Below are 54,431 nucleotides of genomic sequence, written 5' to 3'. Positions count from 1 at the left end.
TATCAAATTGGTTTTGTCAATGTGCCATTAGTCTTGGCCTTGTTATTATGGGAGCTAATTCTATACGTCTGGAAGACATCAGCCTGGAGAAGAAACAAAAGATATTTCTTTAGAAGTTAGCATGTGGTCAAAAACTAAGGCCAGTGAGCCATGATCAGTTTTTCTCTTCCTTTCTTGAAATGCTTGTATCTTTTTTCTCTTTCTCAAACAGAAGGAAATATTTCCTAAATTCTTAAGTACTGGAAATGCACAATTGAGCGCATATGAAGTATCTCGTTTCCAGGTACAAATAATTGCACACCACCACTTCACATCTTATAACTTTTTAAAGGGAGCAAGCCTATCTTGAAAAAAAATAGGTGTCCCACGTTCATGGTGCAGTAACAGTAGCTGACTGTGGTCTTAGCTAGCAGAACCAAAGTCAATATTTTAAAAAGTGGGACATGAACAGGCTTTCTAATGGAGCTAAATGTTCTTCTTGAATTTGAAAGGCAGAGCTTGGCAAAATATCACAAACTATTATAATTATGTTTAAGATATACTTAATTGAATGAGTTGCTGCCCTCATGCTACCAGCATAATACATAAGATAACAAATATATAATGGCATAGATATGTAATACTTCCCAAACACATAAAAATCCAAAACTAAGGTAGGATTTTTACCAACTGCCCTTTAAGTCCTCAGTTTAGTAAGGTATTAGAAGATTATTAGGAACAAGGAAATGAGAGTTTGCTACTTTATAATCTGAACAATACCAGTTTTGGTCATGAGGAATTCTGCTTGGATTGCCCTATGGTATCTTATGAATTCTAGTTTCTAATAACAGAAAACAAGCGAAGCTCCCAGAGAAAGAACAGGGAAATGCAAAATGTGCATCTGGGAAACTACTGAACATGGCCAATAGATTGGAAAAAGTCAATTTGCATTCCAATACCAAAAAAAGAGTGCATACTATTATACAATATTATTAATTTCACATGCTAATAAAATAGTGCTTAGGATCATTCATTGCAGATTTGAACCCTACACTGAAAAAGATGGCCAAGCTAGTTTTAGAAAAGACCAAGGAACATTATTGCCGATTCATGCTGGAGAAGTGAGAAAGCCAAAGAATATCAAAAAGAAGTCACTATGTGTTTCATAGAAAGTCTTTGAGGTGTTGATCACAGCAAGTTGTAATAAGTGCTAAGAAAAATGGGACTCTCAGAACATGTTATTCTCATGCGAAACTTATGTAAAGCTCAGGAAGCCACAGTACAGCCAGAATAGAGTGATATAGATTGGCTCCATGTTGACAACTAAATGCAACAAGGCTGCATATACTTTCCCCTTCTTTATTCAACTTATAAGCTAAATATATATAAAGGGAAGCTAGATAGGAAGAAGATTAATGTTGAAAACTGGAGGAAGAAACATCAATAACCAAACCCAAGCTGATAATATTGCCCTAATAGCCAAAATGCAAAGGATTTGCAAGCCCTAGTAATAAAAAGTCAAGGAGAACAGTGAAAAATGGGACTACGATAAAATACAATCAAATAGATAGACCAGTTAGCCTTACAATTGACTATGAAGATATCAAGGTGGTGGATAGTTTCTGCTTTTTAAGCTCAACCATCAAAGTAACAATCCAGAAATATGCCACGGAGTAGCACTTTGCAGAATATCCATCATAGACTTGAAAAGGTATTCAAATGCTTTGATATGTCTATATCTACAAAGATCAAAATCATGCAAGCCATAGTATTTCCAATGATTCTATATGGAAGTAAAAGTTGGACTTTGAAGAAGCAAGCTAGGAAAATATTGACACTTTTGAACTCTGATGTGAGAGAAGATGCCTGATTATATTGTGGATATCCAAGAAAAGAAATCAATGTATCATTAATCCAGCTCAAACTGTCTTACTTCAGACATATTATGTGAAGACCCAACTGTCTGAAGAAGGCTTTAATGCTGGGAAAGATGGAAGGAAAGAGAAGAAGAAAATGAGCAGAGCAAGATGGAGAGACTCAATTAAAGTAGCGATGAATACACTGTTGGAAAAGCTGAAAGACCAGTTAGGATAAGATCCTTCTGGAGAAAATCGTTGTCGCTAAGAGTTGATAATGGCCAGATGACATGTAATCATCATCATCATCATCATCTGTAGAATGCATGTTTTATGTTAATGTTGGGTAATTTTCTAGTGGCAAGAAGGTGCATAGGGGAAAGAATGACGGTGCAGAAGGATGGGTTCAAATTTCAAACTTCTACTTTTCCTCAATCTTTCTCTGCATAAAATTTTCTGCATATAATATAGAGTTTTATATTTTAAAAATATTTTCTAAGGTTAACCCTTCATTTTCCATTACATTTAAAAATGGTGGGCATCACCACACTGAGCCTTGGTTATTATTAATTATGGGTGTTCAGTCCTTGGAAATGCATTTAGGATCTAATCCTAAATGCAAATGTGGAAAAATTAAGCCTCCAATTCCTTTTCTGCATGTAAGATTTGGTAAGGGAAAAGACAAAGGAAGCTTCTTTGTGCAGTAAAACCTCGATTTAATGGATTTAACAGACTTTAAATCTGCATCTAAACATCTCTCTAAAGCAAGAGATAAAGTCCATTGTATCTGAAATAGTCAGCTAAATTCACTTACATTTATAATTACTGTCAGTTTATGTCATTCTATCAATTTATGCCCATTACTTAATATATAATTATGAAATATTATAAACTGTCATAAATTGATTCAAATAATGTACATTCGGATTTAACAAACATTCATGGACAGCCCTGCCTTGTCAAATGATTTGCTAATCACAGTTTTGCTGTAGCTGGAAAATTTCCATTCAGAAAAAAGTTCAGCAGTCTATTCTGCTGACTTCAGGAAAGTAGGACAGTATTTTAGAAAAGTGTAGCATTAGACTTCCGGTTCCGGATCGCGACGCTCACAGCTGTGCGATGAGACTGCTCTCTTCGCCAGCTGATTCTCCGCTGCCAGTAGACCCTTAATCGGGTCGAAAAGCCACCTTGGAGGGGCAGCTATCACTGAGAAGGCCCTTGTCGTCCGTGGGAAAGCGGCAGCTTCTTCCATGGACCGAGATTTGGGCCGACAGTGGAAAGAATGGCCAGTAAAATGGCCGTTCACCTTGCCGCTGTAACCAGAAGTCAGAAGAACATTTAAGCACAGGAACCACCGTGGCTGAGCCAGGTGAGATTTTTTCTCCCTCTCTTGGCTTTCTTTTTTCTTTTGTGCCTGTAAAGAGCACTTTTGAAATGATTTCCTTACTCTAAGAAAGAGGCATTTGTGAGTGTGGGAAAAAGAAGTTTAAATGGACTGAATTAATTTAAAGTGATTTTTTTTCTATTTGTATTTTTTTTTCCTTCACTTTGGGGTCTTGGAAAATTTTGTGAATATTGAATCTGCTATTGGACTTGAATTCTCCTTTTTTCTGTGTTTCCTGATCTTGTTTATGAGACTCCTGGTCTCTGGGAGAAGATTTTACATTTTACTGAGGACACCTTGTGGAAAAAGTTAAAATTGCAACTTTCTCTTTTTTCTGAGGATTAGACTGACCTTGACTTTCAGATTATCATAAAAGGAAAAATACAAAGAAAATTAACAGCTGTATTGGTGGGAGTGGACGCTGATTAAATGTTTCCTGAATACAGCCTCTACTAAATGATACAGATTGTTTCTAATTATTTTTGAAATGGAGCAACCCTTGGTTCAACTTGACTATAAATTTATACTGGAAAAACTTTATCAAGCTACTGATGAAATACGTTTGCAAATAAAAGAATTTACTATGGAAATAAAAAACAGAAATTCTGCTTTGAATTTACAAATTGACCCCCAGACTTTATCTGAGCACTCTATGGACCAAGAAACAACAGAAGCGGGATTAACTAAAGGTAAAGAAGATTCCATTCTACTTCATACGCATGCTGATGAGATCTCCGAGGAACTAAAATGGACTGCAATTAAACCACTTACAAGCCTAAAACCAACAGAAATGGACAGACAAGCCCAACGAACTGAGAACTATGGTAGCTTGGATAAACAACTATTAGCTACAAAGTTGGACATAATTGAGCCGGCCATTCAACAGTTTCAAACGTGGAGATTTGACTTTTCAAAACAACAAGGGATTACTTACAATGGAGATAGGTCTCTAAAACAGAAAAGAGGATGTCTGTTTGATTCAAAGGATACTACAAGACATAAAAAGTGACTTGTTTATTGATATAGTGGCATTGTTATGGAAACCTGTTTGGCATAAAAGGAAAGTTAGAATAAGATTTAAGAGTGTGACTTAAGGTTTTATGTAATGGGTTTAAGAGGCTTACTAGATATGGATTGATTTGTAGCTTAAGACAATTAAATAAGATGTTAGATTGAATAAAAATTAATTAAAGGTCTGAACTTAATAATAAGGTGTTTGTCTATGTATTAATATGTTTTGGATATAGTAACTTTGGGAGGAGGTTAAAGAAATGTGATACAGATACTGAGGGATTGATTGTTAGATTATAAAGTATAATAGAAATAGAAAGGTATTTTTTCTCTTTTTTTGTTTGTTTTGTCTTTGTTTTTTCTTCTTTGTTCTTTTTCTTTTCTGATTTGAACTAATATTTTGTTTTTATATTAGAATTCATAGTCACTTTGTAATGGAAGAAGAATAAGGAAAAAGAAGAAATGATATTAATAAAATGTTTATTGAATATGTTAAGGAAAAAGGTAATGGGGAGACTCCCGAAGTGTTAACTATGTACTTAGATTAGAAATATGGAATATAGTAATTGAAATAGTTAAGCTTCACACAGGATTTGGATTTGTGGATCTATTTAGATGAAAGGTTATTGAGGATTATTATGATTGATTTAGTTGTATTGAAATATATCAATTTGAATATAATATGTTATTAGAGGGAAAAGAGAGGGGTTTTTAAATGATTTAATCTGAACTTTATGAGTATGACTTTGTTTTGTGGACAATTGATTGCCCTGCCACCACGTTGTTTCTTAAACACTTGTTTGTAAAATGAAAAAAACAATAAAACTTGTTTAAAAGAAAAAAAAAAGAAACGTGTAGCAGTATTTCAAAACTGATATTGGGAGTCCCCTTCCTTGTTATTCAAACCAAAAACAACTAAGCAGATAAATACATTGATAGCAAAATTAAATGTCTGAAAGACAACCTGAAAAATCAATACTGTCACTTGGCAAAATTAAACTCAAGTTAAAATGTTAATTATTGTTATTAACTATCATGTCAACTCAATTTTTTTTTCAGGTTCAAATTGGGTTGATGAATTTTGGATAAATGATACTGTGTGTCTCCTGACAAAGTGGAATAAAAGTTCTGTAGTAACTTTAAAGCTTTCCTTCCTGCCATAAGCCTCCCACTACTGAGGAACCATAAGAAAATGCAAGAATCAATGAACTGTTTTTAAGTTTTGAATGCATAAACAATGTACCTCTTCAAGAAGCACAGATGAACGGTCATAGGAAATGCAAAGTAAAAGCCAAAGTACAAGGCAAATTATTATTACTTTTTGGTTTTACCAGCGAGCCATCAATATCCCACTTTCAGCAAACTAGATTCAACATTGTTTTGTTCATCAAGTGTCTTTGCAGTGTGAGATGTCTGAGTTTCTATTGGCTTGTGTCCTCCAGCCAGATGCCTTGAAAAAAGTTTATTGGAACAATATTGCCCTTCAATAAGTTCCATTTTAACATTAAATACTGGAGTCCTTGGCACAATACTGGCTGCAGTTGGGAATGATACGGAACAATGCTCATCCTTTGAGACACACCTTCTCTTGGAAGATATGCATTTATTCTTGTTTGTATTTTGTTTCTCGTACTTTAAAAAAAAATCAAGTTTTAAGTGTCATTACTTTTGCATGTGGCTTTGTAAGGCAGAAAAATCTACTGAATACAGTAATATGAAAGACACATCCAGTTTCCAGAAATCACCTCTTGTTTTGTCAGTTTTAAAAAAATCTGATTGATCAAAGACTCCTGTCTTGTATGAAATGTTATATATCCTTTAAAAAAAGAAAGAAAAAAGTATATTTTTCTTCTCAAGTCCTTTTCCACTAAGTACTGTCTATAATTATAGTTGTGGTAGAAATTTGTAGTCCAAATGGTGACCTGCGGATTTGCTAAATTATGAAAAATCTTATCTAATAGCTTTCAATTTTAGTAGTTAATATCAGAGCTCTGAGGAGCCAATGAGGGCAAGCATTATTAATGCATGAGTTAGGGCAACCATTGTATGAAGCACTGGGTGATCTGAAGAATTTTCCACCATCATACTTGTACCTGCAAAAAAAAAAAGTAGTTGTGCAGATTTATTTAAAAAACAACAACAACCCCCTTTTCTTACAAACAGGAGATTTAGCAAATGTGTTATCGAATTCATATTTTACATTTTCTGGTAAATGTTTTAAATTCATAAACTAGTACCATAATATTTATCTCAAATTTTAGCTGAAAACTGCAACCCCATAATTCTTCTCCATCTTAAATTTGAATCTAAAGAGATTTAGATTACCATTATTTAGTTCCAAGGAACAAGAAATTCTAAATTCTTGATACATAACCAGATGTTCCTGAGATGGTTTCTCTAATTTCCCTGAATGTATAATAACTTCATCACTTTTTCTACCAACCATGATACTCTTGAGATTCAGTCATGTATAGTAAATTGGATGATGTTCAGAAATGAAAGTGTGGAAATTGTGCTATTATTTATTCTAATATAGAAGGGGAAAAACTGGGATTGGTCACCCCTGAAATATTAATATTACACTAGGAAGAAAATTAAGGAAAATAGAATCAAGAAGAGGAAAATGAATACGCTTTCCCTGGAAGACAACAACTTGACTTTTTAGAAATCTGGTGAAATGCTGATTCTACTGGAAAAACAAAATATAGCAAACAGTTTAAGATTTTTTTCCCTGAAAACAATATGCAAATGTTGTAAATAAATGAATAAAATACAAACTAACAAGGAAAGGGAAGGAAAGGTAGACGCACCACTGTTTCTCAGAATGTGTACATCAGCTGGATCACCATCTCCACCTGGGCCTGTTGTCCTAATTTGCACTAGCGCATGAGTTGAATCTTCTCGGATTGGGATCTCAATCCAGTTATTGTTGGCTATGTATAGAACAGGAGCGGAGTGTGCATCAGCATGATATAGCATCTGTGGAGGAAAGCACTTTGAGTTTACTGTTAGTCTCTTCCATGTTTTAATTTCTTCCTCCTTCTTGTTTAGCAATGTACCTAGAAAATTCTTCAACAACCTGAAATATGTCCATTTTGATTCTATGCATATTTATCAGGACTTACAATATATAAACCTAGGTCTATAGAAAGTAGCCTATAGGTTGAAAACACATTCTAAGAAACTGCAAAGTTGCCAGAAATTCAGAACCAAGAATTGGTTATAGGACCTGATTTTCAGTGATTAATGCAGCAATCCCACAATTCCCTGAACTATTTGTAATGATACCATGCTGCATTGATTTGTTATACTGCTCTTTAAAAATTAAAAATCATTTGCTCATGGGGAAAATGCTACAGATTATAAATACCTTGTAGCCAGTGACAACAGATTCATCTTTGTTGGCAATCACAGGATCCCACTTAATGCTTACACTGGAGCTGGAAAATGTCCATGTAATGTTGCCAGGCAGCATTTTTGGTGCTAGAAAATGTAAAAAGTAGATATTTAAAGAGAGTGAACAGAAGACAAACTGTAGCTTGTGTCCTGCAGCCAACCATTTCATCTCTCTAAAGACTATTAATGTTTTATTTTAGTGACTCACAGATGCACCAAGTTTCTTTTCCTGGATCATTTGGAAAATGGAAGAATTTAAACATCTCCATTGTATTGATCTTTATTCCTAGATACTTTACAAATGATATATTTTTTTAAGAAAAGGTTTTACGTGTGAGTATAAATTGTGATTTTCCAAGACTGAAAACAGCCACTGCCATACCAGATCTCTACCTGTCCTTTTCCTTTGGAAATCAAAAAGGCTAAATCCTAGTTTGTGAACTGCAGAAAGATGGTTGGCAAACTGCAGTGGGCTTGGGCCTGTCATACATTCTGTTTTACCCATCTTTTCTCAGAAGGGAAAGTGTCATAATTCCTATGGAGCTGATAAACAATGGTTAGATAAATGGTGATTTTGATATTTCTGCCTGGCATGGATTACCCTCTTTTTGAGTAGACTCATCTTCTTGCTGATATCCTTGCCATATGTCTCTGGTTCCAAATATTTTCTTGTTTTATATTCAAGGGAAGAATCCTGATATAATTGCCTGATTTAAGAAACACTCAAAAGTAACCCCACCAACATGAAACAGCAGAGAAATAATATATATTAAAAATAGATCTCCACTGCAAAATAATAGGTCTAGAAAATAATACCCATGCATATTACATACAGCTGAAATACGTGAAAAACAGAGGAGTAATTGCTATTTGATCAAATGTTCACTTACGTGGCTTTTTTGTCGAGAAACTGGTGGGGGAGCTTGCTGGCCCAGTCCCTGCCCCATTGTATGCTCTGACTGACACATGGTAATTTGTGTTGGGATGGAGGTCAGTCACATGTGCCAAGTTGACAAGACCTGCTGTTCTTACTCTGTCAGCGGCTTCTTCTTTGTCACCATGTTTCCAGTATCGGATCTGAAGACAATAATATACAGGGTCAGTTGGTCCTAAGTGACAGCCCTGGCTTCTTAGACACTGAATAATTTCTATTGACTTAGCATTACATGAATATAACTGAATAGCCCAAGTTATCATTCGATAAGAAAAGACTGTCATTTTATAAGACAATTCATATTTGTCGATTCAGTGAAGTGGCTTCATCAGGAGTTAAGACTTCAAAGCAACTGATCTGTTTCTTATTCTGCCTTGTTTTGCCTTGTTCCAGTTTCGGTCCTATCTCTTACCTCATAACCCAAGAGGACTCCATTCATATCATGATGTTCCACAGAATTCCAAGAAACGTCCATTTCTGTAGCCATTACTGCCTTGATTGTAACATTAGAGGGAGCCACTCTTGGTTCTGTCAAAGTAAAACAATTTAGTAGGCAAAATTCCTTTACATGTAAAGGCAAATCTTATCCAGTTTTAAAGATCAAGATCAGAAGCCAGACTCTTGATCAAAATGTAAAAGACCAAGCAGCAGACATCTTATCAAATATGCTAGATTAATTTTGTTAAAGTGCTTTGAGGAGAAACCGAAGAAAATTAAACTGATTCTAACCCAGAATGTGTAGAACAAATTATTGCTGGCTATATATTATTACTTAGAATTTTACCTTTATAACTATTAGAGGAAATCTATATACTTTTCCAGACTCTATGGCCATCATTAACTCATGATATGTAGGAAACTGCCAGATAACAGTATATCTGGAAATCAAGAACTTCTGCTACAGAACTTTTAAAATCTTTTTAATCCCAGCCTACCTTCTTCTGCAGAATGCACAATAGTTACTAGGCTCTCTGGCCCTTCTCCCTTCCTGTTGAAGGCCTTGATCTTCACTTCAAATGGTGTATAAGGAGAAATGCTTTCATTGCGATAAACATAATGTAGTGACTCTGCATGGGGCACATTTGCAATCTTCCAGGACTGGGTACCTTCTTTCCGGAAATAGAGCCTATATCCAAAGTCATCTCCATTTTGGTACTCTCGTTGCATCGGCTGAGATGAAGGTTGTGATATAGGGTGGGCAGCAAACAACCAGTGAATAAAACAGAAATACTGAACAACACTTACAATATATAGTTTAAGATTTTATGATGCTAATATATTACAGGTTAATATATGCAACAATAACATGAAACATCCAAATGAGTAAAAAAAAAAAAAAAACCCTCAAAAACCCCCATAGCAGGTAAAAATCTGAAACCAGTAACAGTATATATGCTTCACACATATATAGCATATACAGTACATATTATTCCCCTGATCACTATATTAATCCACTACTACAATATTCTCAACAGATAGTTCCCAATCCAGATAAATGTCACTGTGCTATTTTCTGAGATACTCTGTTCCACTGTTGAATTGCTCTCTATACTGGGAATTGTTGTTGGGTGGAGGTTTTTTTTTTGTTTCTTGTTTTTATATCCAACCGTTCTACTTTCTTGTAATTTAAATCCATTTTTTTCTTGTCCAATCTTCTGGGACAGCTCTGAAAACTTTTGCTCTGACCTTTTATGACACTTTTCAGATTGTTGAAGACTGCTATCATGTGTCCCTACAGTCTTCCCTTTTCCTGATTAAGTATATGATGTTCAAAATTGGCCCCATATTTTTAGCATGATCCCACCAATGCCAATCAGGGAGAAATTATTTTATTTATTTATATTTCATGTTTCTAGATCTCCCACTTCCCATAGGAATTATTCTCTAGATATAGTCCTGACACTGACACTATACTGTAGCTCCTTCACATTGTTGGCTCACATTCAATTTGAAATCCACCAATCCACCAGCATATTCTCCTATTCAGTATGATCTGCTACATCCTACATTTTAACCCAATTTAATGCACCCATGTATTTTAATCCAATTCCTATAAAATTTTACAGGTGGGTGAAAGCCTATTCTGCACAGTAGCTTTAATATAATATTCAATATCCATTAAACAATATATGTTTGCATTTTTATAAAGTTATTCATGCAAAATTTATAGAGAAAAACTTGGTACACAAAAATAATTTCTCCATGATTTCACAAGGAAATACAGGAATTGTAATACCGGGTAACATTTTTACTGCTTGGCTATTTTAATAAAACATAGGAGTCAAATCTATTTAAAGCAGTACCAACATTCATGTATTTTGAATAGCTGCTTTACTTCTATATTCCTAAAAATTCCTGTTAAATAGAAACTATATTACATTAATTATGGAAATGTATGCTTCTGTGGCCAACTTACTGTCCAATTGATAATGAGTTCCCCTGGTGCTCCTCCTCCTCCACTGAGTCCTGATGGTGCAACTGTAGGGGCTGTTGTGTTTCCAGTAAGGAAGAGAGTGTGCAAGTCGAATTAGGGGAAAAAAGCCAAATAATAGTGAAAAACCATCATAATTTAATAAAGATATAGACAGCTGCTCTGCACTGAATCAGATCACTTGTTCAAGTAGCTCAATACTGTAAATACCGATTGGTAATTGAGAGAGCATTTGAATTGTTCAGCTCTGTAGTTGAAATTTTCTATATTCAAAATATCTGCTCTATCACTGAACCTTGCCCCCCTCCTTTCACTCTACCAAGAGAAAGATAAAATGACATAAATTGACATTAGATTGACTGGTCTTTTGCTTTATGACTTATTTGACATGATTATTATTTTTGAATACTTAAAAAAGGAATTCTCAAACTATAGATTGGGAATTTCTGGGGCTCACGAGCCCCCCCCCCTTTAATGACGCCTAAGGCATGGGATTTGAGCTTGGACTTCTGAATGTTGCTAAGCCTAATGCATTAATTAGTTACGGAGTAGGGTTATATAAAGTAATGTATAATTTTAAGCTGTTGTGGAATCACAATTTGTGAACCACTGTTTTAAAGGATAACACAGTTATATCTAGATAAGGAAGCCAAAATACCATGCAATAAAAAGATTTTAACTAACATGCATTTTTCCAAAAGAGAATTTTAGTCCCCATAAAGTATGAAAACCATACAAATTATGATTAAAAAATTTTCAACACCAGCTGGCTGCTGAATCCAATGGAAGAGGAGGATAATGCATATGGGCCACTACCTTACTATGAGAATGCTATTAACATTATGCAGCTGATTCCACATTTTATTATTTCATGTTTTACATATACTCACCGGCTTCTTTGGTTCGAATTTTCATAGATGGCACACTGGGCTCTCCACTACCAAGGATGTTGCTAGCCTGGATACGGAATTCATAATCCATCCATGGTATGAGGTTGATAACTTGGGCTATTTCTGCATTGCCTTCGATATTTGTGGGATCTATAACCCAAAAGCACAAAAACAGAATAAATAGAGCCATCAGCGCTAAAGAGAGAAAAGGTTAACTCTATATTGAAACCTACTTAGTGCAGGCCACTGCCCTTAAGGCACTTACTGGTACGCATTTGCTTCCATTGTGGAAAAAGTGGAGTACGGGCCTGGATGACATACTTAGCTATGGGGCTATGGTTAGCAGAACCTTGACTCCAACTTAGCTGTATCGTGGTGTCCTTTATATCCCTCACCACCAATCCCCCAGGAGGGCCTGGAGGACCTACAAAAAAGAAACAGAAATTGCATTTAAAAGTCTGGCTCAAGAGATCCATAAGTTTGCTGGAGGAAGATCACTATCCCATCGCCTTTCCCTGCCATAATGGCAGTCCATTAAGTATTACTCTGAATTCAAATGATAATGCTCAAATTGTCCTTTAACATATAATTTTCAAAGCTGCAACAACAACAAAAAAGAGAATAGAACATGTCACTGTGTAAGAAATTTTATGAACTGGAATAGCCATAGCAACAAACCAGCAAATGAGAACTGTTTTTGATTAAGACACAATATTGGCTGTGTGAGGCATGTGATCCAGCCTAGGTCTGGGCGTGTCTTACTCTTCTCTATGTTTTTTCTGATCTCCAAGTTAAGAGTTGTTGATGCTCCCCAGAGCTGAATGAAACTGTATGTATCATGTTTATATATATTTTATAGATAAAGCTTTTCTAAACTATGCCTCCTGCTCATTTTGAATGTGTGCTTATTTTTTGGGCTTATTTTTGCGTTGGATGAACTGTAAACTAGCAGAACACAATATATGTTATACTTTGTCCAGAGTGAATAGGTGCAGATTTCATAGAGAAATGGCAAATAGCACCTATGGCTGAGGAATATGATGGATTATAGTTAGTGCATGCCTCACACTGCACAAATACAAACCAACCATCAACCATACCCGCCAAAAATTGGAATAAATCTTAAAACTAGAGCATGTAACAATGAAAACTGCAGCCATCGAAAACAAGCTAAAACAAGCTAAAAAAACCCCAAACAAACTAAAAATATGGAAATTGATAGCAACAAAGAAGCATGAAACTAAACTGGAATGGGCAATATTCTAGTCACCACTTATTTGTATCACAGTGTAATGCCTTCCAAAAAGGTCTAAACTATAATACAGAAAAAATGAATATACTGCAATTCTCTGCATACTTAGAAACAGCATTAAAATGTATGAAATAAATAAAAAAACAGGAAGATATATCATAGACGTATAAGCTATAAGCACAGAAAATATGATTTTAACATGAAAAAGCAAAGGACATAAGTTGTCACAATGCATCAATATCCTCTCAACTGAGAAAGGACATAGCACAGTCATCACAAACACAGCAATGAGTATCCAAAAAGCAAAATAAATAATTGGTAACAGGAAAAACACTCCAAAAAAGCAGCAGTCTTGTAAACTTAAACTCTATCAAATGCCCAACATTAGTACATCAGTTCCACATACATTTCATTTATCAGTTCTTCACAAATCTGAAGTAGAGCAAACTATTTCAAAACGTATGATTGTAGGTAATATTCATAGGATTTCTTTTTTAAAAAAACCTGTTCACATTGTAAGAAAGAATCTCCACATGCCTCTTATTTTATTTTTGAATGCAATGTACATTTAAATGAATATATTTACTTAAAGTGCTGTGCTTGTGTGCTCATAAGACTGAAGCCTTTACAGGGGTGTCAAACTGCTGGTCTGCAGGCCAGATGCGTCACATGGAAGCCGCGCCCACCCCACTGCCGGCAATGGCAAAACCGGCCCGATAAGTTGTGCGACGTGACATGCCTGCTTTAATACTACAGCATAATAATTTATATTAGGTTGTGTGAGTTTGCATACATGTAACAAAATATACTTCTATATCTTATAGAAATACTATAAGAGGCACTTTAAAATCACAGAAGTCATCTATCTATCAGACAAAGCAGAAGCAATTAAAAATGGAAATTGTTATTTCAAGAAAAAGGAATCAAGAAAAAAATACCTCTTACAACTAGTACAGCTGATTCAGAGGCGCTGTCCACCACTGTCTGGGCTGTGCAAGTATATCGGCCAGCATGTTTCAGTTGAGCATTCAAGACTACAAGATCTCCAATATTCTCTTTCTGTCCATGGGAGAAACAAACCATCAAGCAACAGTGTCAGAATCAAAAAGGAGTTTTGCAATGCATACTGTACATTTAAAAAGATGTTTTAAAAACAATGCATTATCTTGGAAGTAGACATAGCTCTGACAGTAAGACTTAAAACCATCATACCTTATAATCTATTTGCTAGGGGGAGGGAAATAGCATTAGGTACTCACTGTACTAGCTCGTTTATAATGGCCTTCAGACTTGCTAAAATCAATTAAAATGTCATCCAGGCACCAAGTAAAAGTGAGGTCCATTGTTGGGTCATGGGAGGCATGGCATTGGAGGGCAATATCTTCACCTAAGTTGATGTCAGCACTGGATGGTGCAAGAGTGATTTTAGTCGCATCTGCAAAAGATAAGCAAAACAATAATTCTTAATGGAAAGCCATTTGTATGCATATGAAAATAAAACACACCTTGGGAACTTGCATGGGGGCTTTCTGATATCATATTCCGCTCTTAGAGGCGAAAAGAGTTTAAAAATCCCATGGTTCCTGGTAGGTTCCATAAGACTATGGAGAGAGTAAATTAATGATGTATTCTTCTCTTCCAGAGAAGAGTTTCTATAGACAAAATGTACTACTACCCTGTCCATTATTATTGCATTTGTCCTCATAGAAATAAAGCATTTATCCTTACCACGGACTGACAGAATTCCTGTGCTGTTTGCTTTGCCCATGAAATTCTCAGCAAAGCAAGTGTATTTCCCTTCATCGGGCTTGCTAATATTTCGAATGATCAAGGTGCCCTCTGGAGTGATAATTATGCTGCAATAAAAGCAGAGACCAACAGTAAACACATGGATGTACAGTCACAAAAACCTGGGTTAAAGAACTGGAAACAAAGCATCAAGACACGGATGAGTTTTACCCTATAGAACAAGGAAGGTGTCAACAATAACATTCCATATAAAATAGAACTTCATTGAAATGAGTGGGGTCACTGACGGCTTACATCTTCTCATCAGTAAGACGCAATACTATTGTGGTTAGGATGTCATTTTTAAGAGATAAAAAGAAAGAAAAGAGGATAATTAGATGACGGCAGGGCATTCAAACGAAATCCTGTAAAATACTCTCTGCTCACTGGCTTACTTTAAAGTGATCTGGAAGAGTAAAGCCAGTATACATTTCAGTTACAGTGCTATATTAAGACTCAGGGGACTCAAGACCACCCAACCCCAACCATGAAGCTGACTTTGCACATTCTCTCTCTCTCTCTCTGTTACAAAAAGTTGTGCACACAGTTCACAATAGTTTGGAACAGCCAACCAAAAACAAACCTTCAATATTCTATTCTATTCTATTCTATTCTATTCTATTCTATTCTATTCTATTCTATTCTATTCTATTCTATTCTATTCTATTCTAATACAACATGCTGCCATCTGGATATCACTGCACATTTAAATCAATTAATGGGCTTCAAGCAAAGCCACAACAGATTATATGTCTTTGAATAATTATCCTTAACTGGAAGTAAGGTCAACAGAAGACAATTTTAAGGAAGCATGAATGGGATCAGAACTTGCATTAAAATCAGTCCCACATTTGGACTAATTAGAGCTTGCATTAACTAGAATATTTGTAAAGTTATTGACCCTAAGCTAGAAATAGAAATGGATTTCTCCTACCTGGAACTGTTTCTCAGAAGCTCAGTGCCTTTTGTCCAAAGAATTATAGCCTTTGGGGCAGCTCTGGGCTGACAATGAATAATAATTTCTCCACCTCGAGCTGCTGGTATCAATTGCCTGACAGGGTTTAGTCGAAAATCTGGAGCAAAGGCTAAAGAGAAAAAGCAATTAATGAGTTTCTACCAAAAAAAAAAAGTCACAAAAGCAATTATTTCTTGGTCATTAAAAATAATTTGTAATAAGATGGTCTAATGTACCATGCAAGAACAACCACTTTAAATTCATTGCCCCTGGTTAATTGAATAATTATAAATATTATAATAGTGTAAAAGCCAATGTGGTTAGCATGAAGATCCTGAAAAGTTGCCCAATTCTTCTCAAACTTTCACCAACACTTTTCTGCCTTTTGCAAGTATTTTCTAAACATTCTTTTCTATATAAAAATCTACAGCATCTATTAAACAATTTGATTAAATGCCTACTCTATCCAGCTTTTTAAGCAGAATGACCTGCAGTTTTCAAAACCACACCATCACAAACAAACAATAGTATATTCAATTCAGGACAACCGATTAAACATACTTAGTACTGAGGACTCTGAAAATTAACTTCCCTATCTTATTAATAGGGCAACTCTCATTTAATTCTTGGAAAGTCAGAAATTACCTTGGACATACAATTCCGCACTTGCATAGATTTTGCCATGTTTGTTCTCTCCTATACACTGGTACATCCCTGAATCTTCCACTGTTAACTTTAATATCTTTAAATTCCCACCATTCACTTCAATGCGATTCTGTTTAAACAAGGGAATGTCAAAGATAACATTATTATGAAAAATAATGTTATTAAACTAGAAGAAAAAATAGAAAAATTGTAAGAAAAAAAAAGAAAAAAGAAAAAATAATAATAACGCCTACTCTCCAAAAAAAACAACTTCCCATTCTCATCATGGCAAATAATTTCATAATCTCTTTACCTTCTTTTATGTAACAAATATAAAACAGTTAATCCCATAATCCATCTGTTAATAATAAGCAAATCAAATAAGTAATGTCATTCTTCAATCCAGTTATCAGCAAAAGATCCAAACAAATCTCTAACATTTTAACATTAATGAACCTATATAAACTCAACATTCCATATCTCGACTTAAGTACAAAAAAATCCTATATAAATGTTGTCAATATATTAATGTAAATGGACTAAACATACAGTCCACTTTAATGTGACAAAGAGAGACTCTTTTTTTCCTTTACAAAAGACAAACTGGAAAACAGCATTCTCAATAACAACTTATTTCATTCAAATATACACTTCATGTCTCCATTCTAACCCATTAGTAAAGTCACATTTCCGAAATATAAATTAATTCCACTATCCTAATATAAACCAGAGACTAAAATTTAACATAACAAAGAGAAATAATTCCTCCTTTAGATAACAAGTTTTCCAAAGTAATGAGTTGAATTTGAAATTCCTTACTTCAGAGTAAGGAATAAAAATACACAGTTAAATGCAAAGCCATCTTAAATACTCTGAAGTTATAATTAAACAAAGTAACTATAGAAGACTTTTGCATCATATTAAATGTTTGCAACACTGAAGAGGAAAGCTGAAATAAAATTCTAAGCACAATCACAGTCATGTGATTTTCCACTTAGCAACCAAGTTGTTGGTCCTCACTAAATGAAAACCACTTGTACAAATAAAAAAGCATAATCCTGGGTTATGTTGGAGGGATACCCAGATATATGTTAAATAGTCTTCATAAAATTACATGTTACATAGTCTTCAGGATGTTGACACAAGGGTCAATGGTACAGGTAGAACTTATTCATTCGTCATATGTACCTGGGAAGTTAATGGTTGCCCATTCCGTAGCCACCTTAATGTAGGCCTTGGTTTGCCAGCTGCAGCACAGCTCCAATGGAGATTTGATCCAATGTCAGCTTCTTTGTCTGTGATGACTTTTAGCCATTCTGGCTGAGCTAAAAAAAAAAAAAAAAAAGAGTAAAAAAGGAGCATTTCAAACAGTGCAAGATGATGATCATAATGATGATAATCTAGTGATGATTTGCTACAACTTCATTGTTGTACCTTTCATTTCTAAAAATCCAAATGATAGCACCTGTGCATAAACATGTGTCTCTTTACTAAGAAAGGATAGGTTTCTTCTCCAGATGATTCACTTACCAAGCAAATAGCTTAGGTGTTATTACAACAATAAAATGGCCATTTTTGTCAATGCAGTAAAATGAAAAAAAAACAAAAAACACCTTCACCAATGTGAAAATCAGATGTAGATTATTTGCTCAGATTACCGTATATTCCGGCGTATAAGATGACTGGGTGTATAAGACGACCCCCAACTTTTGAGAAAATTTTCAGGCTTTAGAAAGTCATCTTATACGCCAGAAAATACAGTACAATATTGAATTTCTGTTTATAGATGAGCACAATAGGAGCTCCTTTGCTGCTAGAAAGCTTTGTCCTGTTAGTGCTTATTTCTGTAAAAAAATAGGGCTGGCCACTAGGGGGCAGATTGGTTTTAAATTCAGAGAACAGCTACCTGTATATTCCTGTGTATAAGACGACATGTGACTTTTGAGAAGATTTTCAGGCTTTAGAAAGTCGTCTTATACACCGGAAAATACGGTATGTTCACATGCATACTGCCATTCCATTAAATAAAGTCGATCTGAAACAAGCCAGAAAATGATTTTCTCTATTTCATAATGCAGTTTTTGTTAAAGCTAAACAAATATAGAACTTACGAATGTTTTAATAAATAAATATAAGGGAATTCCAAAAAGTTCCAAAAGCATAATAAACTAAAAGTTGTGACTTTACCTTGGATAATGAGGCGGCCCTTAAAAGTATCTTTTCCTTGGCCATTCTCAGCTTCACACTCGTAAGTGCCTTCATCATCAAAGCTCGCCTCTTTAAACTGAAGCACAGGTTCAAATGAGATCCATCTGGAGGACTGGCTACCATCCACCTTTCGCCATTTTATTTGAGGGACAGGGCTATATTGTAAAAGAAACATCTGTCACAAAGGGTACTTAAAGAGGGTCCCATTCCGCTCAAGCTTCAGGGGCAATGCAACATGTTGCACACTGATACATTTTCCTTTCCTTATTATGTGTAGCATTTTGTCCATTACTTTTACACAGGGCTATCCTATGTGTGTCATAGGATGCAATAACTGTATAGAGGGAAATCACATGATGCCAGGAAAATACAAAGCTGCTTTAAGGAATTGCTAAAGGTACTATGTGAGTGTCTCTGCACTCTCTGAAGTATATTTTTTCCCTTGATTGTAAACCACTGTGTGACTTACTTTTAACCTTCTCAACTTTATTTCTTCTCTTATCAATATACAAAAATATACAGGAGACTGGCTGGCAAATTGTCACATCACATTCCCCCTTTTGTTTGTGTGGATTTTGTACTTGCTTCAAAACACCCTTATCACATCACCCAGTCCAGGGCAAATGAGTAGCATTAATAGAATAAAACAAACATTTGTGAGCTCTAACTCAATCCAGTTGACATTTATCGTTTTAGTAGTTAAATGATCAAAATAGTGAGTAAATAATAATCAAATTATTAAAACCTTAGTTCGTTCACTTAATAGGCAAACAGAGTACAAAACTCTGCATAAATCAGCCACTCTATAACAAAAAGAGAATGGGCTCAATTAAATGTGCTGTAGTTTAGAAGGGTTAATAGTTTCAGCTCTCCATACTTTTCCTATGATAGTTCCTTAAAAGTGATAGGCCACACTTCCCTTCTCTTCTATAAACTTGATTCTTTTAAGTAGGTACCATAGCATGTAACCAGTGACAATGAGAACTGGCAATGTTTATGTTGTCAACAATATAGAATTAAATGCATTGATACAGCTACTCACTTCCCAAAGGCAAAACACTCCAAAGTCACCACTTGCCCAGTCAAAGCGTAGGTATCAGAAGGAAACTTGGCTTTAATGATTGGGGCATGAGGTCTGGAATCTGAGGAGAAAAAGAGAAGTGACTGCAAAGATGTTAGTCATGAAAAATAAGTCATTATAAAGCAGAGATCAATAGTAATGCATCTTCAACTTAAAATTCAAGGAGGTACAATAATTGCAGAACTTTACTTCAATGGCTGTTGCAGAAGACTCAATATGTTACTGGAGCTACCATATGGTCTACCCCCCCCTCCTCTGGTTTGAAAAAAATTAAAATCTCAACATTTTTCAACCCAAAAGTCTTGATTCAGCTGTGCTAACAAGTTGCTCAGAATATAGCAAACTACTTTCAGCAGAACTAAACCCTGGCATTCTAGTTCAACATTATCTACCCTGTGTAAGCACCAACTCTCTAAAATTTCTAAAGCAAGCTTTTTCCAGCCATATTGGAAGGTACCAAGGATTGAATTGGGCTTTTGGTGTGCCCAGCAGATAAGTTGCAGTCCTTTCCTAATCTCAGCTCTACTTCTATCTTCAGTAAAAAAAAAAGTAAAAAGACAATTGTAAGTTAAGGGACTTTCGTAAAATTTAAACTACTTCAATGTTAAGAGACATATGCTGAAGAAGTGAAGAACCTAAACTAAGCTGACAGACACTTAGTTTCAGGTTTCTGTAAAACAATAACTTTTACTTGATGACTTTAAAGTAGACTCTATATCTTAACTTCTGTTATAAAAATGCTTCCAGCAACAATGAGATTAATAATAATAATAATAATAATAATAATAATAATAATAATATAAAAGCAAATCAATTCTACACTCTAAAAATTGATGGCATGGTGTGCTAAGCAGAATATTTGCTTTCATTTCTCTGCTTTGGTTTCTATTAAATTATAAGACAAGGAATCAGACTTGCAGAATTGTTATGAAGATAATTTGATCTAAAAATATAAAATATTGTCTAGTGTTAATTGGAGAAGTTGTGTAATAGACTACAGTGAAGCAGCAGTTTCCCAGGATGTAAGGAGCAGATTCCAAGGAGAGAGGCAAGACAAGAAGCAAAAATAACTTGGAGCTAAATAGGAGCAAAGGAAGAGAGTTAGGATAACCATTCCCTAGAATCTCCCAGGGTGTATCTAGTAGGATAAGAGTAGAAAAGGTTTAGTCTATCAAGAATCTGTCTATTGAGCATAAGCAAATAAAGGACTGAAATATCTCATTTTTGGACTGAGCCCAACAGGTGGCAACTGACAGGTATCCAGCTAAATGGCAGTGACTTGACTGATCTCAGAAAGATAAGCAGAATTGGATCTTGTCAGCATTTGGATAGAAGACCAACAAAAATGCCAGACCTGCAAAAACATTCCAGAAGAAAATGACAAACCACTTCCATTCTGCTGCCAAGTAAACTACACCAATATTTTTATGTGAACAAGAGTCAAGTTTCATTCAAAGAAGATATTAATTTGAATGATGGGTATTCTCCTTTATATTTGAATGTGCTAGGTTATGTGATGTCCAGTTCAGTCTTGGGTATCTCCAGGATCTGATATTTGGAAGAGGCAATTCCATTCACCATAAACATTACTGAGCTAGAGAGACAAGTAGTGATCTGACTTAGTAAAAGATCCTTTTCAATGTTCCTAACCTCATCAAAGAATAATGGACTTCTGGTTCCGGATCGTGGCATCTCTAGTCGCACGAGGAGACTTGTCTTCTCGTCGGCTAGTTTTCCCTCCGCCGGTAGACCCTTATGCAGGTCCAAAGTCACTTTGGAGGATGCGACTTCTGTCGACGAGGCTTCGCTCGGCTGCGGAGGAGCAGTGGCTCCTCCAGCTGTCCGAGCCATCTCTGAGGGCCGACGGAGGAGGAAGATCGGCTAGTAAAATGGCCGATCACCCAGCTGCTTCAAACCGCAAGTCAAACAACATCTAAGCATTGAGAACCACCGTGGTGAATCCAGGTGAGACTTTTTTTTGGCTCCTCTCTTTACTTTATTTTGCTTCTTTTTTGCCTGTATGAGTTTTGTTGGAACTATTTCCCTGTCTTGAAAAAGCAGCTTCTATATGTTTGGGAAGAAAGGCGTTGAACAAAGGAATAGAATAAAATTTTAGAGACTATAACTTATTTTCATCTGTTTAGGGGTACAGAAAAAACTTTTTTAAGAGCTGTACTATTACTTTATGCTTGAAGATTATTTCTTTTTTCACATCATATTTCAAAAGATAGAAAAAAAGGGCGAAAAATGGTGTCTGGAAAAGATTTTTTTAAATCTATTGAGGACATCTACTAGTGAAAACCTGATATTGCAATCTCTGGCTATTCTTTGGAGGAACAGACCTGACCTTCAATTTTTTTCAAGAGAAAAGTTAAACTGATGTAGCAGTGGGAATTGTGGGGGTGGATACTGCTCAACTTTTATTAAATACAGCCTCCACAAAAAAAAAAAAGGAAAAAAGAGACTCTCTTCAATTACTATCAATATGGAGAAAGCTCAGTTACAATTAAACTGCAAACTTATATTGGAAAAGATTTATAAGGCTACTGCAGAAATATGTGCTACAATAAAAGAGTTTACTACAGAATTAAGAACCAGAAGTTCCACTTCAAATCTTCAAACTGATCTCCAGACTATATCTGAGCATTCTACAAATCAAAACTTACTAGAAGAGGAAACAACTGAGATAAAAGAGACTTTACCTTATAAACATGTCATTTATATTTTTGAGGACCAGAAGAACCAAAGATTAAGACTTGAAACTTTAAAACAACGAAGCTTTAAGGATGAGAGAAACAGAGGCCTGATACAGAGGATGGGATTCCTATCGCTTCAAAGGGCACTACAAGCAATAAAGAGAAATTTATCGGTTGAAAGGGAAGCTTTGTTATGAAAACCTGCCTGGCATAGAAAGGCCAGAACAAGACTGAAAATAGAAATTTAAAATGATGTGTAATGGATTAAAAGGCACGTTGATTTATGGACTGTTTTAAGGACTAAGATTCAGATTTAGAAATAAGGGGAAAAAATAAGGGGGTGATTATTAGAACAGATATCTTAAAATAGATTAAGAATGTAATTGGTGGAATAATAGGCTTATTTTGATGAAAATTATTATGTATTGGAATGGGGAAAATGGTGGTTTTTAAATTCTGGATTGTTTTAATAATCAATTGAGTGTTTTAAATTAGTGGATGATGTTTTTGTAAGATAATATAGATGTGGTAAGGCATAATAATCAATTGGATGAAATTTGAAATTTGCTTAACGAACTGAAATGATTTAAAGCTTAATATTATTTTGTCACTTTAATTATATAATGGATTAAAGGTAGTCTAGAAGATTAAGAATGTATTTTTTAGAATGATAGGTTTATTTGCATGAAAGTTATTATGTAATGGAATGAAGAAAATTGAAGAGATGTTTTAGATCGGATTGAATTAATTAATTGAGTTAATTTAACAAGATGACGTGTTTGTTTGATGACATGGATATTAGTAGTTATGATAATTAATGAAGTCTGTCTAATGGATTGAAATGATTTAAGGTCTGACATTATTCTGTCATCTTAAAGAGACTGATTAATTGATGGATTAGATATGTATATGATAGATCAATATTTTATTTTAAATAGGGGATATTAGTGGAAGAAGAAATAAATAAGATGTATGTTAAAATTAAGGAACTAGAACATATTTGGAAGGGATACCTGAATTGATAATGTTTTTATTTAAAGTTAGTTTGATTACGGTATTTTAAATTCATAAAGCTTTAAAACAGGTTCAGGTTGAATAAATTTAAGCTAGAATTGGATTATTTTAAATATACTATGCTATTTAAGGGAAAAAGAGAGGGAATATTTGATGTATTGATTGTACTATGTATATATGTTTTGTTTTTGGATGTTTGATTACCCCACCACCACGGTGTGTCCTGAGTACTTTGTTTTCAGAATTAAAAAAACCCAATAAAATTTGTTAAAAAAAAAAAGAATAATGGCCTCGGTTAAAGGTGTTTTTTTAAAACAAAGGTCAAAACTAGAAGTGATACATATTTTATTCTTTTGTCTATAGTATTCACCTGTAAAGTGTGAAGTAGAGGAAATCATGGAATCAGACTTATTGGTAAGAGAAGTGAAGCCAGAAGGATATCGTCTGATTAGAATAGGTTCAAGGGAGTGCAATAAAAAAATACAGTGATATAAAGTCAGGATAAAAGAATTTGAGTTGTTGAATCTGAAGGAAAAAACACTGAGAAAAAACATGGTGTCAGTGTTCAGATACATAAAAAGACGTCATAGAGAACATGGTGAGGAACAGTTTTCTATTGCCACAGAAGCTAGGAGCAGAAACAATGGATATAATTTCTGTTTAAATATAAAGAAAATCATCCTGATGGTAAGATCTGTAGAATAGTGGAACAGTCTATCAATGACAGTTGTAATTCTTGTTCTCTAGAGGTGTTTAAGAACCTGAAGAACCATCTCTCTTGGCTGGACTAGATGATCCTTATGATCACTTCAAACTCCACAATTCTGTTTCTATGATTCTTTCAAATATAAGCACTGAATCAAACTATCAAATAATAGAGTGATATAATGCACAAATGAGCAAAGTTTTCCCCCTTATCCATAGGCTTCATTTAATGATCTTTTCCTGTCAGTCACAGAAATAACATCCTCCCCTAGCCTCACTGTGAATGATGCAAAGAGACAAAAACAAACACAAACACCACTCAGCAAACATTTTAATCAAGCACATTGATTAGCAAATTATATGGGACATATTTTCCACAATAAAGATAACTTTAGAGATACACACGGAGAAAACCCACCTTGCAAACCCCTGAAAATGATTGGCTTAGTGGATACCCATTATAGACAGAGAGACACACAGATAGGAGTCTTTAAATGCTGACCTTCTCTTACAAGAACGAGTTGAGAAGACGTGCTAAAAACATTCCTTTTAACAGAGCCAATATGGCCCGTAGCAAAACAGGAGTAGCTGCCAACATCAGAAGCCTCAGTCTTAGCAATGTAAAGGTTTCCGGTTGTCTGAGAGATGAAGTGCCTGCCATCTGCTGGAATGAAGTTTGGGAAATCATTCACTAACCAGCGATATTCAAGTCCTGTATATACAGAAAGAGAGAGAGAGAAAGAAAAACAGAGGGGAAGGGGGAGAATGGTTTTTTTATATCATATGATAGTTACAATGAAAGCTTGACCTCAGCCAGTTATTTTCTAGACAAACCTATTACTAAATCCAGTTGCTATGAATTCATTCTGCACTCCATCCATCCATCCATCCATCCATCCACCCACCCACCCACCTACCTACCTACCTCAATGCCTGGTATATATCAGTGATATATATTGATGTCTTATGCCAAATGAAATGAGAATATTTGTCCTTTTAGAGAGGATGCGTAACTGTCCCACAATATTCTTTAAAAAGAGCTGAATCCAGTATCTTAAATTAGAAACCCCTTTATTTCTGGATGGAAACATTTAGCACAATCCCTTTTCATGAAATGCAATACAGTATCCTATTATTCAAATTCTGCAGGATAGTCAGAAAAATATGCACACATAGATTTGTACCACTAAACAGTGATAAATGCCATTTCTATCTATATCAAAATTCTCAGTTTTGACATGGGGAATTTGCAGCAGCAATTAGCATCCAATTCCTGATTTCAGGGAAGAATTTCAGACTTCACTGAAGACCTGGAAACTATAGAGATGAGGTCTGTAATAATTTGAAAATTTCATACTTTTCAGAGCCTTTCTCACTGTAATTATCTGCACTTAACAGAAAGTGTAGCAACTTCTATTAATATTTGGCAACACTCTACATTGCTAATTAGTTCCAAATGATTCTGAAACAATTCTAAAGAATAAGTATTAAATGTTGGTGGTGTATCAAAAAATAATTACAAAGTGGGTTCAATACCAAACAATTATTTCTTTTTTGGGACTTCATTGTTACTCAAGAAGGAGCAATAATAATGTCAATAAAGACAACATCAAAGAAATAACAGCAACCAAATATTAACATTCTAGCAGGCCAAATGTTATGGCCTAATGCCAATTTCTGATATATCATTCCTCAAATATGGATGTTTTGTACCCTTTCAGTGAAAGCCTCACTTCTAATGCATTGCTATTTCCTCACCTGGATAGTGTGGTGGTGGGCTGCACGTCAACATCACCCCCCAGCCCTCTGTAGCCCTCACTGGATCTCGTTCTTCTGTAGAGAATTCCTGCAGATCTAAGACATACAAACAGTCCAGTGTTCAGATGTATGCTAGGATGGCTAGCACTTTTTACACATTGGTTCTTAGGGGAAATATTGCTTGCTACAGGTAATCATGTTCCCATCCTATCAAAAGGAAATTGTGAAAATAATAGCAGGTATCTTCAGGAGCAATCTTTAGAGAGTCTGCTGTTTTTGAATTAGAGAAGTCAATGCTATCTTTCTATCCTTTTTTCTTATTATTAATTCCAATTCTAAGCAGCTCTTTAAAATGAGTCACATCTGTTTGTTTGTAATCAATACACATATAATCCCAATGTTTATCAATAAAATATAAAAACAGCAGCAAGCTTTCCATACAGAAAAAAGTAATGAGTATGCTGGACTTGGAAACTCTGTGATATGATAAATAATTTTGCAACTCTTCGAGCTTTTAGTAAATTAGTTTGATCTGAAAAAGTACAGTTTTGGATCAGAAATACTACACAGCAAAGATAAGATAATGCCTATTTGCATGTTAGAAGAATGCACAGTTAGCATTTATGCACAATATCATCTCATGATTTTATGAAAGAAGGAAATCAATGTGGAGAAGACAGTCCTTAAATTTAACTTTTATTTATCCTATTTACAATAAAAGGCAGCTATTGCCATTAGATAGTCTCCTAGCCCCCCATCATTTTTACAGGTTTATATTCAGAATCATGCACCCCAAAAGAAAGTGATTTGTTCATATCTACATATTCATTAAAACAGTTCACATCTCTAGCATCTTGACTAAAAATTTAAAATCATGATTATACGAGGAACTATAAAATAAATTTGTGAAGAATTCTGTCTGGTTATAGGCTAAATCCTGATCATCCTTGCAAAAGACTAAATCATGCACAAGGTGTAGTGTGATCCAGCTATATATCAGAACTTTACTTCTGCCCCAACTGCACTGATTTTCAACCAGGTTGCTTATGTTGGCCAAGCATGCTGTCACAGTAGCTTGGGTGGCAGAAGTCTTGACACTGCTGTCCTTTTTGTACAGAGAATGTATTCAAAATGGGACAAATTACTTACAGCTGAAGCGAACATGAGCTTCTCTACTTATTATTGTGCCCATGGAGTTGGATGCTATGCACTGGTAGGATCCAGCATCTTTAGCTGTCATTGGGTTTCTTATTACCAAGTTGCCACCATTTAACCTGTATCGTGAATCTGGCTCTATTTTGATCTCTGTTCCATTCATCTTCCACCTGCCAGAAACAATGATATTGGGATGGAATGAGAACATACTAGAAGACCCACAGCTGCACATTAGCACTATCTTGAATGGTCAATAGAGCCTATTGTTTGATAGTAGTTGAATGGGAAATATTGTCTATTTCTATAAAACCCCAGTCAAAAAACAGGACAAATTATGATTGCACTTTCTTAATATAAAAGACCACCAACTCAGTGCTTAAATATTGTTTAAGCATAACCAGAAGCATATTTTGCACCAAGATTAGGACTGAGATCCATGACTGTTTCTAAATAGAGAAGCTAGAATATCTGAAAATTCACTCTGGTTCCTAATTTTTTCTGCAACCTATATTTTTCTGCTTTTTATGTTCCTTGTTTGCTATAATCCTATGGAAGCTGCTCAGAATCACAATTGGTGAGCTGAGCAACTATAGAAATTGAGCAAATAAATATGGAAGCATTTGTTTGAAGTTTTGATATATATATATAAACATATATATCAGATGAGATTCATTCCAAAGGATCACACACTCGTCTATAATATATAGAATATAGTCCAAAAGATCAAAGAACCATAATTTCAAACAGCTTATTTGCAGACCTTGGTAAATCATTCATATGCTTAAAATGTTTTAAGATTATTACATACAGTATAACATGTATAATATTTAAAAATAAAATCAAATGTATTTGCTCAGAGGTTGATACTTTTGCAAAATATGATGAGATGTTTGGGGTGATCTCTAATAGCTTTAAGATAATTAGCAGGCAATTTCTGAAAGTGACTTGAAAGTGAGGTTTACAAACTTAGTGTCCTTTTAAAAAGGACAAGATAAAGTGCAGAAAGTGAAATTACAAATGACAGACGAAGAGAAAAAGGATGGTTTACTGGATATACCAAAAAAAAGCAGTTAGTTTTAAGTATTGTAATTAAAATTCTTAATCAAAATTATATTTTAAAAAATTAAGTCAGGGCTACCTGTATTTTAAGCAACTTGTTTTTCAGCAGATTTCCTTTTTTAAGCACAATGTGGATACAATATTTGGATGTTTCTATCTATTGAATCATATTTTAAGTTCAGAAGTTTTCAAAGCATAAAACCTAATCCAGGATATAAAACAGGCAGCATCAGATTCAGTTACTTGGAAGTAAGCACAAAGAATCTATATTTGGTTTACTTCTAAAGAGGCATGAACAAGCTTGCACTAATATGTTAAATGTAATTAAATTCCCCTGGATGTGAATTAAAAATAATTAGTTCTATGCTTTACTAATACATTCAGTACTTCATTTAACTGAATGGAATATGAAATGTTTGCCTTTGTCTACATTACTAGCACCCTAGGCAAAGATATAGTGCCATTTGACACAAAATGTGCCCTCTGATTTTGCAATCATGTTTCCCATTAAACAAAGCAGATGCTAGAAGTGACATCACCTGTAATTTGCAGGAGGACTCGCTCGTGTTCGGCATACCAACAAAATTTGCTCCTCTGTTGACCATTCTGGAAAAAGGATATTGTGTGGCTGGTCTTCAAAGACAGGCCCATAGTTTCTCATCATAGTCTCAGCTGACTTCCAGACTACATAGGAAGACAGAAAAAAAAAAAACCCTTAAAATGTACACAGTTTAATCTAATTCAGAAATAATAATGAACACTTCAAATGAAGTCTGGCTGCCCTACACTCTGCATTTGTTAATAACCCCTCACTTTTCTTTCATAAAAAAGAAAAAGTTATGATGAAGCTCAAGCCCTTGCATAATTGTATCTCATCAGATGACTGTTCTTACTCTGTATTTTGAATTTTTTGCTCTTTAGAGTTAAAAACCACAGGCCAATTTCTGTTAAACTTTCATGTGCTCTGTATGGGACACAGAACATAAAACACCAGACAAATGAAGCTCCAAGAAAAGTTTAATATTCCATTCTCCAATCAGTTGTTTGCCTTCTTACTTCCAACACGAAGATGCTGTTTAAAATAAGCATTTTTTTTTTAAAAAAAAATCCATAGTATCTTATGCCAGAGTGACTTCCAGCTGGGGAGAATACAGAAGGATAAAGGTACTCATTTTATTTTGAGCTCCAACTTTTCCATTTATGCCCATGAAGAGTATAGAAAAAAAAATCCATGCATTTATATTTATGTGAAAGTGAAAGTGGTTGACAATGTGGAATACATCAGACATACAGTACATCTCACTAAGTGGGGCCTTCTGCATTTCAATCTGAGCAGTCTGTCTTCTCTTAAGTTAGCACGATATACACATCCACATACTGATAATAAAGCATTGCTGGATTAATTAAAATAATTGCAGGACCCTTTGCTCCCTCTTATCCTATCTCAGCTGGAAATGGTCTTGTCCTTGACGCTGATGGAACAAAGGATGGAATATTGGCTTAGGAAGATTGTCATCTTCTAATGACATTTCAATAGCTAAAAGCAGATGTACTCAAGGCTTAGAGTTTTTTGGTTGGGGCGGGGAGGACTGGCTAAGAGTACTCAGAATTCAATAAATAATTCATGATAATTGCACATTCAAAAGCCATTTTTGTTAAACCTCAGATTTCTGCCTCTAAATATCAATGGTATATTTTCTTAACCGAGAAAATCCAATCTTGGCTAATCTTGGTTTTTTATTTTACATGGCTCTGCTTTCCCTCCCTGTTTTTCTTGTTGCCCTCATCTTTTCCTATAATGGCTATGAATTGGAGTGTGAAAAGTGCAAAAAGACTGGGAAGATTTGTTCCTGAGATTTCAAGGCATCTGATAAAATGCCAAAATAACATGCATTTGGTATCTTTATGAAGCACTTATGATGTTGTTAGGTTCTTATAGAGTAAATATTGGGATGGTATGGTAGAAATCTCTCATGGTCATGTCTTATTTTTTCTATTTATATTATTGTATCATTAAAGCATAAACTCAGGATCTGTGGCACAACTAAAGGCTGACATGTGCCATGAATGAGGAAATTGCATAGGATATTTCTATCTAAGAACAGAGATAAAATAGTTTTGCAGGTGTGCTTCAGTTGTTGCTGAATTGCAGTTCTCAGCAGGTCCAGTTGGAAAATTGGAATGTTAAAAATTGTTCAGTAACATCTGGAAGGATAGAAATTTTTCGGCCCTGTTTTAGTAGTATCTCAATAAAAAAAACAATTAGCAAGTAACATAAAACTTAGAACTAAATGAGTTAATAAGAGTTATTTGTTAATACCTTTCTATGTGGTGAAAAACATCAGGAATCTGATACACTGGGGAAGGCTAAATCTATCTCCATGAAACAATTTTTATCAACTATTCCTGGTTGCTTAAAAATAAAGGAATTGCGGACAAAACATTTTTCTTCATTAAACTGAATTATTCAAGCTTATATAAAGTTTCTAATAAGTATTAACATACAAAATAAGTGCTGCCACTAACAATGCTATTTTAAAATAGGATTAGCAGAAATCCCAACACAAAAACCAGGAAAGTATATTCAGTAGTTAAGACCACAATGCTGTGCAGTTATGTTAAATAAGAACAAGTCCTGCTGAAATCAGAGATCTCTAAAGCTGAGGAAGCCTTTTCAGGATTGTGCTATAAGGCTGTTTAGTCTCTTCTTAAAAAAAAAAAAAAAAAAATCTCCAGTGATGGAGTGCCCACGATTTCTGAAGGCAAGCTGTTCCACTGGTTAATTGTCCTCACTGTTAGGAAGTTTCTCCTTAATTATAGGTTGCTTCTCTCTTTGGTCAGTTTCCAACCATTGTTTCTTGTCTTGCCCTCTGGTGCTTTGGAGAATAGTTTGACTCCCTCTTCTTTGGGGCAGCCCCTCAAATACTGGAATACTGCTATCATGTCACCCCTATTTCTTCTTTTCCTTAGACTAGCCAAACCTAAGTCCTGCAGCCCTTCTTCACATGTTTTAGTCTCCAGGCCTTTGATCATTTTAGTTGCTCTTCTCGGAACTTTTTCCAAGATCACAACACCTTTTTTGTAGTATGGTGACCAAAATTGATTGCAGTATTCCAGGTGTGGTCTTACTAGGATACTAATGCTAGGGTACTAATAAAGTGGTACTAATACTTTACGTGATCTTGATTCTATGCCTCTGTTTATACAACCCAAGATTGTATTAGCTTTTTTGGCTGCTGCTGGACACGGCTGGCTCAGTCGTGATTGTCCACTAGGACTCCAAAGTCCCTCTCACAATTGCTGTTTTTGAGCCAGGTCTCGCCTAATCTGTACTTAAACCTTTGATTTTTCCTGCCTAAATATAAACCTTTGCTTTTCTCCACATTAAAACTCATTTTATTGGATAGGGTCCATTGTTCAAGTTTGTCAAGATCTTTTTGGATCCTGGGCTTGTCATTCCTCCAGTTTGGTGTCATCTGCAAATCTGATGAGTTCCCCTTCTATTCCCTCATCTAAGTCATTAATGAAGATATTGAAGAGTGTTGGTCCTAAGACGGAGCCTTGTGGTACCCCACTGCTTACTTTTCTCCATGTGGATGTAGTACCATTGAGGACCACTTGCCGAGTATGCTTTGTAGGCTGCAGGATATTTCTTTGGAAAGAAATCCTATACTACACACAATTCTGAGTGATCATAAGTAGAACAGCCTACATCCATATGGCAAAGAAAGTAGAAAATCATAATAGACCATATTGAGCTTCAGTAGAGAACAGAAGGATGGGCAAAACTTAAATTAGCTTTGCCTTCAATATTTTTCTGAGACACTTCTTTGGATCTATTTATAAGTTCTTTTAACAATTATTTCACATGTGGTTTATTAGATAATGTTTTCAATGTATTACATAAGAACATTTGTCCTGTTGCTACAAGTTTTTGGCATTATATAATCCTGCAGAGAAGTTTGTGGTTAGCCAGATCTGAGTAACAGTCCTTTCAGTTCCAAATGCTGCCAAGCAAGTGATGAAGAGAGTCAGCACCCATTTTAGAACAACTCATATTTTATTTTTTGCAGCTGTAATAGTCCTGTATATGTGCTTAGTATAGGGAGGGAGGAAGGCTTCTGGAGCTGCTGAACTTTCTAGAGCTGAAGACCTGAGCTATATATTGAAAATAATATTGACATTGATGAAAATATCTACGGTAGGTATTTTTTACAAATCCAGATTTTTATTCTCAAAAAGGTTGATCTCCCAATGGGATCAATCGGTGGCTTTTCTTCTGCCTGGCTCTTTTTCATGCTCCCCATGAGGTATTTCCAGCCTTCTGGCCATCATTATACTAATCTTTTATGTCATATGTTATCAACCATTAGAAAGTGCTCCTGTAGGGCTTTGTAAATGATTTAATCCTTATGGTCTCTGCTTGAATGCAAAAAAATAAGTCTCCTAAATTCAGCTGGTTAATAGAGAAACCTCCTAGCATTGCCTTGATGTCATTGACATATGTGGGCCAGACTAGCTTCTACACAAGCTAATTGCCTCCTGATCTAGGCCAACTACCTTCCCAAGAGACCCCAAAAACATTAAAATGTAATTAGATATTTATAAGGGACATAGAAGTTGCCTCTCCCAAGATGACGAATTAGCACCAAAGCATTATCTAATTCTTAGCCATCTAAAATGAAATGCCTTCCCATTGAGAGATCAACCTTTTAAAGCATAGCATGAAACTTCTATGAATAGTTTGAATACAATGAGAAGCAGAGGTTTACGCATTAGGTAAAGGACAGAAAATACAAAAGGATTCTGATATTTAGAATATCATAAATAGATAAATGACATTTTTAAAAAACTTCTATGTAACTCCCCAAAAAATAAAGACATTTTTTCTAATAAGGTTAATATACAATGTCTGATTCTTTAATTTTGGTTTTCCTACTTAGTACAAAAATCATTATAAATAGCTTTATAAATTCTGTTTGCAGACATATCTAGGTTACATTGTAAGTACATGACTTAAAAGGAAAACATATAGAAATTTATGTTAGCTGAGTTATCCTTCTTGTATAACTTAATATCGTGATTGCTAGATGAAAATACAAATAATTTTGTTACTTAACTGGCATTAATTTGATCAGTCCTTATGCTCATCTAAATATGAATGAACCCTTCAAAGAAACTCTTACCTGTAGAAGAGATTGTTACTAATGAAAATAAGAGAAGTTCTGCAGACTTTCCCATTTGTAGGCTTCAGTAGGTGAAAGACAATTCAGCAAACAGAAGAACAGAGTGTGAATCTGTAAGAAAACATGTGTGCAATTGTTGATAATTCTACCAAGACACTGAAAGCTATATTTGCAAATTACTACTTTACTATTACTTACTAGCCAGCAGTATAATCTCTTATCTCTGTTAAATGGAATTGCTTAAATAATAGTTTACAATTAGTAAGACTTCCATAATGTTATGCTTTGTTCTTTAAATATGCTCTAATCCAATTCTAGGATCTCCCTTCCATTTTCCTGTAAAATATCTATTAAGAATATTAAAATATTGGAAACACACACACACAAACACACACACACACACACACACAGAGTTCCTTGCATAACCCAAAAAGTATAGTACAGTGGTGCAGTTTAGCAAAGATGAGAGGCATGAAATTGTTGATCAGATAACTCAGCTCTTAAAATAGTCTTCACTGAGAGAAAATGTTAAGAAATTACAGATGCTCCTGGAGCTCAATAAAGTGTTTCCAAAAACTGCTCTGAATATGCTTATGGTTCACAATTTCTTTTTCAGAGAAAATAAAAAATATCCTTATTCAAATTATGATTTGGGATAGTTGTAAATATCTAAATGGTTAAAGTCCACAACAAAATGCTATCCATGAATAGCATGGCTATAACAAATGCTTACAATAAGGCATATATTCAAAATCTGCAGCTCTTGTTTCTGTTGCTAAATGTTTATATATTTCCAAAACACATATCACATTTTTATTAAGGGAACAATTTATTCATGTAATAATATGAATAATATACAAGGATAAAAAAAATTAAATTCAGTAATATACTGACAATGAATTGACAATAAAAAGGAATAGGAATTTTTTATAAAGGGAAAAGGCACAAAACAAAGTAATTTAATTAATTAGTTAATGTAATTTAATTGGAACAAAGCAATATCAGAAGCAAATACAAAATACTTAGGGAATATAATCAACAAAAGGCAATAATTGATACTATTTGGATTTTTTGCCTTCCTTTGTTCTAATATCTTAATATAGCCCAGGAACAGAACAAAAGCTAATTGATAAGAAACTATTCTAGTCTAAATGGACCTTTCCATGTTTCATTTTTGCATCCTTGACAGACATCCTTGATCATTAACTGCTATATTTTCACATGTATTCCCTTTGGAGACTGATTTCAATTGTCTCTCTTATAGGATCAATCTTTGCACAGAGCTGAAAAGATTCTTCTAAGTTACAAGGGGAAACTTGTTGCCACATAACAGAGAATTCTCTATAATAGAATATTTTAGAATCCTTTCAAACATGCAATTTTCTCCGTTATGAATGCATCTTCATTGGATCCAGAATAAAGATGAACAGTTGTGTATCAGCATGTTAATGATACCATATTCTGAATCAACAAATTACCTTCTGCAACAACTTTATGTAGAAGTTAAATAGGATGGAGAAAGGATTGAATTCTGGGCCACAGGACTAAAATCCATAGCAGAATGTCAGATGGTTAGAACTCTAGCTAATTGCCTTAATAACTGTAGCCACCCAGTAGAAATGGAACTACTGCAATATTGTCAACTGTAGTTGACAATAATTAAATCTACCAGGAAGTGTAGAAGGACAAGGAGGGTCATGTTCCATAAGTGCAAGGCCTACCAAAAGTCAACCATGAGAAAAGCTCTCTGTCTCTATTCCACGCCTCATCTGAAAGCAGATTCCTATATGTAGATAATACCATCTAGAAATCTCTGTTGTTGCAGCCTTAGCACTTTCTCAGCAACTTTCCCTAGAAAGGGGAGTTGGTGAAAGGATGGAAGTTATTTAGGCTATGGAATCCAGGCCTGGCTTCTTATGAAGTAGAAAGACCATCTGCCTTTTCAGGCTCCTGGAATCTCCTCTTCCAGAAACATGGGCAACCAAAACAATCAGTTGATCTTTGAAAGCTAAACATGGCTAGATCTAATTAATACTTGGATTGGAGACCATATGGAAATAACAGGTGATGGGAGAGACTGAAAAGTTGCAAACAAATTGCAGGGCAACTTCTGCATTATTAATACCAAGTATGTTGGATGGATATATCCATGAAGCCATTGCCTGATTTCTCCCAAGCATGCGGGACTACAAATATTTAATAGGCATACAAGAATCCAGATGTCAACATCCAGATGTTTCCCATGCAGCTGAGAAAGTTCAAGGAAGGAGTATTACAAACACTTCAGCAATGTACCTTTAATGTGAGTCTAGGGCAGGGGTGTCAAACTAGCATTCCATGGGCCAGATGCATCATGCGCAGGCCATGTCCACCCCGACTCCACAAAGGCAAAAAACATTACAATCCATCACGATACGTCACGTGACATGATCAAGTTTGACACCTATGGTCTAGGGTAAATACCAAATCTTTAAAAACTGTAAGAGGAAATTCACAACTCAATTACAGTGAGTTAATCAGTGCAGAGTGATTTAACATCCAGTCTCCTAGATTTCTCTCCTCCTGGACCAAGTTGCCATTTGTGAGATACAATGTCAACTAGTGTGCCCACTATCTCTTGCCTGTTTTATGTTTATGTCTATGTTCTCTTCCATGGGTTTCCCAGCTTCCTAACAATCACTCACATCAGGCTCTGATAAGAAATGTTATTGCAGAAGAGTTCAAAAGCTATTACAAAGAATTCCAGTGATTGTTATGTATCAAAACCAAGTTCAGTGTATAGTGAGCTTGTGGTTTAGCTTTAGCATCTCTTCTTTCCATCATGCTATGCAATGATAGATAAGACTCTCTCTTTTGGCCATGAGGTCTGGCTTTGGTTATGCTCATATAGGATATAAGATTGTTCTCTAGCTATGTTAAGAAAAACCTCAATCACTAGCACGTGCTAGCACTAGCATTGTCTACAACAAACAGTAATAACATCAAAACTATATGTATACATCAAGCAATGATACAATTACATACTTGTGTCATGTTGTCTGATGAGAGTATGGGAAATAGGGCATTTATGTGAAGATGTCATCTCACATAGGCCAACAATCATGCCATGCCCAGAGAGAAGTTCAATTTGGAAATTGTATCTTAAACATTTAATTATTATTTATTAGAATTATATTCCAACTTTTGTTTCAGAGGCTCAGTTTTAGGCTGACTGCAAAGACATACTTTACATATTATAGTACAGTACATTTCTGTATTGGCTTTTACATCTGAAGGCTTCTGTCAGCTCAAACAATGGCTAACCTATGCTGGCTGGACATTTTAAGGGGTTTTCCGATATAAACTACAATAACTTGAGCTTTCTTATAATGTAAAAGTTGCTAATGCAAGATGGAAAGAGACATGACAATTCTAAAAAAAGCAAGTACATTTTAACTTCCACAGATCTGCTATCTGAATTTAGCATGTGCAGACATAACACTGAACCTACCCTCTTGAAGACGCTGTCCAAATTTTACATTATTATTTTATTTAAATTTTGTTATTCTCTATTTACATCATTATTTGGTTTCCTCTGTGTATACCACGCAAGAAAGGCTTGCTGAATCCACAATGTCCAGTGCTACACTTACCACCTGCGTAGCATTTTCTCACTCAGCTCTTTCTAATAAAAGAAAAGTAAGCAAAAACACTTTCAATGTTAAGGCAAGAAATTTGAAGTGGAAACCAGAAGAGAGGGGAAAGAAAAGGCAATTTGAGAATTTTCTTGTTATTTGCACATCAATGGGATAATTCTGAGAAGTTTTGCTTTAACTCTTTAGCACATTATTTTAAACTCTATTGTAGAAATTATACTTAGCCATGTGAACAATCCTATAATAAGTACTGAAAAAGAAAATATGCAATGAGCCATAGATGAAAGATGGAATGCAGGTTTTTTTTTTTTTACTTCTATTGCATCTTCACGCTCAATATGCTTGGTTTACATTGTGGAAAGACAATATTACAGAGTGACTATTATGGGATTAGCAGAATCAGCCAGCTGAGCCCTACTATCTTACCTCCACCATAGCAACAAAATCTTTACACTCTCCCCCCCTCTCTCTCTCTGTGTGTGTGTGTGTGTGTTTGTGTGCACTTAAAATGCAATCTGATTAGAAATTCTTCTCCTAACATTACCTTAAAAGTATACCTTTATACAATTTGTGAACAGCTATGAACTGAATAAAACAGAGCTAAGTTATTCAAAAGGTAGGGCATCTGTGAATAGACAATATTTCATCGTGATCTTTCCACAATTTTTATTTAAAAGACTAAAAAAAAATCAGAATCTTCCTGGTTTTGCTCAGAAGGTCAATCAGTAAAGGAATAACTACATTTAGCTAGTGAAATCTGAAGGTTTTTGCCAGAAAAAGCAGGTATATAATTGTGTTCTTTCTGTCTCTCACTTGTTTGCTTTATAAAATATAGATATTGTGTGTGAATTAGAGTGAATCTTGTCCCTTCTCTCCCTGGGTATATAGCTAAACAAACTATAGTGCCAGGGGAGTTAAGTGGCTGAATAGTCAATCGCATCATAAAAGAAAACAGTAGAACTGCCATATTTTTCAGGCTTTAACTCTCCTGTCTTTTTCCAGCCTCTCAGTGGGCCACGACTGACAATAATTTGAACTCTCAGTCCTGCTGTTCTGAAAGTCCAGACCTTGATTTAGTTTCTTTTGCTTTCTGGGGTAAGAAATGGCCACAGTACTCAAGGTTTAATGATTTCTAAAATGATACTAAAATCGGCATTCCTTCCCTTCAAAACCTCTACTTTCTTGTATGTTCTGATTGTTAAAATCTACTTTAGATAAGAGTGAGCTTTCTTCTTCTCATCTGCTTATAGATCAAGTGAAGCATTATCTACCTGAAAATATAAAAGACTAATGTGGCAGCTATTTTCAATTACGACGTACATAGTTTCTTGTGGATCATCTGTAAACACTGACCTCCAGACTTAAAAGTCAGGCTAGGCATCCCTATTTGCTTGGCTTTGCCTCACTGGTCACCATTTGTCATATAGTCCCAGGGTGGCATTGGTCCCATCTGTTCATAGCTGGTTGGCAATGAGGGTAGATGTGTGCAGTCGCCCGTCAATCTTTGGTGCCTCAGGATGTTTAACAACTAAATTAAGTAACAGCTAAGATGTGTGAATTTTCTGCCAGCTGTGATCACATAAGTGGATAAAAATCATCCAACCCACATGAATGTTGTAAGCAGGAGGAAAAAAGTGTTGCTAAATCCAATTAAGAGATACCCCCATAATTCTTATAACCACAAAGGAGAGTGAGAATGTGGACTCAGGGTTAGCAAGAGCCACATCATCTCTATCAGAGAAGCAGCTAAACTTCCATTGGATAAACACATCTATATGTCATGTGAATGACAGCTCAGTGTCTGCCCTAAAAGGGAGAAGGCGAAACACACTCATTTTAACAAGTGAATACAATTTTCCTACTATTTTTTTGTGTCAAATTTTAAGGTTGTTTCATAAAGCAACAATTGTACACTGAGGAAGAATCAGCAGTCAGTTTAGCTTTCTGACCAGTGTAGTTCTCCATATAAACTTTCAAATATAAGGTTGTCACAATCACAGAAAATATTTTAAATATTTACATTTAACATAAAAACTTCAATATGTTAAGATATCTGAGGTTTCTGAACGTTGCAATGGAATTTGCTTTGTGGATGGCAGATGACATGCTTTAACATGCCAGAACAAATAAAATACTTGTTTTCATCTTAAGCTAGATCATTTCGTTTTTTCTTCCTCTGAGAGATCACTCCAGAATTATCTCTGTGATAAGGAAAGTGTGCAGTCAATAGGGCACATACAGACTACTAGCACCAATTCTGTGGCTTCCAGGGATTCAAGAATGGATGGAAGAAAGCATTTGGTCATTTGTGGAAAGCTGGTGGGCTTTAAGTGGCACAATAGATGCCATAATTTTTTTTGAAGGCATTCACTTCATTCTTTTCAAATTTCCCCAGCCCCAAATTGTGGGTGGACCTTGGATCCACCCACATTTGGACAGCAGTTTTCAAAATGCCACACAGCACCAGGTACGGACGTAACTTGTGGGTCTTTATCTTGTGGGAAATGAGATGGACTGATGAATGCTAATGCTTCCATTCCCTGATTAACAAATGACACTTAGGAAAGTGTAGGAAAGTTCCACTAATCGTCAAAGGTTAGCTGTTTCAGAAGCACCGATGGCATACAGGCAGGGTTCATGATCAAGGAACTGATGTAATAGCCAGTGCCTCTGCACTTTTGGGTCTGTTCCATTCATGATTAAAGTTCTCAGACAAGCTGATTCTGTCTTTATCAAATATCTTGGGGGGGAAAAACGGCACAAAACAGATTTTTTTCCAGGACTATAGTTTTACACACTTTATCAGGAGTAGCCTGAAATAGTATTATTAATAAGGCTAACTAGAGCACAGATATATCTGCCAGTAAATTCCAATGGAAAAAAATCCTAACACTAACAGCAGTTTGACAATGGAACCAATTGTTCAGACAGAAAAACTCTCTGGGCGTGTTCAAGCACAGGCTAGAGAGCCATCTATTAATTCAGGTTCCCGCACTGAGGATAGCCCTTTATAAGTTGCTGAAGATCTGGCTGTTTCCCTAGGTATTTGTTTCATCCTTGCCATGGTTGTATGCTGCCATGGGTATCATAGGTTGTATGCTGTCATGCATGTTTTAATTTTTGAATATTACCTAGAGTTAGTTTTATGAGATGGACAACTATATAATTAATTTAAATTAAAAACAAAAACAAAAATTCAAGAGAAAACCTACTATAAGGGAACTTAGATTTTAACCTGTTTTGATGGATATAATAGTTGTTGTCTTTTTTGTTTACTCAGCAGCAGTTTTTGACAGTGGACAAGTTTACCTATAAAAATGAGCAAATACCTCAGTGGCTAAAGAAAAATTATTTGTTCAAACAAAGCAATTTACCCTAATCACTGCTATGTGTACTTTAATTCACGATTTAAATGTTAAAAAAGTATATATCTTGGCTCCGAATTAAGGACTCCACATTTTTCTTGGCCCCGCTCTTGTGTCTTTAACAATAGCATCCCATAGAAATTAACCAATCTTATTTATTCCATCCCTGGGAAAGCTCCTGTTTTCCTAAAAGTACACAAACAAAGTCAGAAAAATAGAGTCGTAGCAGATGTAGAATTAAAAATGCATCAGTGCAAATGTGTTCATTATTACTAAATTACAGAGTTTGGAAAATGGAGTATGAGAGTTAAATGATTGGCATAAAAGTGATTAATTTATCAAACTAACCCCACAGTCTTTCATCTGTTCATCTGATGAATCCAGCAGAGAAATTCATGAATAGAGTTATGAAAATAATGCTGCAGCCCTTCAAATAGTATTCAAAGTTGTTTTATTTTTTAACATTTATAGTGTTTTTATTTTAGTTTTATATGGATATAGAAACAGTTAATCTGGACATTCTTTTTTTACCATTGACAGGAAAAAATATTGGAGCTAAAGATCTTCTTGTATCATTGCTGTCTCTTTCTTCTAAGAAATCATATAAATATCCTGACCTCCACAATCTTTAATTCATACTTAATAGCATCTGCAGAATGATCAAGGCAGTAACAAACATGACTGGGGAACCCAGAATGCAATACCATCCCATACTATGGACAAACTATAAATAGTTGGGTAACAAGGATACACCTTTGCAGTGCTCAAATGTACAAAAGAGGAAATTTGGAATTCACAGTAAGAAAGATGCAGTAACAATTCTGTTATGCTTTCCTGAAAAGTATCTTTCTAAGCCCATAATCATGGATATGAAATCACATGTGACCCACAGTAGAGGCACACCATTAAAATGTATCACAGATCTTAATGTGAGATGAAATTAATGAAATTCAATCTAGGACCTACCTGCAAAATCAGTTGGGATTAATTTCAGGATCATGAAATAAAGCCTATTTCTGAACAAAGAATCACATGTCAACTTTGTAGAGAATTAGTAGATATAAAATGTTTTGCAATGAATATCACATGAGTTTGACAATACAACTTACATGTTTAACAAAATACATTCTGAACGAAGTGTGAGAGATTAAAATCAGAAAGTCTGTATATTACTCTTGGTCATTTGGAAGATACGTTGCATTTGAAGGATGATGCTGTAATGAGTTCAGACCCAAAAGAAAAAGGACTCTGATGGAAAGCACAGCAACAGAACTCACAATAACTCTCCATCCCCAATCCCACCCGACTGGAGATTAAGCATTTGGTTTGGACCTAAAATGAATCTTCTACTATTACCTTTACAGACTCCTTTGCTCAAGCTCCTTAACTGACTCCTTAGCCTCTGATTCCTAAGGTAAAACAGAGTTAAGCAGAGCAATCCTAGGTTACTTAGGAGTAACTGTTTCCTTGAGAGTGGCTGCTATGTCAAATACTAAGGAATACCAGCTGAATTGGGTCCAAGTGTAAAAGCACACATGGACAGTTCTCTACTTGTAAAAAAAACCCCAACATTTGTGACAACTTATCTTGCTTACCTGGATTTCTTAAACTCTCCACTGAATTTTAACTAACCTTTCCCCTGATGACATGGAAGATTTCCTAACAGTGAGAAAATTAACCAGTGGAACAGCTTGCCTTCAGTTGTAGATGCTTCATCATTGGAGGTTTTTAAGAAAGATAGGTGGACAGCCACCTATCTGAAATGATATAGGGTGTCCTGCTTGAGCAGGGGATTGGACTAGAAGACCTTCAAGATCCCTTCCACATCTATTCTAATTGATATGGTATCATACTTTCAGCCTGGTCTGGATCATACTTTGTGGAGACTTAGTGACTTTGTAGGGACTGTGTCAATCTTGGCCTCTTGACTTTTTCTGCAAGTGTGAGATAGAACAAAGAAAGGATCTTTAGTTCATTAGCATGTGGGAAGCAGCTATAATTCAGCTGGGAAAAAAGGGGGTAAAGCCTCAATGCTTTTTGCTTATGTGATGCTGTACTACCAATTTCCTTTCCTGTTTTGCATACTTTAGAGCAGTTCTTTGCACTTGGAAGCTTCTGGTGACAGATTTTCTCACTGACTGAAAGAACAGAACTAAAACCTGTTCAATTCTCCTACTTGTTTTTCAATTAGTTCAAAGATGCACCAGGGATTTATCTTTGGTTCTGCTTATTGTATGCTGCAGATCACTGATTTTTTTATTTTCTTAATGGAAGTTGACTGATGATCAAAATCAGATACTGATTAATATCTGCTGGCTTCCCTTCATAAAGGTCATGGAACGTTCAGCTGTTTTAAGGCTGTAAAGGCTTCAAGAAAATTAAAACATTCATAGTAGACTAATGCCCTTATTGATCAATTCAAAGTCACAAAGGAGTGTAGGACCTTTCCAATTCCCTACCACCTTTAATATGGCAAGATGATAATCAAAGGGGGGGAAAAGAAGGATTTAGTTAACAGAGGTTGAAGCCATGGGTTTGCCTTGATCTCCTCTATTCATATTAGACAATCTAGTTCTTATTTGGATCCATATTCACTTTAGAACAATGCATACAGGTGGGCAGGAGGAGACTTGTTTCTATTATTAAATAAAACAGAAGCTAATTTTAGATTATGTGCAGGATACAAAAAAGGTCAATAAAATCAATTTGACATAGTGACTGGAAATGATTTATTCTCAGAGAATGAATATGACCATGAATTAAGATAGAGATCCATCAGACTGACAACATTTCTGATACCGCTGCTCCCTCAGTTTTATTTCTTTTTAAATAAATAGTAAGAGAAATAAACTTTTAAATAATTAAAATGCTGTTTTTTATTACTTGTTTTGAAAATATCATTTTCAAAATTTAAATTATTCTTTCTGCTCTTAAAGTAATGCTTTAAGATGACTGTAAAAATAATCAGTAAATAAGTAAAAAAATAAAGATTAAGAATATTTGAGATATGAATTGCTGCTGCTACAGTAAGTGGATGAGATTGTTTATGGGGAGCGAAAAGTAGAAAAGAGCATGAAACAATTCAGGAAAATTTGTTTGAATGGCAACAGGAGGACAGAGCGACTCTAAGAAGCAAGAGCAGTGAATAAACAGCAAAAGAGATTTGAAGTGAAAGAAATAAGGAAGCCATAAGAGACTGTTTAGAATGACAGGAGAATGTATAGAACGTGATGCAGCCACATGCAGCACCATATAAAGGGTTTCACTGGCTCAGGAGTGTCTGCACAGTATGGTCAAAAAAGTCAAGATGGCAATGCACATAAAAACCTGTTTTTTCCTCTTTCTTTTGCCTTCCTGTGTTTAGCCCGGAGACGTAACTGAACAAGGGCTATGAGATAAGAGAAAGAAATTTGAAAGATCAGTTCAGCATGGAAATTTAACTGAAATACTTTCAAATCCAACCTCTTTTTATATCCCTAACATAAATAATGAAGTATAGCTAAGCTAATAATGAGGCATTAGCTGTTTCAAATTCCAGAAAAAAATACAAAAAATAATTCATGGAGAAAAAAAGAGAATTATTAACATTAATCTCCTTTTCAAGACCGCGGCTGATCACCTCACTTAAAGAGATGGCTCTGTTGTTGTTGTTGTTCCTTCTTTACAATCATGTTGATAGGGACACGATAGAGAATGCTAGCCATGTTTGTTGTCTGGGAGCATTCATAGTTTTAAGTATATACCATTAAAAATATTTTGATAATATTTTCAATCATAAATATTGTTTTGATAATTTGAGAGTTGTTAATAAGTATAATGTCCCCCTCAACCCAGATAATTCAACAATATAATTCAATGACCACTCTATGGCTTTCCCTGATATAATTTCCTTCCATACAGTGTCACAATTTCAGAAAGAGCAGATCAAAATGACATACACAAAAGTCAATGCTTCTGGAAAAGGATTTGGGCCTGAAGAGCAAGATAAGTAATGGAAAGTGTCATGCTTATTATTAACTCACAGTGATGCAAATATTCTCCTAGAATCCCTTTTCAAAGGAACTGTCCACTCTCACTAACTAAACTTCAGCACATGAGTTAATAATGCTTTGATATTTGGTTTAGACAGCTATTCCTGTCTTTTGGATCATCAGAAACTCTTTTATGGTAAGAGCTTTTCCGAAACCTGGTCTTGAAGTCTGAACCAGAAGCAAGCAAGGTTTGAAATATACTTAAATTGCATGTGTTTATGAACTGCATGATCTTAGCAGACAGAGGCTTCACGGAAGTGCAACCATGTTTTGACTTTGATTCTGCAGGAAAAAATAATTGCTATACTTCATGAAACACAGAATTCTTTTTGTTAAAGGACTCAATAGTATTTCTTTCTTCCTGAAAATCTCTCTAACTTAGGCTATTTTCTGCTAAACAAATATAATACTGCTTAAAAATAATTGGGATACATCACCATCCAATCAGAAGAGAAAGCTGTGATTTTCACAACAAGCACAAAGCAGATGGGATCACTTGGTTCCATAAAAAGCAAAGCTTCTAGCAATTTCAAGAAAAAGAAGGGCAATCATGGTTGCTACAGACACCCCCATGTTTTTATACTCCACAAGCGATCAGAGATATTATTGATTGCTTAGACTAACTTTTCTAAACTGGCACCTTTTACATTTGCTGGATCATCTCTCATACTCTCCAGCAAACAAATCCCAAATCATTGTGTCAGCAAATTAAAAATTAGGATCACAAGATATACAGGATAAGTTAAAATAATAATTTTCAAGTTTGGTATAAAGGAACATCAGGGAAAGGAGTGTTAAGATAACATGGTTCAAAATCTGCATATTTATTTTGCTATTTTTTAAATGAAGCAAAATATCTACATATGGTAGGACCCCTGACAGAATTACATTCAGGGCATTGTTTTTTTGTCATTAGGTCTTCATGTTGGGGAAAGGCTTCTCTGACTGAGTCATAAGCTTTTTGAAAAACATACAGGAATCATACCAATACATAATTTGCCAAGCCTAAATAGCCCCTACATCATATGTAGATGAGGAATGGGTAGAAATAAAAAGATGCAGGACTTTCAAATTTCTCCTGCATTTTGAGTAGCCTGAAATCCCTATGAATAATCACTAGCTATACCCCCCCCCAAAAAAATGTAGGTATCAACAGTATATAACTATGGCTCAGGACTCAGGTATAGTACAACTTCCCTAACTAGCCCATCAGGTAATGCATTTTTCATCAAGCAGTTGCATTCTGCTCACATTAATTCATGTTTCAGGCTGTTTCCTGCATATTTCTAGTAATCTCACTTCTTGCTACACATTCTTAGCAAGACTTTTAATAGCTGTGTGTACATGAATAAAAGAAAAGAACCAAGTGTTTTTGCTTGTAGCCAGACAGGTAAATGATTCTTAGAGGAACAGAAATGTGACATAGTGAATCTCCAAGATCACTTCATTCTGTCATCCAGATAACAATTCGTAGATCAAATTTAATGGTTAAATAAGCAGAGTCTGGCTTGGAAGATGAGGATGTCATAATAAAGCCTGCTCTTTCAGTGTGTGGTGTATGATATACAGTATGATTACTTCTAAACAGCCTGGAGATTTTGGAATTTGATTTTTATAATGCTTTATAAGCAATCAATATTTATCCACTTGCTAATATTTGCTCGATTAAAAACTTAGACATTGTTGTCATTTTCAAATTAGAATATATAAAACTAAAGTTGGACTTAGGGAAAATGTAAAGTACATCATGTGTAGAGCTAGTTTGGTCTAGTGCAGTGTTTCTCAACCTTGACAATTTTAAGGCATTTGGACTTCAACTCCCAGAATTCCACAGCCAGCAATGCTGGCTGTGGAATTCTGGGAGTTGAAGTCCACATGCCTTAAAATTGTCAAGGTTGAGAAACACTGGTCTAGTGGTTAAGGCACAAGGCTAGAAACCGGGAAACTGTGAGCTCTAGTCCTGCCTTAGGCATGAAAGCCAGGCGAGTGACTTGGGAGAAGGAAGAAATATTGGATATGTTTGGCGCCTTGAGTTATAAACAAACAAATAAATAAATCAGAAGCAGTAATTGTGAAGTTTTAGAGCCCCAGGCTTATGCTTAAGCAAATGTAATACCTTTAGCTGGTTTATCCACCAGCTTCATTCCACCAAATTTCTGTTAGCCCATTTAAAATAAGTAAGTGTTCTATGGCACCTTAAATGCTAAGATAAATTTCTACATTTATTATTAGAAGGTGGAATCTTACAGAGGAAGATACTTTATCAGTCCCCACTAATATAAAGAAGCTCCATCAGCAAGAAAATACCATTATAATATGAGATATATGAAGTTTATAACAGTGAAAGCTATAGATAGGTTTCCTGGCATAATGCTTTTCTAGATCCAGACCTGCTTCACTTACGAGAAAGATCCAATCAAAGTCCTCTTTCCAGCTATGGAAAATTCCCTCCTATTGTAACCAACAGGAAAGGAAAAGAGGGGATCCTAGTATACCAAGGGGAAGGGGGTATCTTCCATTTAATCAGCATTTAAGTTTTATAGACAAATCTCAGTTTTGGAAGCCCGTTGTCTTATCACCAGGAACTAGGAGGCATCTATATAGCACGGATACGTAGATTTAACAAGAGAAAATTGAAAAAAGCTTTTGTAAAAAACAGTGCTCCAAATACATTAAATGTAAAGAGATAAAAAGATCTTATTCTTGGATTGAAGTGATAACAAGATGGTAGGTAAATTATTTTCAGCACAGAAGACTGTAATAGTTTTCAGATCATCAGAGCAAAATGAGAAGAAGCTCACGGTGGAGAGTGACACTTTCTAATTTTAATCTGGAAATTTTAATCTTCAAAATCAACAGATGACTTATACAATTTATGATCTACCATGCCAAATGTATATATTGACCAAATATTGTTCTCTTTCTCTTTCTACACTTAATTATCACCCTTTCTCCAGTGCTTAGAAGTTCCAGGCATAAAACGCAGCAGTTTTCCTAGCTTTTGGTTGGCCTCCTTATAAACCTGATGGACTCTTCAGCTTGGCAGATCATAAGAAGTGCAGGCCTGGTTTAAGAAGGTCCAAAATAAACCTGCAATCAATGGATGAAAGGCTATTTGGCACAAGAGCCCTTTCCTCCATTCCGCTGCACAAAGGCCGTCTCATCACAAAATGCCCCTTCCCGCAAACCCCTTCCACAGCCACCTCCGGCATTTCCAGTTGCCCTCTGCAGGAGGGCTTAACAGACCTCCCCAAAGGAGAACCCCCGCACATCTCAGAAATCTGCGCTCCTCTTAGTGAGGAGAGGAAGACGGACGCTCCCAGTATCCCGAGGGCGTCCTTGGGTTCTCCCAGGTGCGAAAGGGGTTCTCCTAGGTCCCCTTCGACGTAGGGCCAGTCTGGCGTCCAAGCCGAGAAGCCCTCACTTTCTCCCCCGTCCCACCATCGCTTCTCTCAGAGCAACACTTTTCACAGGATCCTCCTCAATCATTTCCGCCCTGGTGTCCTGGCTTCTCTCTTTTCGCCGCCACCTCTTTCAGTTTCCAGGACGGCCCGCTACAGTTATTTTGGCACGAGCGGGCTCTTGAGCAAGCCCCAGCCATCTCTCCCTGCGTGGGATGCTTCGCTGATGTCATGCTCTCGCTCAGCTGCCTGCACACAAGCGCCCGGCCTCTCTCCCTCTCTCTTTCTCGAGAACGGGCTCCGCCAAGAGGGCTAGAAAGTTAGCCGATACCCTCCATGGCTTCCGGGAAGCAAAGTCTCGAGAATAAACAAGCCGCCCGCCCTCTTACCTCAGGCACAGAGTGGCTGGATCGGCACGTGTTTGTGCGTGGCGCGCCGGGGCAAGGAACGCCTCAGAAGCTCCGGCGCAGCAGCAAACGCCTCTCGCTCTGCTGCCGGTCCTCCCTTTGCAGGTGAGCCTTTCCCTGTTCCTCCTCCTTCTCCTCCTCTTCCTCCTCCTCTACCACCTCCACCTCCTGCTGTTGCAACTGCCGCCGCTGCTGCCCGCTTGCCCGTGTTGTGTGTGCGCGCCCTGAGCCACTGCAGCATCTCTGCATAAGGATGTGCTCCTCCCTTCCCCTCCCTCTTCCCTGCGCGCGTCCGCCCTCCAGCAGCGTTCAAGGGGCTAAAGAGGGGGTTCCCCCCTCCCTTTCCACTCTGCCTTTCCCTCGTTTGCCAGCACCAGGCAGCGCTCGAGGCAGAGAGTGACTTGCAGCTCCACCCATAATTGTCGGGCTTCAGCTGCGCGGCTGCCTCTTTTGGCGCCCTTCTCGTTTCAGGGAGACAGCCTCCTTTTAACACTTCTCTGAACTAGGTCCGGTTGCTTTGGGTTCCTCCGGCCTCTAGGCCGTGGGGGAAACAAAATGGTTTAATGGTTAGCGTTAGAAGCCGATCTCTGCCCCCATCCCACCTCAAGCAATTACAATGGCAAAGAAATTCCGACCTCGAACCTGTTCCTGGTCGAGAGAATATTTGATCTCGAAATTGCTCGTCCAGCAAGCAAGGTCTTGCTGAAGGACTTTGACCAGCATCTTCCCTTTTTTTTTTTTTTTTTTTTTTGCAAATGTTGCTGCTCCCAATTGCTAGGATTCATAGCAAGATGAACAATCCTTCATTACCTGTTCTTGGCTGAAGTATGTTAAAAGCTACAATAATAGCACTCTTGACTGAAAGCAGAACTTAATTTGAGATTTTAATGTTGTGCTTCCCAATATAACTGTAGCTGTATATTTCTTTTTTCTTTCTTTTTGTTTTATAATCATTTTATTAAGGATTAGATTTATATTATATAGATAAAAGTAATGCAAAGTGCAAAAGATAAAAAAAATAAAAATTAGGAAAAAAAGAAAAGAAAAATAAACAAACAATAGAAAAAGCCTCCCCCTTCATCTCCAGCAAGTATAGTTAACATTAACAATTTATTATCATCTTTTAAAATACAACATCCCATATTTTACCCCATTCAAATATTTTAAAGAAATCTTTAAAGCCTCTTTACTCCATCCTAAATTAGTAAAAAAAAGTCCATTAAGAATTAGCAGAAGCAACAATGCAACTATTTCTAACTATATTTAATACACTTTGAATTCTTCCTTTTACATTTCTATTTTATTTTTGTATTTAATCCAATCTCCTCAATCTTACCAACAAAACCTTTAAAACACTGTCGTCTTGTCCTACTTAGCATAAACCTATAAACATTACTAGAAATAGCAGCCCATTTATTTTAGCTTTGATCAAATAAATTAACTTCATGTTCTTTTCCCTTTCTCACAATTTTAGTCCCCTCATATAATGTCTGTTTCCTTTTTATGCTCTGTTTGTCTCTTCTCATAAAATCATTGGCAACTTTAACAAGTTCCTTTTGTACATCAAGTGTGAGGAAATTATCCATGTCACTTTTCATATTTTCACTGTCTCTTCCCAAGAAATCGTTGGCAACTTTAACAATTTATTTTTATAAATACAATATAAAAAGGTAATCCACATCACTCTTCTGCTTTATTATTTGTATGGCATTTTTGATTATTAAAAATCATCCACTTTCATTTGTATATCGAACAATTCACCTTTTTGTGTATCCTCTATTAAACTTTTCCCATCTCCTTCTTATAAGCTGTTGTTCTAAAATCCACATTTAAATCAATTTCAGCTTTATTCGATGGAACTTGTTCATCTTCCATGACACCATCTAGTATAGCTATAATAGCAGATAACTTTAAAGTTATTTTTCTGAAACCAATACAAGGTAGTTCTTAACTTATGACCACTATTGAGCCTAAATTTTCTGTTGTTAAGAAAGAAAGTTGTTAAGTGAGTTTTACCCCATTTTATGACCTTTCTTGACATAGTTGTTAAATGAATCACTGCAGTATTTAAGTTAGTAACACGGTTGTTAATGAATCTGGCTTCCCCATTGACTTTGCTTGTCAGGTTGCAAAAGGTGATCACATGACTCCAACATACTGTAACCATCTTTAATACATGCCAGTTGCCAAGCATCCAAATTTTGATCACATGATCATGGGGATGTTGCAATAGTCATAAGTGTGAAAAAAGGTCCTAAGTCCCTTTTTTCACTGCTGTAAATCGAAGAATCCCTGTAGTCACAGATTTCTCTCAATGGATAATTGATATATTCATTTCCTTCTGGAGCCCTCTAGTGATCAGCCTTCAAAGTCATCTTGTTTTTTTCAAGATGTAAACATACAAACTTTCCCATGGGAAGGACTCTTATAATTAATTTTAAAGTCTTCATGCAAGTTCATTTAGACCATTTCACGGGGGTCGCCAAACAACGCAGTCTGCCATTTCCCCCCCCTTTTCCTTAGCTGTGTACTCCCTTTTATTCTATTGGCTTTTGAAAGCCAATAGAACAGATTCTCTTGAATAGAGTCTAATTCTATTGGCTTTCAAAAGCCAATAGGAATTGTCCAGGGTGTCTCTGCCCTGCTGAGCCCGCCAAAAGTCCCATTCTGCAAACGGTGCTGCACCAGGTGAGTAGTCCTTGACTTACGACCGGTTGAGTAGTCCTCGACTTACGACTGGTTGGGGGTCGCGGCATTAAAAAGGTTGAGAACCACTGATTTAGACCCTTAATCTAGTTAAAATTTTATAAAATCAACACTCTAATCACCCTTAGCAGTATAGTCACAATTTTTTCTGCAAAACCCTAAGCTCATAATTAAAATTTCACCTAATGAATGTGACAAAATTTGCTGTTCTGAAGAATTTTTAAAAAGCAGTTTAAAAAACAGAAAATCCAAAATTATTTAGGTTCAGTTAAGTTCATAAAGGCTATATTGATAGCAATGAGTTCAGTAGAATCCCATGATTCCCAGCTATTTGCAAGCTGACTGTGAAAGCCTCAATTCCTACCATCTATTCACAAAAAACAGCTGTCCAGAATATGTATTGGCAATCTCAAGATCTCTCCTTTGTTTGGAGAGATTTTGGCAGTCAAGATCCAATATCCAGCCACCATTTGCAATTGTCAATATGTCTGTAGGAAGTCAGTTTGCCATTTCCTCACTAGAAGTCTCTTGCGATATGTTCCTTTTCTAATGCCTGTGTTCATATGCATGTGTTTCTGAGCCTGCGCAGATCACTGTTCCCCACTGCTAAAGAATCAAAACCTAAGTCAGGGTAGATGATCCTAGGGAAGAGAATTATAATAGATTGTATTGACTGCTGAGGATAAGTGCAAAAGGAGCACATGATCTGATTGATACACTGCACTATAAAATCACAAGCCAAAAAGGGGCGCATGATCTGGTTCCACACGATACACTACACTATAAACTCACAATCTACATTTTATCCTGATGTGTGAATTTTGCCTGATTAGTTAATGACTCAGGTTATGATACGAAGTTAGGCAATTTGATTAACTGATTAAACCATGGTTATCATGACAGTACAATGTTCATTACATGAATGGACCACCTCTGAACAAAACAAGAGCTTTTGTGTCAGTGCCTTGCTACAGAAGAGCAAACAGCCTTGGCACTCTTACCTCTTTGCAGTGATCTTCTTAGCTACTGCTTTTAAAGAACGATGTAGAAGCAATGATTTGGCTAAAAATTGGAAATGGTTTAGAGAAGAAGGCATCAGATAGTTGGAGGAGACGGGGGACATCCAAATGCAAAGATATACACGGAAAACAAGTTTAAAGATTTAAAGAACTGCTCCAGGAAAAAAAATATAATACCAAAAGTCAAGTTGATCTTTTGATTGATTATGATTCAGAGTGCTCTTAAAAAGCTATTCAAAATGTAATGAACTAAAGAAATTTCTGAACATCTGGATCCTCTCCCTAAAATATGGGCAAGTCTTTTATGGGGGTTCTAAATTTCATTGAGGCTTTATTTTGTCTTCCCAAACTTTAAACATTAACTTTTGCCATTTGGTAATATATGCAATATATTACCATTTGGTAATATATGCAATCATCAATCTAGTTAGAAGAGGGATTCCATATAGTGCATCAAATTTTCATTCAGCAACTGCCTCCAACAGTTATGACAGTGATGAAAAAGTGAGTTGATTTCCAGAAAACTTCCTTCACCCAGCTGTGTGGGATTGTACCTTTCTGATGCTGTAAAGCAAAGGAAAACTGAAGTAAAATTGTAAGTAGACTTGCAGTCACATAATTTTTCACTTACTGCTTTGCTTAATGACCAAGTTTTTGCCCCCAATTGTGGCTGCTAAACAAGGACAACCTGTACACCTCTGCCTTTCCAATGATGGAGGAAACTCATAGAAGACACTGTGGACATTTCCAAACAACTTAAAAGAGAAGCTTTATTCCATATCTGTCTTAAAAAGAAAGAAAGAAAAGAAAAAAGAAAAAGGATTGATTTTTTTTTCAGAGCAAGACTGTCCAAAGAGATGATAATGGGATAAATCAGTTCTGGAATCTGATTCTGGGAAATAAAAATATTCAAGCAACTTTTATTTCTGAATGTTTTATTAAAATGTGAATTTATTCCATTTTTTAAAATTCTAGAAGTCATAAACCACAGGTGTTTAAAAATACCCATATAAAATTTTTAATTTAGTATGTTATTACTAAACTATGGGTATTTGTTTTAAGTAGCTATTAAAATACTGCATTTGAACCTGTAATTCTCTTAACTGTACATACAAAATTTCATTTCTGTGGAAATTCAGTGAAGTAGGATATGATCTGTCTTGAATTTAGTTTCTTTGGGAGATGGGCAGCTTCATAAATTTGTTATGAAACAAGCAAATACTGATTTCCTACAACCCAATTGTGGCAGAAAGTTCACAGCAAGAAAAGAAACCAGCAGCTTCTTACATTCATCACCTGATGGTTGAAACAATACATCAACACCAAGACTAGCAGCCAGTGATTGTCTTATACCTCGTTAACTTGTCTAGATCCAAGTTAAAGCCACCAAACATGGTGGCCATCACCAGGTACAGCTATGGCTTTCAGAAGCTGACTGTGCAGAGTGAGCTACACTCTTTTTTCTGACCTGAATATTTTCGGAGCTAAACATAGAGATGTCGCGCTGGTTCCTCAATCATTTTGGATGCTTTTGTTTAAAAAAAATCCCCTGCATGTTTCCAAGCTTTAAAGTTTTCTTTTTGATGTCTGAGAGCCAAGATGATATTCCCTATGCCTAGTGGGATTGCCCTGTAGAACCTGTCCTACTGCAAGGTCCCTGACCTTTGGGAGCCATTAGGCACTTTTAGAACCTGAGAGCCTGTTACAGTATCTCACAAAATGGATATAATGGTGTGTGGGCTGTCACAAAACACCCATATGCCAGAAGGCAAGCCAAATAGTGGGCAGCTGCCATCTGCCATTTTATTTTCTAAGATTGCTCCTGATAGGGTATTCTTGGAAATTCAGGTTATGCTTGAGGCTGGTGCTTTGCCTTCCAACATACTAATTGCCCATACATTTTTTTAAAGGCTAAAAATCTAAAAAAAAAAAAAAGGCTGGTAGTTTAGCACACAGCAAAGAATATATCATTGAACAAATTGTTGCCTCTGTAGTCACAATGGAGATTTGGGGTATACAGCTAGTCCTTGACTTACGACCACAATTGAGCCCAAAATTTCTGTTGCTAAATGAGACATTTTGTTAAGTAAATTCTGCCTCATTTTATGACCTTTCTTGCTATAGTTGTTAAGTGAATCACTGCATTTGTTAAATTAGTAACATGGTTGTTAAGTGAATCTGGATTCCCCATTGACTTTGTCAGAAGGTCACAAAAGGTGATCACATGACCCCGTGACACTGCAACTGTCATAAATATGAGTCAGTTGCCAAGCATCTGAATTTTGATCACATGACCATGGGGATGCTGTAATAGTTGTAAAACTGCCATATATCAATTTTTAAGTGATGTTGTAACTTTGAACGGTCACTAAATGAACTGTTGTAAGTCAAGGACTACCTGTACATTATAGTACAATCAGGTAGGCATCTCCTATGCTACCAATAAAAGGCTGATTTAAACGTTTGATCAGGTTGGCACAAAAT

General features: G+C 35.8%; 1 protein-coding gene across 2 annotated transcripts; it reads right to left on the bottom strand.

Annotated features, from left to right (window-relative positions):
* Positions 1-4,972: 4,972 nt before the first annotated feature.
* On the bottom strand, positions 4,973-48,574 carry LOC120297553 (contactin-2-like). Of its 2 annotated transcripts, XM_039320291.1 has the most exons (23): positions 48,205-48,574; positions 33,384-33,494; positions 28,737-28,881; positions 27,133-27,308; positions 25,984-26,079; positions 24,728-24,937; positions 19,772-19,871; positions 18,709-18,884; positions 17,710-17,846; positions 16,522-16,651; positions 15,856-16,006; positions 14,862-14,989; positions 14,393-14,568; positions 14,072-14,192; positions 12,147-12,305; positions 11,882-12,031; positions 10,977-11,047; positions 9,496-9,730; positions 8,973-9,088; positions 8,517-8,703; positions 7,601-7,713; positions 7,041-7,209; positions 4,973-6,323 (listed from the first exon to the last, which is right to left on the bottom strand). In XM_039320291.1, the coding sequence occupies exons 2-23, from the start codon at positions 33,436-33,438 to the stop codon at positions 6,214-6,216; spliced, it is 3,111 nt and encodes a 1,036-aa protein (XP_039176225.1). In that variant the 5' UTR covers positions 33,439-33,494; positions 48,205-48,574; the 3' UTR covers positions 4,973-6,213. The 2 variants fall into 2 exon arrangements, with proteins under 2 accessions (XP_039176225.1, XP_039176236.1); XM_039320302.1 differs by lacking the exons at positions 28,737-28,881; positions 33,384-33,494; positions 48,205-48,574 and adding an exon at positions 28,277-28,360.
* Positions 48,575-54,431: the final 5,857 nt, after the last annotated feature.

Source organism: Crotalus tigris, unplaced genomic scaffold, assembly GCF_016545835.1.
Source record: "Crotalus tigris isolate CLP2741 ecotype Arizona unplaced genomic scaffold, ASM1654583v1 scf7180000017605.3043972, whole genome shotgun sequence".
Classification (NCBI taxonomy): domain Eukaryota; kingdom Metazoa; phylum Chordata; class Lepidosauria; order Squamata; family Viperidae; genus Crotalus; species Crotalus tigris.
The sequence above is the reverse complement of the archived record's forward strand: the minus strand, read 5'-3'. Positions and strand labels throughout refer to the sequence as shown.

Excerpts from the sequence above, each read along its gene's own strand:
- LOC120297553 (XM_039320291.1), bottom strand. The coding sequence starts at position 33,438 with ATGGGAAAGTCTGCAGAACTTCTCTTATTTTCATTAGTAACAATCTCT. Across the intron at positions 27,309-28,736 it reads AGTCCTCCTGCAAATTACAG|GTGGAAGATGAATGGAACAG; the intron begins GTGATGTCACTT and ends TGTTTCTGGCAG. Across the intron at positions 6,324-7,040 it reads ACACATTCTGAGAAACAGTG|GTACAAGTATGATGGTGGAA; the intron begins GTGCGTCTACCT and ends TTTTTTTTGCAG.